Raw genomic sequence first — 72,089 nt, 5'->3', positions numbered from 1 at the left:
CGTTTATCGTGTCTCTAGGCTCTGAGAGTTTATTATTAAATCCCTTGTTATGTCGTGTGCATAAAAAATAATGTGGCCCTGCAATACTGCCTTGGACATGTCCCAAAACAAGGTGGTGTAATCCACATATTTTAGGTTATCGTCCCTTATCCAAGAATCTCGTAACATTCCCTTCTCAGTTGTGTCCCAATGGGTCTCTTGGAGGAACACAATGTGCCAGTGCAACTGTTTAAGATCAGCTAAGACTTTTTTCGATTTGACCAGGTGGTTTAATCCTTGTGCATTCCATGAGACAATGTTCAGTGAGGATAGTAGAGAATTCCCAACTGATGCTGGAGGTGAGGAGTTTATGAAGGTTGAATTAGCCAATTCCCTGCTGAGAAGTGATCAGGGGCAAGAAGTGCTTTATATAAGAGGGCCTTCCTCTGTCCCAGCAAGTGGAGAAAGGGGATCCAAAGAAGGTATAAGTATGTGACTTCGGTGAGTTACACCAAAAGAGCAATTTAACATAACAAAAATTTGGTGAAGAGAACTATAGGCATGCATTCATGCACTAGCTGGAAGTTTAGGTGTTATCCTACTCTAGTGACAACAGGGTGACATGGAAGGTAGTATTGATAACCAGAAGTGCTTGAACAGAGTCAAGTGTCCAGTTGCGCAACATGCTTCTTAGCCGCTTCAGGGTCGTCAAAGAAAGTAGCCCTGCCATCCATGATTATTTTCAATTTAGCAAGGTACGGGGAATTTGATTTTGTTGTCAAATAAATGTTTACAGATAGGGTTGAATTCTTGACGTTTGCTGGCAACGTTAGCAGAAATATCTTGATAAATGATCAGGCGATTACCGTTGTAGCTGAGATTATTAGATTTTCTATAATCCACGAATTTGGCTTTGTCGGCATAGTTTGTAATTCTTTGGTGTAGGGGTTGCGGATGGTTGGAATCTTTCTGTCGGTCAGGGCCTAGTCTATGTGCCCTTTCGATGATCAGTGGTTTATCTGCCATGTCCATGGCCAGTTGCTGTGGAAGCCAGGTGTTATGCTCAGGGGAGTCCTTCAGTCAGTATTAGCACCAGCTCAGCAGGGAGCAGCTTCTAAAAGCCTGTCAGTTCTTCACAAAGAACTGCCGCAAGGATGGGCTTGTCTGCTGAGAAACTGCAGGTCGCAGCCCCTACTAAGTTTACAGACGTGAGGGATAGGTAGACAAGCAGAAAAATAATACTGGAAAGGTACCTGACAGAAGTCCGAAGTTCCACCGAAGTTGGAGAGGTACAGCCGGGTCTGATACACAGTAGCAGATGTCTGTCACACCAAGGGAGATCCAATAGTAATGAGAGCCAAGCCGGGTCTGGTACACAGTAGCAGATGTCTGTCACGCCAAAGGAGGATCCAATAGAGTAATGAGGACCAAGCCGGGTCTGGTATACAATAGCAGATACCTGTCATGCCAAAGGAGGATCCAATAGAGTAGTCTGTTCAAGCTGGGTCTGGTACACTAGGAAGCCTCAGTAGATGCAGGGAAGAACACAAGAAGAAACACAGGGAGCCAAAACAGAAAGCCAGGAGTCAGGAGTGTAACCTGTTGCTTGCTGGTTAGAGCAAATGCTGTCAACAGTTCATTGACATCCCTGTTACCTTAGCTTCTTAAGCCCATTGTTAGCTTGTTTTGTGGGGGCCCAAACAAACCAAGCACTTCAGACACAAAAGTGGCACTCTTTGGCCGAAAGTGTATGAAAATAATATTGTGACCTGTGAGGTGGTCAAAATTGCCTGGAAATTAGTGTTATTGAGGATAATAATAATAATAATAATGTAGGAACAAAAAAAAAACCAAAATTATGTGATTTTTCACCTGTTTTAGCAATTTTTCAAAAAAATACAGATTCAAAACCAAAATAAGTGAGGGCAGTTTTGCCAAAACCAATTCCTAATCCAGAAGTTTATACAGATCCAAAACCAAAACACAGGGGTCAGTAAACATCTCTAGTATATATTGACTAATTATCTTGTGCAAGAGCCAGCACCATTGAATGTGTAGGGTGTACTTGTACACCAGGGATATCTAGAAAACGTTAGGTCAAGCAGATTATAGATAACTACAAGAGGATTTTAAGCTAACAGACCATATAGTCTGGCCCCACTCAAAAATTAATTTTAACAGAGCTCTTTATAATCTTTATTATGCTATTTCACCACAATGGACCTGGTTTATGTGGAAATGTGAATTTTAAAAAAATATCTATAAAAGTGTTTTTAAAGTAAAATGTGTTTTTGGACTGGAGTGTCTTTTCTTTTTCCAAGTTTGGTCTTTAAGTAAATATAAATTAAATAGGACAAAAGTTTTGGCTGACAGAAGAGAAAACTATACAAAAAGAGATAACTCTACTGGTCAACGACATATGAAATATAACCATCGTGGTAATAGAAAGTTAAACATGCAGCAACCACTTTATAATCACTTTGAACCTTAAAACAGTGAAATTGATCCTTTTGTGGGTTTGAGCAGTTGGATTCCCCAATACAGATAAAGACAAAAATGATTAGGGTCCCAGGCAAAAGGGAAGAGGATAAGCAAAAGAGGACAGGTAAGAATAGATTTCACAGATTAAAAAGAGTGAAAAAATGTAAGTGCTCCCGAAATGAGATAAAGCCTGTTAAGATAAAGGTTTCTAATGAGATAAAGATTTATTATTTGAGCTTAAATTTCGACCTTAGAGAAAGGATTAAAATGTGCTGCCGTTAATAATATAAATCCATTTGACATTTTTGCAGATATTCATACATTCATGAGAAAGCTATCAATTACAAATTTTTTGTCAAAGGCAGATTATATTTCATCTGCTGGAAATATAGAGAACATTGATACAAAGTCTAATGAAGTTTCTATTTTTTAAAAAGAGCTACCTTTTATCCAGCTAATAGTAAGGGTAATTTTTTTAATACTTTTGAATGTATGGGTTTGGACGATATTGAGGCTCTTTCAGTAAGATCGAATAATAAATACAATTTGACCAAGCAAGAAAAATTGCATTAAAAAAATTACAAACTAATAAATACATAGTAATTAAGCCCACTGACAAGGGTGGTAGTATGGTTGTTATGGATAAGTCCAATTATGTAGCAGAAATGTATAGACAGCTAACCGATGGCAATACTTATACATAATTAAAAGTAGCTCCAACTAGTATTATAAATAAAAAATTAGCTGACTTTATTGATATATACAACAGTAGGGGAATCATAAAAGATGAAAAATAAGAATATATTGTCATTTCTAATCCAGCAAATGTATGTGAATATTTAGACCACCGTTTACAACCCTTGGATTTATGCAAGCCAAAGTTTTACATAAAAGATACTAAGGATATTCTTTTACAAATAAAAAAATTGGGTTGGCAGGAAGATTGGTTAAGTATGACAGCGCATGTGCAGTCACTCTATACTGCTATCAATCATCATGATGGCATTGAAGCTGTTGGGTACCTTATACATATATGTGGAGGACAATGTAAGCAGGTGTATTCTGGAAGGTATAGAACTTATCCTTAAGAAAAATTATTTCTATTTTGACTAATATTATTACCTATAGCAAATTGGGACTGTGATGGGCACTATATTTGCCTCAAGATATGCCAACTTATTTATGGCATGCTGGGAGGATAACAGAGTATGGGCAAGATAATTAATTTGCGGAAACCTAGTGTCCTTGCATCGTTACATGAACAATGTGTTTTTTATATGGAGTAGCAGTAAAAAAAAAGGTATCAGTGATTTCTGCACTTATTTGAATGACAATGCACTATAAAATTGACATACAAAATACATGATAGTAATGACAATTTTTTGGATCTTAATTTATATGTTAAAGAGGGAGGTCTATGTATGAAAACATATAGGAAGCCCACAGACTCCAATTCTTATATTGGAGCTGACAGTGGTCATCATCCAAAATGGAGGAATTGTACTGAAGCATCTGTCCTAGAATTGGATGACATAAAGGTTGAATTTTTGGATAATAGGTATCCAGAAAAATTGTTGGAAGCAACTATGAAACAAATAATAACTATAGATAGAGACAGTTTTCCAGGTCCCAAAGAAAAAATTAATAACAAGAAAGATTGGAGTTCAGTGAGCGTTTTTTACAAAATGTAATTCCCAATATAAAGACATTAGGCTTGATTCATTAAGGAAAGTAAGGCAAAACAGGAGTTAATTTTATTCACAAATCATGTTACAATGCAAAGGGTGCAAATTAGTTCACCATTTTGCACATAATCTGTTTTTTTGTTGTAGCAATGCAGCACACAAATACATGATAGCTTTATTTTTACACTGAAATATAAAGTTGATCTAGGACATTCTCTAACCCAACTACAAATCTGTCCCCACATTTTAAATTGATCTCTCCAATGCAACATGATTTTGCCAAGTTGCAAAGTTACTCTTTTTTTTGCTTTACTCTTCTTAATGAATCAGGCCCATTGAGTCAATTTTTTTTTTAAAAAAACATTGTGCCATACTATATAGGATCCTGTCCTATTTAAGTCCATTCTGAAGGCAACAATATTTATCTTTAGAAAGCCTCTGATTTTGAAAGAGAAATTGGTTAAAAGTGTTTTACTGGACCAAACCACTAGAATTTTGAATCAGGATTTCCACATATGTGGTACTTTTGTTACTTGTAAGACTTGCAGAAAAGATTTTGGAAAATATGCAGAGTTCACAGTCAAAGGAAAGAAAATTACAACGGAACACTTTAAAACGTGTCACAGCTGCAATGTTATATATCTTTTGTAATATGAATGAGGTCTTTTTTATGGTGACCACACCATCCGCCTCTAGAAAACTGTTTAAGACAACATCTTAATAACATAAAAAAGGGGCTGGAGCTACACTCAGTGTCATCCCACACTGATAAGATACACCACTGTTCTACAGGCACTCTAATTATATGGGGACAGATAAAATTGACAATAATTGGAGACACGAGGATAATTTGGTTAGGATTACTCAATGTGAAATGAAATTGATACGAATACTAAAGACATTATGTCCTGAAGGTCTAAATCAAGACTTTGAAATTAAATGGTTTCATTAGTATTCTTGGCATATATTCTTATTGTCACGAGCCGCGGCGGCTCCGGGCACCGCCGCGACTCACTCTCCTCTCTGGCCCAGCGTCCCGGCCGTCGTCATGATGACCGGGACGTCACTTCCGGGTGCTCTCTCTGCAGCGCCGCGTCCTGGCATCCAGGGCAGCCGGGCACGTGCGCAAATTAGGTAGCTGTGCCTCAGGTGGCTTAATACTCCCTGTTGTGCCCAAACATTATTCATTAGTCCATACTAGTATTCAGGCAGGAAGGGGCAAGCCTCCCTGCCGGTTATAGTCCCTGCTTCCTAGCATACTTTCCCTGCTGTATTGCTGTTCCTGATATCTATATTTCTGTTGCTGGCCTTTGCCTGTATACTGACGCTGTTGATCTGCCTGTGACCCTGACCCCTTTGCTTGGAACTAGACGCTGCTGTTTTGCCTGTGACCTTTTGACCTCTTGCCTGGACTCTCGCTGCTGTGTTGCCTGTGACCCTGAAACCTTTGCCGGGACATTTACTCCACCTCTGTGTCAAACACCTACGCTACGTTCTCAGGTTATCAGCTCCTACTACTAGAGAACAAGACCTGGGGGCATCCGAGTACCTGTGAGCGTGTCTAGCTCTACAGGAAAGGGGGCTGCTATAGGTGAAGACCTCTGAAGCAGTTCTAGGAGTTAATTGCCTGAGGCGTGAGCCCTAACACTTATAAGATCATTACTGGTTACAAAATTCATCTGCTGTCAGGCTTTTTAACAACAAAATTTTGAATCCATCTTCATTTATTCAATGTCTTTATTCCATGTTATATGTATCCATATGGTTATGTCCAGGATGCAATCATGTTATGAACTGCTGTACACACGGTTTGGGTACTAAATGCAGACTCTGGAAATGTCAGGAATTAACCTGTTGACATAAAAAATGTCAGCAAGCTAAATGCCAACACTTTCATTCTGGTGACAGCTTAGAAATGTTGACAGTGTGATTGTCTACATGTCGACAATCACAATGCCGACAGTAAAAGACCAGTGCCGATGGGTCTGGCAAATAACTGTCGACATTTCCAATGTCGGAAATGTGACTGCATTCTGTACATTTGTGATAAATATCTAATATGGATGTGCTTTGTACTAAATAGTGTTCTCTGAATCTGAATTCTTTATAAATGTTATCAATTTGCTATGGCCATTTATAAGGTCTGTTACTTTGGTGCAGTTTAATATAGTCTGTCATAGTTACTACTTGCATCATTTTACAATTCTGTTTAAACAATATCATCTGTAATTTATGACTTGTCAGCAACGGAGAGATGAAAGTATCATGTTTTACCTTTCATACCTTTACCTATTTGGTTGTCCAATCCTTGATTTTAGGTTGTGTTATGTGCGTATTGTCGCTAACCAATAACGATTGTCGAACCTCGATTTGTGTTTCCAACGCACAAAGATTTATTCGCAATAAGTAGAATAATATGCTCAAGCGAAGTAATAGTAAATACAGCCGTTACTTATCGCAGGCGCTCTGGATCCAGTGCAGTCATTCAATCCTGAAGTCTGGGGACAAGATGTCTGCACACTGGATCACAAGCTGCTGCTTATATACACAATCAAATACAGTAATACAATGAAGATGGTATAGCTTGCATCTATTGGTCCAGGTCTCAGGAATGTCCAAGGGGTTGTCAATCATTGGCTGGTTCATCCTAAGGAATCCAAAGGAGGGGGTCATCTCTGCAGGGGGTATGCTCTGCTCTTCCCGCCAAGATTCCTTAGTCTTAAGTAGTTCATAATTCCCTATCATTCATAACTTGTGTATGCACTCTGCGATTCCCTCGCAGAGTGAACCAAACAGTAGGATATGTAACGAGGTTCATTGTGATACCACTCATGATGTGATTCCTTCAACCTGTTCCGTGTATTTCACTAATATGCATGTAACTCTGATATAACATATAAATACTGCTATATTTCGACATAACTGACTATGTGTTGCAACTACCATTAATGTATACTATTTTATAAGTATGCGTGTTTGTGCAAATGTATGGTAAAAGACCAATTACTGTTGCTGCCACGTGAAGTGGATGCGTACGCCCTTTCACACCGTAGCGTGCCCTTGTACGTCGATGCGTACCATACGCATCTTTTCAGACAAAGACAAACAAGTTTGCTAGACTTTAATTGAAATGACTTTATCCGATAAGCTGACTTCGACAGCTCCACCCTTTGATAGTGTACTAAACTATCACCCAATCACCGTTTCAAGTTCAGGTTTATACAATACTTCTTCACAGACCAGGATCTCGGTATCTAGTACCACCCTTTGAGTCTCTTTCTCAGTGTTACTCCTATGAGACCGCTTTAAACACTTCAAAACAGTAGGAACACATTTGACAACTAAACCAATTGCTAAGATGACACCCAGTATAAGGAGAAGGAGCTTACCTACACACTAGCAACCATTTCCTGTACCCACTCCTCCCGACCGGAGAACCATTTCACAGAGTTCAACACGAGAACCAACCCGCCACCTTTTCCCCAACCTCATATAACGAAGAATTGTGGCTCTTTCGGAATTCCCATTTCAGCTGCAAAATTTCATCCATCTTCCGGTCTATAACCTCTTTAGGGTCATCCGTATTATTAGTAATGTACGTGCAACATTTGACACCGAACTGGGTGGCCAGTGTCACACAGTACACACCAGTAATAGAGGTGAGATAATTTAGTACCAGTCTATGTTGCACCAACTCCTTCTTGTACGCTTGTAGCTCCCTTCCAGTATACCTGAAAGTGTCATCATGCATCTCGGTGATATTATCTATTAATTTAGCTAGGTCTTGGATATATTTAAAGTTTAATGTTCCTGGTGAGTTCTAGAGCAACCATAACTTGGAAACCAGCAGTTTCACTAATCAATTTTGTAGCTATAGGTTCCTCACCAGGAATCATATTTCTCTTGCCACTGTGTTCATACTGTGTGTGTATGTATGGTGGTGATGTAGTCTTGTGAATACCAACCATTTCTTCATGAGTAATAGTCATGATTTCAGGAACCAGTTTAGCTAAGAAACACAAGCCCTTGGAACTCGGAGTCACCCAGGAATAAGCTTTCCTCCCACAAACAAAATACACATCATCAGGGAGAACATAAGGAGCAGTATGCCCATGAATTATATCACACAGAGTTTTGATAAAACTACCCATGCCTAGTGTCTCCATTTGTTCTAGACACGTGTCGGCATTAATGACATTTTTACATTTATCTGTAGAGACTTTTCCAATGGATACCTTCTTATGTTTGGTTATACGCCCTAATTTGTGACTTCCATCAACATTCCTGCCTAGTAGTGACCTTGTGAGTCTCCCTCTAAAATGAGTGTGGCGAGCCATTGTCTGATCTGATAGGTCAGCCTCCCAAATCTCCAGGCGCTTTGCATGAGATATATTTAGGCACAGCAAAGATCTGCCCATGGAGTATTGTCGAAGCGTCAGACTAGGGGACCTAGTGTTATTGTACCTCCATTCTATGGGCCTCCCACCCCTCAATTCGAGTACTTCAGATATGTTTGGAGGGAATGGCACTAGTCCTATATTATGCTGCCCTTGAGGCACGTGAGAGCACACCCAACACTCGGTTTGGTTTAGCACCTTACCCACCAGGGAGTTATAATCCTCCAAAGGATGCCCGCCTATATTCAGAGTACTGGGGGACTGGCATCGTTGGATGCATCTCTCTTCAACTAGGGAGTCGCAGAACTTGCAGATACAATACTCATCAGACAATAGCCCCTCACACTGCCTCCGAGTTCCTGAGCTAGCAGACCTTTTCATAACCCCTGGACCAAGTTTGATAATGGGCTGCTCTGAGTATCCTATTAACTTTTCTTCGGCCTCCATTTCATCCGTATCACTCCCAGAACTCTCCTCCGTCCTCCATCCTCCTTCACAAAAATAGAATGTCCTAGAAAGAGTAAAAACAAGGAAAATCCTGGAACAAAAGAAAAACAAAAACCGCCACTCCATCGCTGGAAAGATAGTTCTGAGGCAACGTCTCTGGTTCAGGTGTCTCGACTGCAGGCTTTAGGTCTCCCGGAACAGGCTCACAAGTGACAGCTCTGTGTCGTCGGTCTTAGTTTTATCTTGCACTTTCTCCGGATTATGGACTCTCCTGCAGTGGGTGGAATGGACCCAAGTGTCTTTCTCTGCAACCTTCAGTGATGTAGTACTGGTCAGCAGCACTTGGTATGGGCCTTCCCAACGGTCTGTTAAACAACCTGAATGTAAGAAATTGCGGATCATAACATAGTCTCCAGGTTCAACATCATGACAGTTCGTTTCTGGCATACCAGTTGACAGCATTTTTAGTTTTTGTTGTTGTTGTTTTAGCTCTCTACTCATTCTTATAAGATATTGTACAGTCACTTCATTATTACACTTCAAGTCGTCTTGTGGACTCACGATAAAATGAGGTTGTCGTCCGAGCAGTATCTCAAAGATTAAGAGGAGGTCTAGGAGTGGTTCGAATGATATTTTGGAAGATATCACCAGTAAAATGGGTACCCCTATCACTTTCAATGATTCTAGGGATACCGAACCTACACACAAAGTCTTGTACAATTTTTTCTGCAGTGAACACAGCAGTATTAGTGGCTGCCGGATATGCTTCTACCCAACCGAAAAACACATCAATACACACTAACACATACTTTAAATTTCTGCACGGTGGTAATTGGATATAGTCAATTTGTATTACCTGGAAAGGTCCGTCTGTAGGAGGGATGTGGGATGGCTCAGTTGGAATAGTTTTCCCAACATTTTACCTCAAACAAGTAAGACATGACATTGCTTTCTTACCAGCCTGAGAGGAAAATCCGGGAGCACACCAGTATGCTCTCACCAGTGTGCACATACCTTCTTTACCCAGGGGAGTCAGACCGTGTGCTGCTTCAGCCAGGCTTGGATAGTATGTTCGGGGAGCTACAGGCTTACCTTGTCCATCCCTCCAGAGTCCTGAGGACTCTTGACCACATCCCTTCGCCTTCCAGACCGCCTTTTCCTGCAGGGAACACAAATCTTGCATTTCAATTAATTTCTGCATGTCTAATGTCTGAAAAACCATCATAGTCTCGGTTGATACAGTCATAGGTTGCCCTGCTGCCCATTTAGCAGCTTTGTCTGCCCTGTTGTTGCCCAATGACACTGGGTCTTCTTCAAAGGTATGGGCTTTGCACTTTATGACGGCTACTGTTCTGGGTAACTGTATCGCTGTCAGAAGTCCTTTTATGTGTTGTGAGTGTGCCACTGGTGTACCTGCTGCTGTCGTAAAGTTTCTAAGACGCCAAAGGGCCCCAAAATCGTGCACTACCCCGAAGGCGTACCTAGAGTCAGTATATATATTGGCTGATTTACCCTCTGCCAATTCACACGCTCTCCTTAGTGCTACTAGTTCCGCCACCTGGGCTGAGTGAAGTGGACCAAGGGGTTCAGCTTCTACCACATCCTGATCGTCTACAACAGCGTAACCAGTACATAGCTCTCCTGTCTCTGTCTGTCTATGGCAACTTCCGTCTGTATAAAACGTAAAATCTACATTTTCTAAGGGGGTGTCACGTATGTCGGGCCTTGCAGTAAAGGTCTGATTCAGGTGTTCCATACAGTCATGCGTGTCAGTATTCTTGCCTAACTCATCATTAACCAGGGTCTCCTCACCTCCCACCCTTTGTGTCTCTAGAGACACATACGGAAGGTATGTAGCTGGATTTAAGGTGCTACATCGTTTGATGGTGATGTTTAAGGGTGCCATCAGGGCTAGTTCCCACTTTGTGAATCTAGCTGAAGAAACATGTCTGGTTTGGGCTGAATTTAACAGAGCTGATACAGCATGGGGTGTATAGATAGTTGAATTATGTCCTAATACTACGTCCTCGCTCTTACTCACCAGAAGAGCCGTTGCTGCTACACTTCTGAGACATGTTGGGAGTGATCTTGCCACATTGTCTAATTGTGCACTGTAGTATGCTACTGGTCTGCTAGCGTCACCATGTTTCTGTGCGAGGACACCTGCTGCACAACCATCAGCTTCTGTACAAAATAGCTCAAAAGGCTTTTCATAATCAGGTATTCCCAATGCAGGTGCTCTCGTCAGACTATCTTTAAGATTAAAGAACGCTTGCTCTGACTCTTCTGTGTGTACAACACGTTCTGGTTTTGAGGAAGAGACTAGCTCCTGCAATGGTAATGCCAGAATAGAAAAACCTGGGATCCAGGATCTTCAGTATCCACACATCCCTAAGAAAGTACGAATCTGCTTCTGGCTCTGCGGCAGAGTCATGTGTTGTATGGCCTCAATTCTGTTGGTTGTCAGGTGTCTTAGCCCCTTAGTGAGGCAGTGTCCTAAGTATTTGACCTTAGTCTGACATGGCTGTAATTTATCCTTTGCCACCTTGTGTCCTGTTTGTGAAAGATGAAGCAACAACAATTTAGTATCATGTAAACATGACATAAAAGAATCAGAGCGCAACAACAAATCGTCCACATATTGAATTAGAACAGACCCATTGTAGGGTTGAAAGAATTGCAAACAGTCATGTAAGGCTTGGGAGAAAATACTGGGGCTGTCAATGAACCCCTGGGGTAGTCTGGTCCATGTGTATTGCACTCCCCTGTAGGAGAATGCAAAAAGGTATTGGCAGTCAGGGTGAAGAGGGACTGAGAATAAAGCAGAACATAGATTAATGACAGTAAAATGACTGGCAGACGGTGGAATCTGCATGAGGATGACAGCTGGATTCGGCACTACGGGGAATTGGCTCTCAACAACTTTATTAATTCCCCTTAAGTCCTGGACTAATCTATAGGCCCTCCCCCCATTCTTCTTCACAGGGAAAATGGGACTATTTGCTGTACTGGCTGTACGAATTAAAATCCCTTGTTGTAACAGCCTCTCAATAACAGGATATACCCCTAGTTCCACCTCCGGTTTTAATGGATACTGTGGGATTTTTGGAGCTATCCTACCACTTTTTAGATTGACCATGACAGGGGCTACGTTTGCCATCAGCCCAGTGTCCTGTCCATCTCTGGTCCATAGTGAACCTGGTATTTCCAGCAACATCTCCTTTACTTGAGATGGACTTTGTTCTACAACAGGAGAGTGTAACATTAACCTTTGAGGGGTGTCCAATATATCCTGTACCCCATGTGCGACCTTCTCCGGTATATCTAAGAACACACCATCAGAAGTACAGTATATGACACATCCCATTTTACATAAAAAGTCTCTCCCTAGCAAGTTAGTAGGAGCCGCTGCAGCCAAGAGAAACGAATGCTTAGTATGCAGAGGCTCAATAGTAACTTCAGCGGGTTTAGTTAGAGCATAATGTAACACTTTTCCCGTTAACCACATAGCTGTAATGGTTTTACTGGTCACCTGTAGATTGAAAGGAGAGGTTATCACAGATCGGGCCGCCCCTGTATCTACAAGAAAAGTTTGTTTCCTACCAGCTATGTCAACTATCATTTTTGGTTCTTCACTCTGACTCTCAGTTAACCTCATTGGCTGTAGACTACAGGTATGACCTGACCCCTAGCGCTGACTATTGATTTCCAGCGCAGCATTTGCTGCTGTAATATGCGCGGGTAGATGTGAGTCTTCTAGTCTATGTGAATCCCTCCTTGGAGGATATCTATGTGACCCTCCCTTCTGTGTATTGAGTCTTTCCTTTTTACAATCTTTCATGTAATGTCCTTCCTCGTTACAGTTGAAACACCTGATCACTTTAGGTTTCTTGTTATATGGGTTGTATGCTGGTGGTCGTGTATGCACCCCTTCTAGAGCCTGTATACTTACCGTCATTAACCTATCACTTTTCTCTTCCCTTTTTCTAAAAAGGTTTTTGTCATGCTCCACAGCAGACTCCCTAAGAGAATCTACCGTGACACCTCTCCAATTAGGTAATGTGGTTTGTACTCTTGTCTTTAAATTTTCTCTAAGGCCATCCATCAGTACTCCTACAGCTACCTCTCTGTGATGTGGGTCCTCACTTATGTTGGATATCCCAGTAAACCGTGTTATCGCTGCTATAGCTCTAGTGAAGTAATCTGCTGCTGTTTCACTATCCTTTTGTTTAATGGTGAAAATCTTACTCCAATTTACTACTACTGAAAATTAGATGGCTAAGTGTTTGACAATTTGTTCTATATTCTTTTGGTTAATCTCATCAGTCAAGGTGTCATCTTCCTCCAACAAACAATCTTCAATGAATTTTTGTATGTTAGTATTGGGAGGAAGACACGCCCTCAACACTACACGCCAATCCTTATTGGTTGGTTCGCGGGCATTTCCTAAGTTTTTAACAAATTTCTGACACTTAGCCAACTCTTTTCTAGGATCTAGGAATTCAGTCATAATGGAACGTAATTCTGATCTAGTCCAGGGACAATGCATTGTAACATTTCTTAAAGGAACTACACCATCCTTATCCGGTTTCCCATTGGGAACTGGTACACTGACTTCAGGGGACACTACAGGATTTGCTGGTTCTAGATTTAGAACGCTTTCACTCCTAGTGATCACGCTACTCTCACCTAACTCAGCCATTTTTTCATACTTGTGCTGAGCCTCTAGTACACTAACAGCATGGGCAATGGCCGAAATCACAGTGGGTTCATCTTCATTTTCAGATACACTTGATTTAAACTGGCTTAAAACAGGATACAACTTAGCAATTTTTCTATTTTCAGTTTTAACAACGGCTGTACTTACCCCTCCCGCCACATAAGGTGGCGGGGGCGCGCTTGCGCTGAGTTCGCCACGTTTCTCAACGGTTACATCTGCCTTGCGCGCTTTTCGCCACGCCTACTTCCGGTTTGCATTCGCTGCTCTGCCACGTGTTACCTTCCATTTGCCCAAATTTTAAACAATCATTATGTCTATTTCTCTTTTTCGTTGACTTGATCAACCATACTTTATCTTTTACAGTATTTAGTACCTCTGCATTAAAACTTCCTATTGTTGGGAAAGGCCTATCACAATCTTTGGTCATCTTGACCCACGTGTCACAATACACAGTTGCGTATGCACCATATTTCTTACACATGAGAAACCTCGCTGAACCAATAGGGCCTTCCTTAGGCAGTACACTGACCATCTCTAGCGTATGCTTAGCACCCATGTTGAACAATATACCTTCTACCCGGAACACAGACACACCGCAATGCTCTGTTCCTTCCGGCTAACAATTCCAACTCTGTTGCTACAATCACTACTAGAGATCTTTAATGCTCGGTGAACGTATTTCCTTTAGCCGCGTTCACACGCTTTTCTCGCACCAGGTGAGGATCCCTAATACAGAAATATCACTGTGGGCCCCAAGGGCTATCAGCTCCTCGATACCCTGGCTCAACCACAAAAATCTGTTGAGTTTATTATAACTGGGAGAACAAAGTCAATACAATCAACCAGCCTTTCCAATATAATTCCTCCTAGCTGCTTCACCAATTCGCACTAAAGATGCGGTTAGATCACACTGCCTACCAATACTAATTATTAGCAAACCTTGCGATCTATTGGTAGCGCTTTGCGAAAACCCAGTTTTCGCATTCGGTATACCTGCCCTGTATACCGTCCTTCAGTTGGGCAATCCGCCTCGTCAGACAGCAACTGAGCACAATGAATAATGAACAGTGTATCTACGTTACAACATCACACACTATACACCTTTTCTGCGCAGAAAATCAAAAGTTCCCAACAACAGTAATAATATCTCAGAGGCTTTCACAAGTAATTATACTATGCATGTATAATAACTATCAAAACGATTGCTTAACCACGTGGCAAATCTACCGGAAGTTCGCGTACGCACAGCAGAAAAAAGAAACAGTTTTCTCTTTTGTCCCTAGGTTCTAGTTAGCGTGCCCTAGATAATACAAAACGGACATTCGGTTTCGCAACACAGAGTAAAATTCAGGTTTTGAACACAATGCGTTCTTATCCGTTTATGACGCGTCTCCACCCTTTGTTGAGGAACCGAAATCCGTTGGTCTTGCGTATCGTCGGCAACGAAACCTCCAAAGCTCACGAGCCCCCAAATTGTTATGTGCGTATTGTCGCTAACCAATAACGATTGTCGAACCTCGATTTGTGTTTCCAACGCACAAAGATTTATTCGCAATAAGTAGAATAATATGCTCAAGCGAAGTAATAGTAAATACAGCCGTTACTTATCGCAGGCGCTCTGGATCCAGTGCAGTCATTCAATCCTGAAGTCTGGGGACAAGATGTCTGCACACTGGATCACAAGCTGCTGCTTATATACACAATCAAATACAGTAATACAATGAAGATGGTATAGCTTGCATCTATTGGTCCAGGTCTCAGGAATGTCCAAGGGGTTGTCAATCATTGGCTGGTTCATCCTAAGGAATCCAAAGGAGGGGGTCATCTCTGCAGGGGGTATGCTCTGCTCTTCCCGCCAAGATTCCCTAGTCTTAAGTAGTTCATAATTCCCTATCATTCATAACTTGCGTATGCACTCTGCGATTCCCTCGCAGAGTGAACCAAACAGTAGGATATGTAACGAGGTTCATTATGATACCACTCATGATGTGATTCCTTCAACCTGTTCCGTGTATTTCACTAATATGCATGTAACTCTGATATAACATATAAATACTACTATATATATAAAATAGTGTCACAACTAACGGCGCCTAATATCGTAGTATATAAACTGTTCACAGTAATAACAGCTAATAAGATAGTCTTAAATAATATCGGCTTTAAAAGCCGTTAAATCCGGGGGCGTGGCTAAGACACCATCTCAGACAGACACGTTTTTGGGCTCTCCCTGTCAACGAGCTCTTAAACTAGACAATATTTGGGCTCAAATACTGCCAGAATTGCCCAGACGGCTTGTGACACTTGCTGAGACCTCCGGAGGTGTTTACCTACTTCCTGGGGCACTGGAAGATCGCTTGCAGCCGGCTGAACATCTCGCGCCGAGTGCCCTCTCATAAGCAGGGCTTGCCGGCATCCCACTGGCTGCTTGGCTCCTGCCTGAGTAGCCCCTCCGACCCCACTGGCTCCTTTTCGGGTTTCCAGCCGTCCGGAGCGCATTCGGCGGGATAAGGGGCCTATTTCCGGCTGAGTCCCTGGGCTGAAGTTGAGAGCCGCCCGGCGGACCCTCCACTTCCGGTTTCGCCGCGGGACTTCCGGTCGGACGAAATTGAAGGGAGTCGGCATCCCTGCATATTTCACTAAAATAACAAAGCGTCCACCTTCTCAAGGCTTCCATCGCCTCGTTGTGGGGCCCTTCCGCTGTTAGAAGCAAAGTGCAGCCACTTGACACACAGCCACTTGCAAAATCCGGCTCCTCTGCTGACACCTGCTACAGACTCACTACCCAAGCATTCAGCTAGATCTGTATCAAGACAGGTTCCATGTCAACCTTCTCAATAGCAGAACAAGGAGCATCCACCTCAACCTAAACCCTCGCTTCAGAGAGGGAGCATCAGTATGTCCACTTAACCCACATGGGTTTGTTCCCCGCCCGTCTACCTCATACTCATCGTTAGCAAACGGTTTCCCAGAGATTCTGCACTTAACATGAATAAATCTACGGGTAAAGGCCGCAAAGGCGCACCAGTTGAGATAACTCAGCACTTCTCCCGTCAGGACAAAGCACATACTTCATCTTCTCCTAACTCACCCTCGGAGTCCCAGAGCGACCGAGACCCTCCTACCACTGCTTCTCCCTCAACCAAGGCGAGATTTTGCTGAATTACGAAATTTAATCGTGGAGCGCACTAACGCCTTTTCCGTTGACCTTCAGAAGGCTATAGGCGATCTCAAAACAAATGGTCGCAATCTCCAAAAGAACCTCGGCTCTGGAAAACAAGATGGAGTCGTCACTTACATTCCAAAATGTAGTCTCAAAAGATATAGACTTCCTGCTAAAGGACAACGATTTCATGAGGGACAAGCTGGAAGATGTTGAGAACAGGGAACGTCGCAATAACCTCAGATTACGCAACATCCCCGAATCAGTAGAACCTACGGATCTGGAGGATTATGTGAGTAGGTTCTTCTCTTCTCTGGACTCTGCCTTATCCAATCACCCAATGCAGATCGAACGGGTTCATAGGGCCTTGAGACCACGCCCGAAAGATTCCGAACCCCCTCGTGATGTGATACTGAGACTACTATCCTTTAAGACCAAGGAACTTATTACCAAAGCGGTTCGGAATTCTTCATATACCCTTTACGAAGGGTCCTGTATCCAAGTTTTTCAAGATCTTGCCCCTTCAACGATAGCCAAGAGACGCGACCTCAGGGAGGTTACCAGCATCCTTAGAGAAAATGGATACAAATACCGCTGGGGTTTCCCTTTTCGTTTGTTTATTGAAGTCGAGGGCCATCAAGAGTCAATCCGAACACCGAACGAAGGAAGGGACTTACTCCGCAAGCTCCATATCTTTCGTATTGACAGGATCGTGGGTGGCGATGCCCAGAGCTCCTCGCAACGGCCTCCTTGATTTGTAAATCTACGTCTCTGTTAGAGGAGACGTGAAGTAATATTGTGCCTTAACTTGCTCTGTTTGTATCTTCTTTTATTCTTCTAACAAATGTCAATATTTTCATGTTGCTCTCATATTTACCGTAGATATTGTTGTCTCTGGTTACAAGTTTAGCTTCGGTTTAACCTTATTATGTTATTTATGTACGGGCGGGGGACGTGTCCTGTCCTCCTGGCCACGCACCCACATACCTTGGGATTTTCTTAGCAGTCTATCTGATAGTTTATATTTTACACGCACTCCCGTACTCTGTGCCTTGGTTCTGATAATTGAATAGGCAAACCTTGCCTTGTTTTTTAAGTTAATATAGTTTTTTTAGGCACTGTCCTAGTAGGTCTCTCCTCTGCTATTGAGGTCTGAACCTACTCCCTTGCCTTTCTTCCTTCATAACTCCTCCTTCCTTTACTCTTCTTTCCCTTCCTTTCCCACTCCCTGCTCCCCCCCCCCTGGTACTCCAGTTCGAGGGATAACATCTTTATTCCTTGTGTTTCTCCTAAGAATACCGATCATGACTCTTACAACACTCTCCCTCAATGTTAAAGGGTTAAACACACCTCAAAAGCGCTCTATGCTATTCCATACGTTACGAAAACTTAATGGTGATATAATTTTTTTGCAGGAGACTCATTTCAAAGCGGGTGGCCATCCTTCCCTGTCCTCAAGAGGATATCCTGATGCCTACTATTCCTCTCATTCAACAAAGAGGAATGGTGTCGCCATTCTTCTCCGCAGTTCAGTTCCGTTTGTCGTGTCAGCAGTTAAGGACGATCCTGAAGGCCGGTTTCTCTTCCTGTCCGGAAAAATTGGTCATCTAGATATAACCTTTGCCAACGTTTACGCGCCAAACACAGGTCAGACAGCTTTTTTCACACACTTTTTCTCGGAACTACACCATTTCCGTAAGGGTTTGCTTTTACTCGGGGGTGACTTTAACACTGTTATGTCCCCCCTCCTAGACAGATCTGCTTCTAGGCACACCTCCCCTCCATCTTCACATACAAAACATCTGCAGAAACAAGTGACTGAGGCCGGCCTATTTGATATCTGGCGAGCGTTATATCCCTCTTCAAGGGACTACACATTCTACTCCTTTCCCCACCAAACCTACTCCCGGATTGACATGTTTATGGGCTGCACAAACATCTTCCAACATATAACTAGGGCTGATATAGTTCCCAACACGTGGTCCGACCACTCTATATTATCGTTAACGGTTGACCTTTTTCAGAACCCTCGGGGCAGAACCTCCTGGAAATTGAACGAGACTCTTCTTAAACTTCCCGGGTTTAAAGATCTCATATCTGATTCTATCACAAAATACTTTGAGATCAATTCAGACCCAGAGATTCAGATCTCCACTATATGGGAAGCCCACAAGGCAGTTATTCGGGGGGACATCATCCAGTTTGCTTTCCGCAGGAAAAAAGAACGTAACACAACGCTTGATAAACTTACTCTTCAACTTAAAAATTTAGAAACAATACATAAGGAGTCTAACTCCCATTCACTTTTGAAAGAAATCCAAAAGACTAGAGGCGAAATTCAGTCAATTCTCGCAGAAAGAACAGAACGCCAGCTTAGATGGCTTAATCAAACATTTTTTGAAAAAGGCAACAAGGCCGATTCTCTTTTGGCCAGGAGACTGAGAGCCAAACGGGGTTCCCAAATAATCAATTCTATCAGAAACAAAAAAGGGGACCTATCTTACGATCCCAGAACCATAAATGAAACATTCCACAAATATTATGAAAATCTGTATAACCTTCATAAGGACCAAACCTCATTTAGAGCCCCCCCTCAAGCCATCAATACCTACCTAAATAATTGTTCTCTTCCTTCCCTATCCTCCCGCCAGGCTTCTACTCTTAACGAGGCTATCTCCAACGAAGAAGTAATCCTTGCACTAAAGTCACAGAAGAATTCCAAAGCCCCCGGCCCTGACGGCTTTATGATGCTTTATTATAAAACATTCTCCAAAGAACTAGTCCCTCATCTGACGCATTTGTTTAATTCCATTATGACGGGGGGTAAATTCCATACAGAATCCACGCGCTCCACTATAGTGGTGATTCCTAAACCTAACAAGGACCCGACCTGTTGTCCCAGCTACCGCCCCATTTCACTAATCAACTCTGACGTTAAACTTTTTGCCAAAAATCGTCTAAATGCCTTTTTACCAACACTGGTCTTCCCAGACCAAGTAGGTTTTGTCCCCACCAGGCAGGCTCTAGACAACACTAGGCGTACTATAGACATCATCGCCCATATTAACCAGAATAAGATCCCGTCAGTGGTTTTGGCATTAGACGCCGAAAAGGCCTTTGACAGACTCTCGTGGCCTTTCATGTTCATGCACGTTAAGTCACTTCGGTTTAAACGGGGCCTTTCTTTCGGCCATCCAAGCCTTATATCACCGCCCCACCTCATCGGTATTGACCAATGGGTTCCTATCCCAGGCTTTTTCACTAGGTAATGGCACCAGACAGGGGTGTCCCTTGTCCCCCCTCTTATACGCTTTATGCATAGAACCTTTAGCTGCCGCCATTAGAAGAAACCCGGACATATCAGGGATTCAAATTGGTCCTCGTCATTTCAAAATCTCCCTATTCGCTGATGACGTACTATTAACACTCGCAAACCCCCTCATTTCACTCCCAAATCTTCTTAAAGAACTTAAAGAATATGGATCCTTATCAAACTATAAAATAAATAATTCTAAATCGGAAGCCCTCTCACTCCAAGTCCCTATCGTCACCAAAAATATTCTCGAATCTTCGTTCGATTTTCAATGGCGCCCAAAGGCGCTACGATATTTAGGGGTTCAGATCACGAAAGAATACAAACAGCTATTCCAGGCCAACTACACCCCCTTATTTGACTCAATAAAAAGAGACCTGGCCAGATAGGACCCGCTTTTTGTCTCCTGGTTTGGTAGGATTAGTGTGATAAAAATGAACGTTCTGCCTAGAGTCTTATATCTTTTCCAGACCTTACCAATCCCAATCCCAGGTACCTTTCTAACGAATCTGCAATCTTCATGCGGTACATTTATCTGGCAAGGGAAAAAATCGAGACTCAAAAGGTCCTGCCTAGCTAAGCCCACCCAGTCAGGGGGATATGGTCTTCCGCTCTTTGAGCGCTACTATCATGCAGTTAACCTCAGTCATATAATTTCCTGGCAGTCTGCTTCGGGGATCAAGAGATGGGTCGATCTAGAGAACGCACATACACCAGATCACAATCTGAATTCGCTCCCCTGGCTCCCTAGAGCTCAAAGGCCGGCCTCAGTGTACCCCTCCATACAGTTCACACTCAACCTATGGGACAAGCTCCATAGAAAGTGGGAGCTCACCTCATTTCCTTCTCCTCTTACTCCACTGTGGCATCACCCGGACTTTCCAGCAGGAAATATGCAGTCATTCTCGCGCCCCTGGCAAAAGGCTGGTATCACTCAGTTTACTCACATTATGGGAGATTTTGCTCCCCGCACTTTCCCGGATCTAAGAGAAAAAAAGGGCCTTCCTTCGTCCTTACAGTTTGCTTACACTCAAATCCGAAGCTTTATTCAATCTCTCTGTAGATCCTCCAAGCTTCGTTGCCTCACTCCTTTTGAGAGGAGCTGTGAGTATAGACCAGGACATTCGGGTCTAATATCTCTGATATACCATAATTTCCTGGTACCAAAAACTGACACTGCGGAATCGTTTGAGGTGGCATGGCTTCGGGATACTGGTAGAGCTCTGGATCAGAAGGGATGGTCCCGGCTACGGGTGAGAATCTCCAAAATCTCCATTAATACCTCAATACGAGAAAACACATTTAAAGTATATACAAGATGGTATCTAGTGCCCTCAAAGCTCCACATAATATATCCAGGCACTTCTGACTCATGCTGGAGAGGATGTGGGGAGGTGGGCTCATTCTACCACATCTGGTGGACATGCCCTAGAGTTTCAAACTTGTGGTCCCAGGTGGCCGACCTAATGACAAGAATCCTAGAGGTTGAGGTTTCACCTGGGAAAAAGGAGAGTTGCGCAGAAGTACCTAATAGGTTTTTAATAAAAAATGTCAAACAGCTGTGTAAAATACATGTATCACATACTGACAACCACAGAGTTACGGTGGAACGTATACTATGTATACACTAGCTTTTCTAAGAAACAAATAAAATAAAAATAAAAATGTAAAGATAAAAATAAATCTCAATAAAAAACAGATCACATGACCTCATAATCATGTATATACATGCATATATTGCGATGCAACCCAATACACCTATTTATCACCAGCTGGTAAATATAATTGGGATATCCAGATTTAATTGGATCCTGCAGGATATAAGGAAGGCAGAGAAATTGTTTTTCCCTTTTAGCTCTTCAAATATATAAATACAGTTGAAATTGAACTATTACATGTACATGCAAATGATGTTTCTTAATGGAGTTTAGATCTTCAGAAAACTGTCCTTATAAGGATCAAATATAGATGTTATCCAGTCATCAAACAGTGCAAGGGAATAATGAAAATGCTGTTAATTATCCAGAAAGTGGAATCTCTTGTCACAGTCACTGTTATAAAACAAATATGATCCTATATATAGAGAGAACCACACTTTGTGTGTGAAACATCAAATAGAGGCACCGCTTATTAGTGCTTCAGCGGCTATTGGCAATCAAATACCACATGTCTCCAAGAATAAAAACAGTTCCGTTATTGTGGATCTAATATGAATAATATCCGGTAAATAGACAGATGAAGAGAATTTGAATATTATAAATCATCAGTAAAATAAGATCTGTCGCAACCGCGACTGAAATTCAATAACAATTCCGTATATCGAACCATACTATGTATGTTAAGCGTCCAACAGAGGTGCAGCTTCTTTCCGCTTCAGTGGCTCTATATAATCAAAAGACCACATACCTCTGGGGATCCAAATCGGCTGATGATGAGTGTCTGTCAGCAATGGCAAAGATTGACCACCTTACCAGAAAGCGGGTCAGGATAAAAAACATACAGCAGTTCCTTCGGTGCGCACCAAATCGGATCCAGACACACAAATGACGTGTGGATGATAGGTCCCAATAATAATAGCGTTTCAGGCTTGGTAATAGCAATCAAATTACTCAGGCACTCAGATAGTGGTAGGCAACATAAAACAAGGCGACGCGTTTCGTCTGATGAACAGACTTTTTCAAGCAGTATTATTCCATCTGGATAGTTGCCTTTTTTAAAGGGAGTATTCCTTCATTTAATTACATTCATCTGTTCAGATCTTTAAGGTCTTAAAGGTACAAATGTCCATTAATGCACTTAGAAAGTGCATAACACTATCTGATCTTTAGTACATATATATGAATCCGTACATAAGGATAATCAAAAACTAACAAAATATAAATCGTAATAATAACACCAAAAAGAATATAATAGGTAAACTAAATTAAATTAAAAAATATATATAAAAATAACGACTTTTCAGAGAGCGAGTGGTGCGGCCCACGTACTGGAGTCCACAAGGGCACTCCAGCACGTAGATGACAAAAGTTGTCTCACAGTTAATGTATTGTGAGATAGGAAAAACCAATTTATTCACTGTAGACCTAATATTAGTGACTGCTTTCTGAATAAAGTCACATGTTAAACAAACATTCTTATTACAACCATAACATCCTGGTTTTTTAGATGGTAACCAGGATTGGGCGTTCTTCTTTCCATTTTCTATTTGATCATTTTTATTATTTCTATTAGATCTCAAAACACTTAGTGCTAGTAAGTTTTTTAGGTTATTATTTTTCTTGTACACTACTATTGGAGTTTCATCCAGAACATTGCTCAAAATATTATCTTGATGCAGGATTTTATAGTTGTTAGTTATAATCTGTTTGATCAGATGAGATTTATTGTTATATTTTGAAATGTAAATGAGAGAATTATCAAAACCTTTTGATTTAGTAGAGTTATCAGATTGAGTTTTATTCTTTGAAACTAATAAATCACTTCGTTTTAATTTAGAAGCATGCTCTTTGGCTTCTTCTAACAGATCTGACGAATATCCTCTTTCAGAAAATTCCAATTGCATTTTATTGGCCTGTGTTTCATAGTCATTCTCAAGAGTACAATTCCTTTTAATCCTACATAATTGTCCCTTGGGGATATTTCTGATCCACGGAATTTTTAGGATTTATAGAATGTCTTTCTGGATTTGGTCCTTTAATTATTTTGTTTTTATATGTGGTCTTTTCATGTGCCGTTTAGACTAGTCAGAAGATTGGTACTGTTCCTTTCTCGTGTAGCGCGTGTCAGCTGAGCCGCCCTAATTCACGGGCTCTGTGAGAATTGCTTTTGTGCAGGTCATATATTACACCTGCAGATAAGATTATCAATTAGTATAAATAGCAAGGAAGAACCCACCCTCCAGAAGCCTTGAGAAAGATTCAGACCGAATCGAAACGCGTTGGTAGAGGTTCATTGTATATGTCCCTTACCTTATATAGCCGTTCCCGTGAGTTACCGGTGATTCCGAGGACATATATATTGCATTTATACCATCTTATGCTGGTAAGGGTACATTGGATGAGAGGAGTGTTTACTGTATTACACATTTTATGTATGTCCATTTTTAATTGAATAAACCCTTTTATGTAAGAGTTAATGCACTATTAGCATTTCCAGTCTCCATTTTCTATGATCTTTATTGAACCGTGAAATAGTTTACTTCCCTTTCAAATTCATATGCAGTATATTAACTTGTTTATATTTTAAGTGGTTTCTAGAACATCTGATAAATAACTTATCGGTATTATTGAAATGGAGATGTTATACTGACCCAAATTTGGCAGCCAGCAGACATGGATGGAAATGCGAGCAATGAATACTTTCAATGGGAAACCTTTTCATGTTTATTGTACTGGTAGCTTTCAGTTAGAAGAACTTTTAAGAAGTTTTTGATTTTACTGCGAAAAAAAACAAAACTTTTTGGGATAGATATTCCCCTATAATTTATAAGGACAGTCATATTATCCTAAGATGTTTGATGATTTCTAAATTCCCATCCCATGGTTTAAATGAAAAGCATTTTATGGCTAAGTGTCTGGGTGACTTTGACCAATGCTTCTTTCTTATTGATATTTTAGTTGAGCACTGATGAAAGACTCTTAGTTGCCTTGAAACTCCATGTCTCATCAAAGAAAAGTCCTAAATTACACTCTGACTTAACTTTACAGTTAGCACAGATACATGATGTCATCCAACAGAAAAAGGATAAATTGGACAGGCATATATTATAGCCGATTATAGAAATGGTAATAATAAAAAATTGATTCGCTCCTATGATACAGATTTTTTTCCATTTTTCATTACTGGAAACACCCATTTGTAGTGGGGTTCTATGAGCTTCTGGCAGAAAGGTTAAATAATTTAGGTCTAACAACGGAAAGTACAAAGAACAATTTTATATATATATATATATATATATATATATATATATATATATATATATATATATATGGCAATAGTGGGACTACTTCAAAAGTAAAGGGGATTTCATTGGTTGAGCAAATTAGTGAAACAACAATCTCTGTATAAAACTGAGAGTATTTTTACCTCCACAAACACTTAAAAATAGTGATATAGTAATCTTAGAGCCTCCTTACACTGTACATTATGATATTTGTCATGGAACTTCATCAATCTCGGTGTAGGTGATAAATAGTAACGAGTCACTCAGAGAATGGGTTAATGCAACTCCCTCTTCAATATCTGGTTCCACCTTGCTGTCTTCTGGCATAGTTGATGATTGGTTGGATTTAGTACATTAAATTCTTTCACTTTGAATCCTACTAGTAAGTGGAAGCTTTTTGAAGGAAAAAAGGTTGCAGGGGGGGAAGCACTTTATCACAAACAATAAGTAGTACAGTAACAAGGAATTAATTAGTATGGGTATTTTTAATCTATCTTCTCTGTTTTTGACCAAATCCCATGTTTTGCTTCTCCTAAAGGGCCTGAAATTTGTTCCAATTAAGAGAATTGATAAATCTGAGAACAATTTGAATTTGTTTGGAAATTGACATTGAAACGGTTCTTTTATTTGAGTATGAAAGATGGGGATTGTGATATGTCTATGAAGGATACTCTGAGAGAATGAATCTCTGACCATAATTTTGTGCTACATATTGATTTAAAACCTGCTTCTGCATTTAACCCCACCTATGCTAGAGGTCCTTATATTGACACCTTGTACAAGGCCTCAGTGCAAGATCTAAATAAATTAAAAGTTTCACATAAGACCTTGAAAGATGATCTTAGTGGTGATGATAAAAAGACACTAAGGAAACTATGTAAAGATTCCCAGATTATGATCAACAAGGCAGATAAGGGGGATGACATTGTTATTTTACCTAAGATATTATCTGAGTGTGACATGTATAAAGCTTTGAAAAAAAAAACCACAGAAATATGTTTGTACAATAATGGAGAGTTGAGACTTATCTTGAAGAATGGTCTACAGGAGAGTGTAATTATGCAAGCTGAATTTGTTTTGTTTTTATAAAATCAAAAGAGCTTTGTTTAAGGCTTTTCATCAATTACCTAAAATATATAAATGCCTAACAGACCCACTTGGGAGAGTGATTATATTTGAGAATAAATCTCCATCCATTTATTCAAATATCTGAACTCCTTGCTGTTACGAGCCGCGGCAGTGCCCAGCCGCCGCGACTCACTCACCCGCGTCCCGGCCGTCGCCATGGCGACCGGGACGTCATTTCCGGCCATAACCCGGCCGTTGCCGGGGCAACCAGCAGACGCTTCAGAGCTGCGTCCCGGCAATAGGAGGAAGCCGGGCGCAGCGATTCTACAGCCTGTGGGCTAATTAATAGGGGCAGATCATAGGAGGCAATTACAGGCATTAGCCTGCAACTGTGCAGGCCAGGGGCAAGCCCTGATTGGCTCTATTAGTGACTGCTCTATTAACCTGCAGGAGTGTGTTCAACCTGTGATTGGTTCAGCTGGGTATTTAAGGCAATGAGGTCTGCTGCCTCATTGCCGGTTATAGCTTCTGTGCTCCAGTCTGCTGACCTGCTTGTTCCAGTTCCTGTATCTACGTTTGACTTCCCGTGTATGACCCTTGGCTTCGTATTGGACTTCGCTTGTGTTTCCTGTGACCCTGATCCTTGGCTTGTTTACCCGTTCTGCTACTTTGCCTGTGACCTCTGACCTCAGCTTGTTCATCATTACTGTTACCTGCTGCCGGCCTTTGACCTCTGCGTGGACCTGACTCTTCTTGCCTGGGTTCTCCCCAGCCGGTACACACTTCACGACCCTCTGTCAGTCTGCAGCCCAGTCTGTCCCCACCATCAGGGGCTCCAGTGAACACCTGACTGGCAGAGTAGACTCCGGGTTGTGTTGTGCCGGCTGGAGGGGTTCCTAACACTTGCATCCTTTGGTGTATTTGTTATCATCCTAAAATAAGTAAATTTGAAAGCATAATTTTAGAACCCCATTTTCTTCTTGTAATCTGCGATATAAAATCATTGTACTCATTTAGTGACTATGAGCAGTGTATTGATGCAATTTTATGGTACCTTTGACAGTCTAATTTTATTGAAAAGCAGTTAATGTTTTTAATTGAATGTATTCATGTTTTGTTGAGCCACAACTATTTTAAATATAAGGAAATTTTATTTACTTCTCAGAGTTGATGGGGACTTTGGTAGATCCCAGTCTGGTGAGTTTATTTTTGGTCTTATGGGAAAACTTTACTATCTGGTCCAATAATTCTTAAAGGGGACATATTGAGATATGTAAACTGTATTTGACAATCTTTTGTTTATTTGGCCTAGTACTAGGTTCGGATTAGAGAAATGTATTGGATATTTAAATGACAACCATTTTAACCTAATATTTGCCCATACAGGATCAGGATTAATAGTCCAAACCCATTTCAAAGAGGTAGATGGGAATGTGTATATGGACACAAGGAATGGTCATATGGATTTATGACTTAAATCAATTCACAAGACCCAATTTATGAGGGTAAAGAATAATTGCATCCTTGAAAGTGATTATAAGAGGGAATACCTTTTTTTTCTAGGTAGATTCAAGAAAAAAAGGATATGACCCTTCCCTTTTGGCTAACTTGAAGAGGGAAGTGGGTTTTGTGGATTGAGGGAGGTTATTGAGGTCAGAAATGAAAATACTAATTTCTCATATTCGCTAAACATTATTTGAGGGTAGATAAGGACCACAGAAAAATGGAATTATCAGGGAGAATTGTTGTATATTATAGTTATATCCGTTATTAGAAAACCGCGATGAATGTGAACCCAAGTTTTATTTACAACAAAGCCCCAATCTTAAATCAAAGTTGCCACCATTTTTCACAGGTGAAAACCATACAATATGTAGGCCTACTTCGAGTGGTTGGACAATCTGTGGTAAATGTAAAATGTGTTGTTATGGAATGCATCAACTAAATAGATTTAACTCACACCGCACTTGACAGTCATTTTATGTAAAAAGCAATATAAGCCATCTTTCCACTTATGTGGTATATTTATTGAAATGAACATGTGCAATATATTGGCATATCATTATAACTTTAATTTAATGCACTTAGGAACATCAGAGACACATAAAAATCACAAGTACTACCAAACGAATGGATACTGGCAGTAGTTCCTGCTCAAAAAGGTGCATGCAATTATACATTTAGGGGCAGATTAAATTAGCTGCAATGTTCTGAGGAAGCTTACGAACAGGGCCCTCTTACCTGTCTGTCTGTATGTATGACCCAGTATTGTTTTATTAATGTTTGTTCCTAATTGTAAAGCGCTACGGAATTTGCTGGTGCTATATAAATTTTGATGAAATTTTGATGAGGAAGACCACGGCTGTGCACTTTTACAGTTACTACGTTAGAAGTATCCGCTCATTTTTCCTTCCACATCTATGGGGCATGGGGAAAAATTAGCAGTTATTTCTGTACAAATATCCACCACAAAGTGTCTCCGGAACGGTCGCAAGAAACTTCGGGCCTGAATCATTAAGGAGAGCAAAGCCAAAAAAAGTAGTAACTGCACCTTGGCAAAATGTTGCATTGGAGGGCGGAGGTAAACTTAAAATGTGGGGACAGATTTATAGTAGGGATAGGGCATGTACTAGATCAACTTAAACTTTCATTTTACAAATAAAGTTATCAAGTATTTCTGTGCTACATGAAAAAGTAGTCAGTATTTTCCTTCTGTGCAAAATAAACTAATGTGCACCCCTTGCACTGCAACATAGTTTGTCCAGGATCAAAATTACTCATTTTTTTGCCTTGCTCTCCTTAACAACTCAGGCCCTTCACAGCTAATTGAATTCCCCCTTAGTGACAGAAAATGTCTTTGACAGTGTCACAATGACTGCTGCTCAACCAAGAATAAAGAGACAACTGCTAATTACTTTGCTAATTAATCTGAATTAAATTTTTAAAAAGTTCAACACAAACTATCCTCCAATCTAAGGCCACATTAATGAAATGTATAAGCTGTAGTTATTCATAATCATAAAAGAAGTATAATAGCATCCGAGTCCAACATCAAGTACCAAATATGTCAGCAAAAACACCATTAAATGCCACTTAGGCTTTCTATTAATTTTTGAGGATGCATACCATATTATCTGATATATCTTCATTTCATGAGTTCTTACATGTTTGAGGAAGTTTTATAAACAAATTCCAGCTGTAAAATGTACCAGAAATATTGTGAGCTTGATTAAAATGATTAGTAATTAGCAAATGTCTATTGGTTCATTTTATTTTTGAGTAGCACTGGAATAATTGTGGCTTCTATTTTTTCTTGTTATTAGTGCTGTCTCTTATTTCTTGGTTATACTCTCACACACTATTGTTTCTTTATTTCTTCCTTGCCATATTTCTTTTATTCTCTATTGTTCGGTTTGCATTAATGAAATATTTCATAATTTAAGATGGGTATTTAATTTGCTGATTTTGGAAGTGGAGGAGTGCAAGTTCAAAAGATGGTGGAATCCCCCTATGACGACTCGGCCAAACCTTTTCTGAGGACAATTGGTTTGTCACCAGACTGCGCTAGTGGGAGGATGGGTTTCCAGATGTAGCCATATGGGATTCTAGCCCATTTTTAATAGTGATTGATTTCTTACTACTCTCTAAGTGAATTTGAGTTAAGTCAGGGCATACTGTTGTATGTAACTGGATGGACATGGTAGGAGTCTAATCCAGCAAACTGAAAGTGCTGAGTATGCCGACACGTCACTAAAGTGATTTAAAGGAGGCCTTACTGCACTATCTTTTATGTTTAATTTTGTAGATACATGCTTTATCCAGGAAGGAGCTCTGAAACTTGTGTGCGATTTATAGCGCAAAAGAATGAACACTACCCCTACTCCCCAAACACCAAATAATGTGAGAGTTTGAATATGTAGGTTTAGGTTTCGCCCATCTTGAAGAAAACAACTAACAAACCCAGTAACTTGTGTGTGTAATATATATAATAGATATAAAAGATCTAACTAAATTCTACATTTTGAATAGTGATAAAACTAATAAAGTATACCTAACATTCAAAGAAACACAATATTTCCCTAATCTGGATAATAGGTGAGAGATTTGTAATTTTACTGATCAATGTTTCAGCTCTCACAAGAGAACCTTCATCTCTGGAAAGCAGTAAACCTGATTAAACCTGAATATTCAAAGTCCAATATCTCATCTATTATTGTCTTCTTGACTGGCACCCAGGCAACTGAATGGGTTAATTTGAATGCTTCTCTATATCTGCTGCTATAGTTCAAATTAATAACTAGAGCCAACATAAACGTATTGCACAAAGGGTTTGCTTTTATCTTTTTTTCTTTTGTTCATACAACAGGCATAATATATGCAGAGAGAATATAGATACAGAGGTAAGTGTATCAGCGTCGCCATTGTGATCACAACAGTCATAACGATAACGAAATAGCAAAAAGGTACAAAGCCATAGCCGATTATTTATGTTTTTCTCTGAATATTAATTTTCATTATACGGACTGTATAAGAGAATTTCCAAACATTTGGCAATGTTTCAAAAAGGCTTGTGTGGTAAGAAATGCCCTGTGAATATTTAAAGACCCCAATGTGTAGCCAATTTTGTGTGCAATTATTATGAAAAGAATGGTTCACAAGGACTCCAAGGAGCTGTCAGCAGTCGCGGCGGTGCCCGCGGCCACCGCGACCCTTCCTCTCCTGATCGTGACATCCCGGCCGTCTCCATGACGACCGGGCGTCACTTCCGGTGCCCATGTCCCGGTTGCCTGGGCAACAACCGAGACACTTCAGGCTCCCTGCCGCCGCGCCCGGCTGTTTGACAGCTGGCCATCCTTGGCTGATTAATTATGCTGCAGGGCATTCATTAGTGCAGCTGGGCGCACTAGATCCTATTCACACATTATTATTAATCAGTCAGGTCCTGGGTATACTATCAGGGCTTTGCCCTGATTGGCTGTTAGCACTATTTAAGGCAGTGAGGACTGGGCCTCACTTCCGGTTATAGCGTCCTGTTTACAGTCCTGCTGCCTGCTACTTTACCTCTGTGCTTGGTGTTAACCTATGATAGATTTCCCGTGTATGATCCCTTGCCTGGACTTGGACCTTGCCTGTGTTTCTTGTGACCCTGACCTTTGGCGTGTTTACAGACCTTCCTGATTGCTCGTGACCCTTGACCTCGGCTTGTTTATTAAATTTGATGTCTGCTGCCGGCCCTTGACCCTTGCCTGGACCTCACTTCGCTTACCTGGGTTCTCCCCAGCCGGTACACACTTCGCGACCCTTTGTCAGTCTACAGCCAAGTCTGTCCCCACCTGAGGGGCTCCAGTGAGGTTTTCAGAGAACGCTTGAAAGTTTGTAGACCAGAAGAGAGTCTTACTGTGTGAGGGAGATAATTCCATAGAGTGGGTGCAGCCCGAAAAAAGTCCTGTAACCGGGAATGGGAGGATGTAATGAGGGTGGACGAGAGACGCAGATCTTGTGTAGAACGGAGTTGCCGAGTTGGGAGATATTTTGAGACAAGAGAGGAGACTTTAAGGAGAGTTATAGGTTATACTTTCGCCTAAGACCACGCTCCTCTGGTTCCGAACAGCAACAAGTAGGGATTGTTATCTCCCTACTCCAGGGCGATCCTCAGTCTCGGGCCTTCTCCCTTTCACCAGCAAGTCCAGCCTTACAAACCGTGGATGCCTTCTTCCAGGCCTTGGGGTTGCTATACGACGACCCAGACAGAGTGGCCTCAGCTGAGTCTCATCTCTGGGAATTAAGGCAAGGACGTCGTTCCGCTGAGGAATATTGTGCGGAATTCCGGCGTTTGTCTACTGATTGTGCCTGGAATGATCCGGCACTGCGGAGTCAATTCCGTTTGGGCCTTACCGAGCAAATTAAGGACTCTCTTGTTCAGTATCCTGTACCCGCCTCACTTGAAGATTTGATGCAGCTTGTCATTAAAATTGACTGTCGAATTAGAGAGCGGAAAGCTGAACGTGAGTCATCAATACCTCCTGGCTCATCACCCAGTTCCGGTTTTCCTTTACTGGATACCCCTGAACCCATGCGGCTGGGTGTTTATCGCCTGCCTCCGGAGGAATGCTCCAGAAGACGCTCACTAGGCCTTTGCTTGTATTGTGGCCAATCAGGCCACCTAGTACGTTCCTGTCCTAGCAAGGCGGGAGAACGCCTAGCACTTGAGTAGTGCTGGAGAAGAGGTGCGTTTAGGTCTCCAAATAATTTCTTCGGAAAACTCTCTGTTAGTCCCTGCACGCTTAGCCTTCAGACATTGTTCCACTGACTTGTCGGCTTTCCTTGATAGCGGTGCAGCAGGTAACTTTCTGGACATTCTGTTGGCTCAAACCCTTGGAATTCCCGAAGTCAAACTGGATTCGAGCATCACTGCCTGCGGCTTGGATGGTAATCCACTGGTTGGGGGCCGAATACTCGCCAAGACTCCATTGGTCCGCTTATCTGTAGGCGCTATCCATACTGAAGAACTCACATTCTTCCTGATCACTTGTCCCTCCGCTCCTTTGATTCTGGGGTTTCCATGGCTGCAAAGTCATAATCCCCTTATTGATTGGAAAAGAGGGGAGATCATACGTTGGAGTCCAGAGTGCTCTACTTCTTGTTTGACTCTGCCTCTCACAACTCTGCTGCCTAGTCCGGAATTGTTGCCTGCACCCTACCAGGACTTCAATGATGTGTTCTGTAAACAGAAGGCTGACTCTCTCCCGCCTCATCGGGACTATGACTGCGCTATCGAGCTTGTGCCAGGTTCAAAATTGCCCAAAGGGCGTCTGTATTGTTTGTCTGCCCCAAAAACGCAAGCCATGGAACTGTACGTGGAGGAGAACCTAAAGAAAGGATTCATCCGCCCCTCCAAATCTCCTGTAGGTGCTAGATGTTTCTTCATGGCCAAAAAGGACAGCAGTCTGAGACCATGCATTGACTACCGTGGGCTGAATAAAATCACAACTAAAAACTATTATCCAAAGCCCTTGATTACTGTTCTGTTTGACCAGCTCAAATCTGCCACCATCTTCTCTAAGATTGATGTGGATGAGATTATAAGCTCCCCACAGGTCAGACAGGGAGACAAATGGAAGATGGCCTTTAATACCCTCTCTGGGCATTATGAATATTTGGTGATGCCATTTGGATTGTTTAATAACCAGGCAGTCTTCCAAGATCTAATCAATGACATCTTGCGAGAATTCTTGGGTAAGACCATGGTGGTTTATTTAGATGATATTTTAATTTATTCTCAGTCCTTGTCCCAGCACCGCCAACACGTTCAGGAAGTTCTGGAGAAGTTACGTCAACACCACCTTTACGCAAAGTTGGAGAAGTACGAGTTCGAAGTCCCCAGGGTGGCCTTCTTAGGCTACATCATTTCTTCTTCTGGCTTCTGCATGGACCCCAGTAAAGTCCAAGCAATCCAAGACTGGGTTCTTCCTACTAACCTCAAGGCAATCCAAAGGTTCCTTGGCTTCGCCAACTATTACCGGAGGTTTATACGCTCTCTCTCTTCTTTGGTGGCTCCTATTACTGCCCTCACCCGGAAGGGCGCAGACCCAGCTAATTGGTCTTCGGAGGCGTTGGCAAGCTTTTCTGCCCTTAAAGTCGCCTTCACATCTGCACCCGTTCTCAGGCACCCAGATCCTGAGCTCCCGTTCATTGTAGAAGTAGATGCCTCCGATGTAGGAGGAGGCACCATTCTCTCTCAAAAAGATCCTCAAAGCAACAAATTGCACCCATGTGCATATCTGTCCAGGAAATTCTCATCTGCCGAAATGAATTACGATGTTGGGAATAGAGAGTTATTGGCCATCAAGTGGGCCCTCGAAGAATGGCGGCATTGGTTAGAAGGAGCATCTCACACTATTACCATCTTCACTGACCACAAAAACCCTTCAGTATATTCAGACCGCTAAAACTCTAAATCCTTGACAGGCCCGCTGGGCTTTGTTTTTCACCCGGTTCAACTTCCTCATCACTTACCGTCCAGCATCAAAGAATACCAAGGCTGATTCTCTGTTTCTGTTTTTTGGCATCCCATCCTCAGCCTCCTGATCTGCAACCTATAATCTCCTCGACCTCCATTCATGTTGGTGTAACTCAGGATCTTGGGGCCACACTCCGCCACTTTTCAGAAAATTGCTCCAGCTCAGACACCTGCTGATAAAATTGTTTGTCCCAGTTCATCTGAGGAGATCGGATCTCATCGAATGCCACGACAACCGCTCAGCAGGTAATCCCGGTATCCAGATTACCATAGAAATACTTTCCCGCTGGCTTTGGTGGCCCACCTTGTCTTCGGATGCAGAAAACTATGCCCAGAATGTGCCAGGAACAAGTCTTCCAGAATCCGTCCTCCGGGTCAACTTCTACCCTTACCAACTCCAAACAGGCCATGGACCCATATTTCCATGGACTTTATTGTCGACCTCCCTTTGTCCTCGGATCATAACACCATTTGGGTAGTTGTTGATCGATTCAGCAAGATGGCACACTTTATACCCTTACTCAAATTGCCGGATGCCAGAAGTTTGGCCACCTTATTTATTACCCATATCTTCCATCTCCATGGCCTTCCAGAAGACATAGTCTCGGACCGAGGGTCCCAATTCATTGCACAATTTTGGAGGTCTTTCTGCAATTCCCTCGGAATCAAGGTTAGTTTGTCCTCAGCTTACCACCCTCAGTCAAATGGTCAGACGGAAAGAACCAACCAATCCCTGGAACAATTTCTGCGCATATATGTTTCCAAGTTCCACGATAACTGGTCCTCCCTCTTATCCTGGGCAGAGTTTGCTTATAATAATGTTTGCCACTCTGCAACACGTACCTCCCTGTTCTTCTGCAATCTTGGGTTCCACCCGAAAGCGAACTCTTTCTTCTGCCGTTACCATTGGTGATTCCAGGATATCTACTGTTGTATCCCGATGGAAGTCCGTTTGGAAGAAGGTACATTCCGCTGTGTCAAGCCTCTCTTAGGTCTAAAGCCTTCGCTGATCGCCATCATGGTCCATGTGTATTAAAAGCAGTAGATCGTGTATGGTTGTCCACACGAAACATCAAATTGAGGCAACCTTGCAAGAAACTTGGTCCCCGATTCATCGGACCATTTTTGATTGAAAAGAAAGTGAATCCCATGGCATTCTGATTCAAACTACCACCATCTCTAAAAATTCCCTGTACTTTCCATTGTTCTCTTCTGAAAAAGGCTGTCGCTCCTAGTAAGTTTAATCAATCTTCCTCTAAGAGACCTCGGCCTCTGCTTATAAATGGAGACCGCAAGTTCATCATTGAAAAAATTCTGGACTCAAGGAAAGTTCAGGGGCAGGTCCAGTTCTTGGTCCATTGGAAGGGTTACGGCCCAGAAGAGCGAACTTGGATACCTCAGAAGCGTCTCCATGCTAAACTCCTTAGGGATTTTTTTAAGAGGTTTCCTTCCAAGCCTGGATGTCGGGGTCCCTTGACCCCTTCTCAAGGGGGTACTGTCAGCAGTCGCGGCGGGGCCCGCGGCCGCCGCGACCCTTCCTCTCCTGCTCGTGACGACCGGGCGTCACTTCCGGTTCCCACGTCCCGGTTGCCTGGGCAACAACCGGGACGCTTCAGGCTCCTTGCCACCATGCCCGGCCAGCTGTCAAACAGCCGGGCGCGCAGGGCTGTATTGACCCAGCCATCCTTGACTGATTAATTATGCTGCAGGGCATTCATTAGTGCAGCTGGGCACACTAGATCCTATTGGCACACTATTATTAATCAGTCAGGTCCTGGGTATACTATCAGGGCTTTGCCCTGATTGGCTGTTAGCACTATTTAAGGCAGTGAGGACTGCCGGTTATAGCGTCCTGTTTACAGTCCTGCTGCCTGCTACTTTACCTCTGTGCTTGGTGTTAACCTATGATAGATTTTCTGTGTATGACCCCTTGCCTGGATTTGGACCCTGCCTGTGTTTCTTGTGACCCTGACCTCTGGCGTGTTTACAGACCTTCCTGTTTGCTCATGACCCTTGACCTCGGCTTGTTTATTGGATTTGCTGTCTGCTGCCGGCCCTGGACCTCACTTCGCTTACCTGGGTTCTCCCCAGCCGGTACACACTTCACGACCCTCTGTCAGTCTGCAGCCAAGTCTGTCCCCACCACTATGGGCTCCAGTGAACACCTGACTGGCGGAGTAGACTCCGGGTTGTGCTGTATCGGCTGGAGGGGTTCCTAACAGGAGCCTTGCAAAGTGTGTAATGCTAGATAAAAGTTATTATCTGGTGCTAATATTTATGGGCCCAACGACATGTTTTATAATAGAAACCTATCTTGGAGACAGTGCACATTGATTAGCAGACAGTTACTGGAGACAAGGCCACCCATATTCATGTGCATCTCCACCAATATCAGACCAGGCATCCAATGTTTTCCAGAGATCTGGCAGTGTGTCACAAAAGTGGACAAGGTTGTGTAATTGTGATCACGTGTGGCAACACCTACTGCCCAGCTGCATGTATTATGATGATAGTGTAGTCAGAAAAGATACAAAAAGGTACTACCTTGGGGGTAGGACTTTCCAATCATGCCCACAAAAACCATGTTTCAAACAGTAGAATGACTAGAATGTATGTCACTCCCTCACTGACATGTACAATTAAAGAGCAATAATTAACATTTAAGTCAATCACTGTGTGTATAATATATTGTATATATACACACACACAGTTGTGGCGATGAATGAGTGTATGTATCATGGTGAGCATGCACAGGTTCATATGTGTCTGTGTACAAATGCATCTATGGAATATTCTATCTATATTTGCACTGATGTGTGCCAGTAGCAAAGTGGTTATGCATAGGTATTTATGTGTAATTGCAAATGGATGGCCATGAACACAAGAAGCCTTCTGTACATGTAGAGACAACTAGAGCAAAATATCATCATGGAATTTTAAACATTTTCCTTGTTATCAACCTATAGTCGGCAGTATCATTCCGTTTGAAAGCACTCATGATAGGACATGCCAGTCAAAGACCAATCATACTGATGAAACTTTATATATATTGCCCACTTGTCAATTTTAATTAATTAACTCAGGCGCTAAAGTAATAAACCTAAAAATCATTCATTTAGTAACAAGACAAAGACAGATCAACAAAGGACACAAAAGCCTGTCGCTCAATATAGAGGGAACATGGTGCACCCCTTTTTATCAATTAAACAAAACAATAAAACAGTTGATCAATCGTTTGAGGTTTGAAATCTCGCAGGCTTTTCCCAAACACCGGGTGATTCATTTACTGTTCCTGCATAGCCACAGTGTCTATTAGAGTATTTACTCTCAACATCTGTTTCTTAACACATAAATTTTATAGATTTATGTTTTTATAGGAGACCTGTATCAATTTTATAAGAGGATTCTACTATATAAGTGTCATATGCTTTTGACTTTATGTTTGTCTTTTTTAGACTAGTATTTGTATTGTTAAATAAATATATAATTATTTATAGTTTTATGTGTTTTATTATTAACACTTATAAAGAAAGACAATTTGCGACTCTTAAAACTGCCCTGGTTTTAATGTTTAGGTTAAAATATGCTCTGGCTTCTCAACTGAAAAAAATAAATAAATAAATTCCCTTAATGACACATTTACATAGCGATACAAAATATGTGACTTACAATAAAACAAAACTGAAAAAGCTAAAATATTTTGCATCCGTTTCACAAATTTCCTGGTTTACTTCATTCAAAACAGGGAAGTCTTAGAATCAGTGCCCTGTTTACCAATATTTATCATAGTTCAGTGCATCGATGTAGAAAGAGGGAAATTCCCTTTTCTGATCAATATGGAAGATCCTGAGACAAACTGATGACCACAACATTTCCAACTCATGTCCATAAAAGCAGCAGCATGGTCATTGCGATGACGCTGTACTAAAAATACTTCACAGCAAAACCACTGAGATACAGTCCATGCAAGATGTCACACATCATAGAAGAGGCGAACCAATTGGTACCGGATCAGGAAGGCACAGCAGCTTCCTAGGACCTGCAAGAACAGCAAAACTGTAATTGTAACTTTCATATGACATATACGATGTTAAAGTAGACCTTTGCAACACACTTCTGTTTTATAACGTTAGTGTTATGTGTGGGTGTGCAGTGTTTAGGGTAACTAACAGGTGGTGTACCTCTCCTGCAGCACTTTAATCTTGTGTTTGCTCCCATACCCACCTAATCCGCTTTCACTGACTTGTGTGTAGCCGAGTATACCATTTATCTTTTGTCCTTTTTTTCCTTTCCATCCTTTATACATATAGCTAATTAATCTAGATATAGTATGTTGCATCAGTGGCAGCGAAGGACAATGGTATCCTGAATCAGCTAAAAGACAATTTTAAGTAAATGTGTCAAATGGAAAGTGAGAAAAATGAAAAGCATAAAAGTTTTTTTTTGTATGATATGATCAACACACATCGGTATATTTTTTTTCATCCAATAAACACTTAAAACGGGCCTTGGGATATTGGAACAAGGCTTACCAAGTGTATATCTGCACTCCCTCCGTCCTCTGTGTGCACTAGCTGTAAAAGTGGTGGAGGTCTGAAGGGCACGTTGGGGATTTTGAGTATAGATGGGAACTGAAGGCTTGTGGGGGTCTGAGTGCATATGGGCATTTTTTGTGGCAAGTGGGAGGTCTGAGTGGCACGTGGTGGAATTCTGGAGCATGTGAGAAGGAAGTGGGGACATTTTGGTATATGTGAGGTTTTCTTGCAGAGATCATTTTTGGGCAGTTTCTTTCATTCCTAACATTAAGGCACGCATATCAGGTTGCCCATTACTGCCTACGATAAATGCAATCAGGAAAATAAAACAGGACTACATAAAAACACAGACAAAGCCAGAGACTGAACACTCATCAGTATATAGAACCCATATGCACCAGTGGGTAGTAATAATAATAATAATAATAATAATAATAATAATAATAATAAATGGGTCACTGTAGATTGCAGTTATTTGAGGAAACCTGTCCCATGAGCATTATAAACACAATACATAATTGCCTGTGTTTCAATGCACTACTGAAAACAAATCAAAACACAAATCACAAGTGGGTTTAGCAAGTATTAGCATCATTTAAAAAGTTAACAGGTATTGAATAAAAATAAGAGGTGTTACATTTTGTTGACAATATATTGCAATTATTCATTTGCCAATCTGCCATAAACAAAGTAATTTTATACATAGTTTTCTACTAATGCCGTAGAACAGTATAATTATAGAATTTCAGGGCCTGAACGAAAGGGAGTGCCAGATGACCGTGTAGTATTCAAAAAACAAAACATAAACACATATACTCAAATAAAGCTGTTCCTCCATTTATACAGATTGCACCCTCTGTACTTTGGATAACTCTAAAGGTGCGGACCCTGTGAATTAGACATATGTATTGTATTCACAATTGACACTAGGCAAGTGTAAATGATGCACTCTCTTTATATTATGCACCTCATATTAGCATACGATCATGTTCTAGCTCTTCACATGTATTTATTCTGTTTATTTCACGTATAATAGAGGGACTTCAAAGCATGAGGTGTAGATCCAGAAAGTTTCTCCTACACTCACTACCTCTATAAAAAACAAAATGCAAAAAAAAAAGTATTGCAATAGGGAAATTTGTTGCTATACTTCAGCACAGATCTGCATCATTAGCAAAGTTAAATAAATTACCTCCATATGCTAAAAGCCATTTAACATAATTAATATCCAGAGATGCAAATGAGTTGTACCAACAACAGTATTTATTTTATTTATTATTTTTTCTTTGTATAGTGCGGAGTATAGCAGCTCATGAAAGAAGATTGTTTTTATGGTAAAGAAAGGGGTTTCCCCAATTAGACACTTTGGGCCTGATGCAGAGTTAGTTGCAAATTTACAGATAGAAAAAAATAAAAAAAGCACGGAAAGCTATTATACAAAAAACAGATCATGAAATACCAAGATACATCACCTAATATTGTGTGCACTGCAATCACTAAAACTAAACATAACCATCCCATTCTAACTTCATCTGCTTCATAAACAGACATTTACATTTCCTGCACTTGGAAATCAGATAGATTTACTTAACTGACCAAGCTCAATAAAGTTAAGTCTATTGGAGTGTTTATTCAGAGCTAGCATCCAGTTTTCTCTAAAACGTTAATGTTCTGATGTTAAATTAAGAGGATATTTGTTTGTAGCCATCCAACATTGAGTTTAAAAGTTTTCTAAAATGTGGCTAGCTCATGTTACCTTCATGTAATGATCAAAATATTGATTTAAATTTCTGTTAGGACATACAACTGGGCTCCTCTTTGGCATTTAAATGCTGTTACAACCATTTCTTTTACAGCATAAACTAAAAATGTGCAGGTATCTGTGATGCTGTCTTTACCTACTACATATAAACTCTCCAATATTTGTGGGAGGAGATGGAATCCTAGAGCACTAGTGAGATTAGTTAAAAGGAATATATTTAGCTCAGCTCTTTTTATGGCTTTTGAAACACCCACAAATGTGAGGTTATTCATCCTACTCATGTTATCCAATTCATCTAATATAGATGAAATAATCAGTTTTCTGAGCCTTCAGTAACACAATGTAGCAACTTCTCTTCTTACGCACTATCTCTATGATGTACAGAGGTAAGCTATTTTGCATTAGTTTAAATTAGGTGTGAAAGATGTAAAATGTCAAATTTAGGTATGAAATGACTTAATATTGCCTTAGTTGTAGCTTCTCAACTCTAGAAGGACTTCTGGTAGCCAGTGACTTCATTTAAATTGTACAAATTATTTTCAACTTCGGGTTTCAGGAGAGTCTGGAGTATTGGATTGTGTTGCACTCCCTGCAGCCTTGTTTATATCCTAGTATCACCATTTGTGTGTATAAGGAAAAAGAAGGATCTGTTATCTGAAACGTTCTTCAGCACTGGAATGTATTCACATGTATTTATTGTGTTTATTCCATGTATAAGAGAGGGAATTCTAATGACCCATTCACATAGTAATAGTGGGGTGAATCTGAAAAGGTCCTTAAGGGTAATTAAGTCTATTCAATCCACTTGTATTGTAAAACACTACAAGGACACAGTAGTATTAAGAAAAGGTTGATAAAAGACTCCTTAGCAATGATCTATACAGCAGCATAGTAGAATTTTACATTCTGTGATCGAAGAGTAATAATCACTTTACAACGACAATTAATGATCCACATGAAATATATAGAATCAGGCTAGCAATCTTAAAAATATGCCAGCAAGTAATTAAACATTTCTGAAGATCAAAACACACCAAAGATCCAACAATAGTATGTGTTACATCATAGTCTTACCATGATTCGGTCACTAAGAACCGTACTAGGGTAATTCTTGGGGAGTCATGCATGCTCTCACGTGTATAGCGTTATAGCGCCAAAACATGTTATAACTAAAAAATTAAGGACATCCCAAGAACAAGTATATGAGACAATTTTCAAATTTAATACAAAATTCTATAATAAAACTGAGTCCTCTGTTCATAATGTACGAATAGCTTTAGAAAACAGTGGTGTGCCATTTAATAGGTCTATAGGGTATTCCCACGTGCAAGGCTTTTATAGCTGTCCTTTTCGGTACATGGCTCTTCTTCTAGTTTTTCATGACGTGTCTGCCAGCGGCAACGTCAATCATTACTGATTCACTTCTGATTCCAAAGACATTACAGACAAACAACAAACTCATTACAATAAAAATGCCTGGAGTACATAAACCGGTTAATTTGAAATAGTTCACTCCTAGCTTTGTCTCCCACAGGCACTTGGTTACAATACACTGCCTTTTGTCTGTAAATTTTGCAATCAAAACAATTTTGTTCAGGTAAGAGGGAATTTAAGTATTGCAACAATGGACTCCCAAGGTTTACAAATGTGGTAATTAGCGGTGTCCTATAGGCTGAGGTACCTGGCCCCCAACACACTTTTTTTCTACACTTTGTGCGCACTGCAAAGTTAAAGGGAGCTCGACTTCCTCAAAAATTATTTCAGGTGAACAGGTTGTCAATTTAAAAGCAGAAACACCAAGGTAATATTTTCTGAAACACTACCATGTTCTACAACTGAATGGGGTTTCTGGAGAACTGGACTGATATCTGTCAGGCCTAGGCTGCACCTATCCTTGGAGAGAGTGCACCACTGTTAAGGGAAAAATGGTTAGAAAGCAGAAAGAGCCTTTAAAATGAGCAACTAAAAAGGAGGGTTGAAAACAAAAGCAGTGTCCAATAGAATTAGACAGAGATCAGGGTTTACTGTAGGACAGGCTTGGCTAACCTGTGGCACTCCAGGTGTTGTGAAACGACAAGTCCCAGCATACCCTTCCATCAATAAGCTGCTATATATTGGCAAAGCAAGCATGCTGGGGCTTGTAGTTTCACAACACCTGGAGTGCCACAGGTTAGCCAAGCCTGCTATAGGGAAACAGGGGGGAGGTGTATGAAGAAGCAATAAGGAAGTGTGTCAAATTAAAAATGTTAGGAGTCTTCCAAACAGAAAAGGTCAACTATAATTAATGATAATGAAAAGAGTGCTAATGTAGTGAGTATAACTGAGATTTGGCTTGATAAAAGAGACAGTTAACAGTGAAATCTACAGGGGGGAGGGGGGATTAGGTTTACCAACTTGCTGCAAAAAAGTTCACAATATCCAAAACCCAGTCTTGTGGGACGTGAATTAAAGTCCAGCTGCAGCACCAAACAGGTGAAAGTAGTTCATTAGAGAAAGTGGAGTGCACTTGTAATCTAGTATTCAGAAGACTCCTCTTCTTCGGCAGGTGATCTGGAATTTCTGATTACCGGTTGAAGTAGAGGAGTCTGCTTAAATGCATGGAAAAAGAGCATCTGGAAGGGTTAATCACTTCCATAATGGAACAGTCATATAAATGTCCAAGGCCTGCAAAGCAATTTGTATTTTTCACTTGTTCTATTGAAAGCCTTCTGTCTTTCCTATCTAGCATACATCCATATTTATCTACTGGATAAAACCCAAGACTGGGTAGAAAATTTTGAATATAGAATGACCAATAAAAGTACTGATTGGGTTTTTATTATAAGCCACCCCACATAAAATTATAGTACCAAAAGTCAATGAGCATTACAAACAGAAAGGACAGCAAACAACAATGGGGGTTTTCAACTAAACAGATATAAATCAGGACAATGAAACAAGTAGTTCTGGTAAAGGAGATGCTTTTTATCCATTTAAAAAGATAATTACATTTCACATGGTGTAGAAGAATGAATGCGAGGGGGACTGGTATTATCAAACAGAACATACACTATATGAACAAAAGTATTCGGATGCTTGACCATTACACCAACAGGGAATATAATGATTTTTTATTCAAATACATATATTTTAATACGGAGTTATTCCCCCTTTTGAAGAGATAACAGCTTCCACTCTTCTTGGAAGGCTTTCTGCAAGATTGGAGTGTTTCTGTGAGAATTTGTGCACACTCAGTCTGTAGAGCCTTTATGAGGTCAGGCACTGCTGTTGGACGAGAAGGCCTGGCTCGTACTCTCCATTCCACTTCATCCCAAAGGTGCTCGATGGGGTTGAGGTTAGGGGTCTGTGTGGGCCAGTCAAGTTCTTCCACACCAAACTCATCAAACTATGTCTTTGTAGTCCTTACTTTGCGCACTGGGGCACAGTCATGTTGGAATAGAAAAGGGCCTTCCCCAAACTGTTGCCACAAAGCATAGCATTGTCAAAAATGACTTGGTATGATGAAGCATTAAGATTGACCTTCACTTGAGATAAGGGGCATAGCCTAAACCCTGAAAAACAGCCCCAAACCATTGTCTCTCCTTCACCAAACTTCACAATTGGTATAATGCAGTCAGGTAGGCAACGTTCTCCCAGCACCCGCCAAACCCATACTTACCCATCTGACTAATAAACAGAGAAGTGTGATTCGTCACTCCACAGAAGTTTCCACTGCTCCATAGTCCAGTGTCTTTATACCACTTCATCAGACACTTGGCATTAGTCTTGGTGATATGAGGCTTGCATGCAGATGCTCGGAATATAGAAACCCATTCCATTAAGCTCCCACCGCACAGTCTTTGTGCTTACATTAATGCCAGTGGAAGTTTGGAACTTTTCAGCTATGGAATCAGCAGAGCGTTGGTGACTTTTACGCACCATGCGCCTTAACAGTCGTTGACCCCGCTCTGTGATTTTACGTAGTCTTCAGCTTTGTGGCTGAGCTGCTGTTGTTCCTAAACGATTCCATTTTCTGATAATATCACCTACAGTTGACCATGGAAGACCCAGCAGGGATGAAATTTCACAAATCGTCTTATTGCAAAGGTGGCATCCTATCACAGTACCACGCTTGAAGTCACTGAGCTCTTCAGAACGACCCATTTTGTTTCACAAATGTTTGCAAATGGAGACTGCATGACTAGGTGCTCGATTTTATACACCTCTGGCAACGGGTCTGATTGAAACACCTCAATTCAATAATTAACAGGTGTGCCCAAATACTTTTGTCTATATAGTGCATATTATATCCAATATACAGGTAAGGGAATAGACATAGGTAACATTTGACTTCGGTTCCGTAAAACGCTTTGTAAGGGAGCTACAAAACCTATGAATTTTAGAAATAAGGGGCAATCAGCTCAGAGGAGCAATAAAGTAGACTGGGAAAGTGTATTCTTAAATAAAGCACAGAGACCAAATGGGAGATTTTTTTTTGTTAAGATTTGTAAAAAAAGGCACCATTGTGGTTATTTACACTACATTCCCATATGGACACCTGCACATCACATCCATTTGTGTTTGTTAAACATCGCATTCCAAAACCATGATAATATATGGAGTAGATATCCCCCCTTTGCTGCTAGAACAGCCTCCACTCTTCTGGGAATGATTTCCACTAGATTTGTAACATGGCTGCAGGGATTTGTATGAATTCAAACTTAACTTCCTACCTTATCTTCTGCCTCCATCCCCTACTCTCCCTCTCTCCCCTGCGTCTCTCTGTCTGTCCACCCCTCCCCTTAGATTGTACGCTCCTCTGAGCAGGGCCATCTCTCCTCCTGTTTCCACCACTTCTAACTCTGCTCTCCAGCTACTTAGCCCTCCTCCTCGAGGGTCCTCCACCCCACGTCTACTCTCGCTCCCTCCTCCCCCCTGGGGGTCTCCCTGTCTTCCGCGCCCTCCTTCTTGGGCCCCGTCATTTGCGGATCCTCTCTCCCCCTTCCCCGCCCTCTCTAGCTGTGCATTGAGCTTATTGAGTTACTGTGCTTACTGTTTACTGTACTGTGCTGTCTCCCATTGTATTGTAATTTGTTTGTCCCTGTACGGGCGCTACGGACACCTTGTGACGCCTTATAAATAAAAATTAATAATAATAATAATAATAATTCAGACACAAGAGCATTAATGAGGTCAGAAACTGTTGGAACAATAAGGGCTGGCTCACTCTCTGTTTCAATGCATTGAAAAGGTTTTTGACGGGGTTGGTACACACCAGTCAGGATCTTCCACAACAAACACTGGAAACCATTTTTTGATGTACCTCACACTTGCATGGGGTACTGTTATGCTGAAACAGGAAATGGCCTTCCACAAACTGTTGCGACAAAGTTGTAAGCACACAATTCTCAAAAATGCCATTGTATGCTGTAGAGTAATCTCTTAACCAGAACTAAGGCGCCCCAGACCGTCGTTTTTCCTCCACCAAACTTTAGGTGACAGAATGCATTCAGGTAGGAAGCATTCTGCTGGCATCTACCAAACCCAAAGTTGTCAGACTGCCAGATGTTAAAGCGTGGTTCATAACCCCAAAGAGTGTGATTGTACTGCTCTAGTCCAATGGCAGTTGGCATTGAACATGGTGGTCTGAGGCTCATATGCTGCTGCTCGACCCTGGAAACACAATCCATGGAGATCCTAACGAATAGTTCTTGTGCAGACATTACTTTGAGAGACAGTTTAGAACTCAGTAGTGAGAGTGTTGCAACCAAAGAGACTATTTTCATGTGCCAAGCTCTTCAGGACTCATCGGTCCTGTTCTGTGAACTTGTGTCGCCTGCTACTAGACATTTCCACTTTACAATAACAGCACAGTTAACCAGAGCAGCTCTAACAGGGCAGGAATTTGATAAACTTGAATTGTTGTAAAGGTAGCATTCTAAGATGGTGCCACATTGAAAGACACAGAAATCTTCAATACGACCCATTTTACATGTTAACTATGGAGTAACATGCCATAAACACAGCTGTATATTATGCACCCGTGTGGGTGTGGCTGAAATGGCCAAACACATGAATTAGAAGGTGTATCAACATACTTTTGGTCATGTAGAGGAAGTAATGTAGCAAAATATGTAATCTATATCTCTCTAATATAATTATATATATATATAAATATATATATATATAATCAAGTAGTAAAGTGAGAAAATGAACTGCAGCAGTTAAAGCTGATTTTTAAAAATATGTTTGTCTGAATGCACAAAAGAATAAAAAGCTTAAAGTAAGTTGTGTAGTAACAACTTATGCACACTGTTAAATGTTACTTGTCCAATTAGTCCTAACAAGATGAAAACAGATAAAGCACCTGGTCCATATGGCATCCAGACACATATGTTAACCACTTTCAGTCAATTTTAAAACATTATTTCTTTTGTTTATAGACTCATTCATAGCCAGGTCAGAAGATTGTTGGAAAGTAGACGCAGTACCAATCTTTAAAGAGGGAACATAATCAGAACAAAGAAATTATAGACCTTTGAGTCTGACTTTGGTCGCTGATAAATTATTTGAAGAAACTCTAAAGGTGCATTTGTGTAACATAATGTAAACAACTGTTTGAAAACACTTGTCACCGTGGTTTGCGAGACAAATCTTTATATTGATCTTAACTCATTTATATCTCCCATATCCTAAAGGAAAAAATAAATAAAAAAAAAGAAAAACAATAGTTTTTCTAACCTCTCTATAGAATGATTTAAACCTTCCATTCATTGTATTAATAGGGTCCTCTTGTTCTATGTCCTTCATATAGTGTGATTATCAAAACTGTGCACTTTATTAAAGATGTTGTCTATAAAGTGACTTCCAGGATAGTGATATTATATTTGTGTCATGCACATTTATCCCCTTTTCATACATCCATGAATTTAAATTTGAATATAGTGCAAGTAGGATTGTTCAATACTATTCCACATAAGTCTGATATATAAGATGAGAGTGCTAGATTGAGAGGAAAGGTATGTACATGAGTAGAGAACTGGTTGAAATACAGGAGACAAAGGGAAATTATAAATGGAACTTATTCAGACTTAATAATAGTATATCACACGGTAAAAGTATTGAGACGTGTCCTTTTTATTTATGACCTTCTGGACTACCTAGAAGTAAAGCTAAATACACACTAATGCAATCTTACTTCAGATGCGATTTCTGTAATAATTTTACCAACGATTGAAAGTACCAATGTACACATCTACACGATTTACTGTCAAAGTGTCTGAAATCTGCATCTCATAACCATCTACTAAAAAGATTGTATACTCTACAGAAAACTGCCTACGCTGTTGGTCAGGAGTGCATACACACTACCACATTTGGAAAAAAAGGGAGGGTGAACAAACCGGTCTACGTGGTACGAAATAGGATATTATCCCTATTGCGATCTAAGGAAAAATGAAAATGATGTCCTTAAAGGGTGCACCCTACACTTGTTAATAAGTATATAAACAGAAGAGAAGCAAAGCAAGTGTATTTAGAGGCACTCCGGGATAATGGAAAGTGAAAATATAACTTTTATTGAATTATTACTTGTAAAAGTAGAGGACAAAATTAGGAGCGAAATATAAACATAAACAAGTGAGAAAAATACAAAAAATGAATTATAAAATAATGTGCATTGTGAAAGTGTGGTTAAAATTGCAATATAAATTGCAAGGCTCCACTAATATCCCCGATAAGTAGATATAGTAATCACATAAAATAGTGTATGTAGACCTGCTTCCATATAAAGGAGAGACCGTAGGTCAGGCAAACCCTTGTTAGGAAAAAAACCCGTGTCAGGCTCAAATAATAGCTCAGCAGAAGAAATATCAAATCCGCTGCATAGAGTGACTAAATGCCTTCCATAGCCTAGAATTGCGGGATTATGTGTTATACCCTGCCTATCTGTGATCTGGGGAGCGATTCAAGAGGAAGCCATGGTATCGAGATACAGTGGCGCTAAACACAGACGCGCATTTCGCTCTTCGATTTTTCAAGGCTAAATGGCAGCGAGAAATGACAGCTCTTATATAGTCAGAGGGTGGGTGTATCCAAAAGACATATTATCCAATCGTCAATCTCTCCCCGTGATTAAATTGAGTGGCATTTTTTAAAGCCAATCAGCACGTCTCCGTGAACGGCGTGGAGATAATCATCTCATTGAGAGTGTTAACTGGTAAAGGCCCATCATTAAATAATGTAGTAGACATTCCATCAAAACAATTTGTAATACTTATAAACATTAAACAATGTCAGTAAAGTTGTTTAATAGTCGTAAGGCGGACCACTTTCACAAAAATACAGAGATTAGCGTTGTAAGAAATAAGTGGCAATGTATAGTGTGGTATTACAATGTACAATATGGTACAGTGCAAATTTATTCCAGCATTGAGTTTAAAGCCTATAGGCAAGTAGATATTATCAATGTATTTAAAAAGCAGTTTTAGGTGAAGGAGAATATAATACATCACCGCATTAGACCGGGAATATGTTTAGCCAAAAAATATATCTTTTATAAGCCTGACCAGCGGTATCTCCACCTCTTTAGATTGAGATTCTTAAAGTCATTCATAAAATTCCTAGATTGCTAGTAAAGCTTTCTCATTAATAACATAGAGACAAGCTTATGTCAGGCTGTTAGCGAGAAGATAAACTAACCTCAGGATGAGATCCTGTCACATAACACATGCCAATATCATTAACCAGGAGGAACAGTAAATCGCCTCCGTACGGCAACTAAGGAGTAGTGCTAACAGCTTGACATAAGCTTGTCTCTATGTTATTAATGAGACAGCTTACAGACCTATGCACCCACGGAATATGCACTACAGCATTGACCTCCACTGTCATCACACATGCAGTAGCCATCGAGAAGTGGTTCACAGCGTCAATACCTCCCATGCACAGCGTTTTGTAAAGTTCTGCTATTGCCGCATCAAAAAGCCACACTAACACAGAAGTCCTGGTTATCAAATATCTGGGGCTTTTGGCTCATAAAGAAGTAGAACTCTGGTAGCTGTATTAGAACAAGGTTCGTGGGTGGTATTAATCATGAGAATTATTTTTAAATAGTTTCAAGCTAATGTACTGGAGATCAGGCTGTCATGAAGAGCCAACTTCAGGTGCAGGTGGATGGTTCATTATTGTGGATGAAATGTAGGGTGCTTAAGGGTGGACACGCTCTGGATACCTAGGGGCATATTCAATTAAGCCAGCACATCGTGACTACGCATTTTAAGTGTCAATACGGTTCCGCAACATTGCGAACTTCCCTTCGCAACCCTATGGTGTGAGATCAGAAATCTGCGGTGTTGCTATAACATGTTGACACTAGCCACGATGTGCCAGCTTAATTTAATATGCCCCTAGGGTTCATTATGCCACAAATGACTATCACTTTTGCTAGTATTAAATATAGTCAAATGCTATAGAAGAGACACACTTGTAAAATTAGAAACAAGCTACATGTGCTGTCCTTTCAAAGCTGGAAACGAGTAGCAACTATATAAATCATTAGTTTATGCTGTTTATATCCAATATATTGTATTGCAATGGTGCCTATACTATAGTCTAGTATAGGACTTGCATGTACGATAAAGATGCACCAGTAGGATTCTGTTTGGATACATTTTTAGACATGATCACAAATGTAATGTAACAAAACACTAAATGGATTCCTGTCTATGGTACCTGTATGACAAGTAAAAGTATTGTAAGGAGTCTCTCATTAGTTGGTCCAATTAGCTTCAGCACAAAGTTTATAAGGGTCATGTTACTTATTTCCATGAATTCTCCTTCTTCACCCTGCTGTCGTCTAACATCAACCGCATGAAGTGCTTCAGTAACCTAAATAGTCACAACACAGAGACAAACATCAATAGGTCAGAATGTTATATTGTATTGGTATTTAATTTGTTCCAGTTCAACTGGTTTCAAATTTGTGATTTCTGTTTAAAAAATTGTATTGGAAGATGTAGGCACCTTTATAACAAAAGCTCCAATTTCCGACAGATCTTTTGTTTTGAACTTCGAGTAACTCATATTCAGGTTTCCAGTATGAGGATCCAATCTACAGAGATGTACAAACACACGTTGCTGTACTGCTTGCATAGTTAATTGAATATAAGTACGGCTTGCTTTATATATAGTATGACAAAGTGCAAAGATTGTTTTATATCACCGACATAGATCTGTGTTTAACAGTGGGTAAGCAGAGTGGTAAACGGTTTGTACTTACCTTGGCAGCCGATGGCGTGGACATGGGATTATGTGCAGTAACTGTGGCAGAGAATATAAGAAGTTCAAAACTTGAGGGATGAAGAACAGCAGCATAGTTTTGCTGAAGTGCCCAATGATGCCAACCACAGCAAAAGTCATACCAGCAAAGTAACAAAATGTATCACCAACAAAGACACTGGAAGGGTACCTGTTAAAAAAAAGCCAAGACAAACATACAACTGAATATATATCCGGTATCTGAATATATTTTATAAGTGTCCGGTAAATAGTTGACAAAGTGGTCAAGAGAATGTATTGTAATACAATAAAAAGATTTTTGTACTTACCGTTAAATCTATTTCTCTAAACACAGTTGGGCGACATTGCTAACCATGGGGTATAGAGGGCGGTGTGGCATAAAGGCACTACAAACTTGTCTAGCCTGCTCCCTCCCCTCTATGCACCCCCCCCCCCCCTACTCTGGCAGGAAAGTATTAACTAACCAAGCCACAAGAGAGGTCAAAACGCAAACCAACAGAATTGTCAGAACAAATCAAGGGTGGGAGCGCAGTGTCCCCCAACTGTCTTTAGAGAAATAGAATTTACAGTCAGTACAAAAATCTTCTTTTCTCTTGCATAAACAGTTGGGGGACACTGCTAACTATGCAGATGTTCCAAAGCTTCCCCGATGGGTGGGAATACCCAGACTGAGCGACACGTAAAACTTTATGGCCAAAACTTGCATCTTTGGAAGCAAACACATGGAAATCAATAGAATCTGGTGAATGTGTGGACAGAAGACCATGTAGCTGCCCAGCACAACTGCTGGCTAAGGAAATGGCCAGTAAAAAGACCACCTTCCAGGAGAGAAATTTAAGAGGAACAAATTCCAGCGGTTCAAAAGGTGATTTCTGAGAACCAAAAGGTGACTGCACATATAGAACCCCATGCACAAAAGGTTTGCACATTAGGCAATAGAGCCAAACGCCTCTGGAAATAGACTGAAAACACCGAAATTTGGACTTTAAGGGACGCCAGATGCAATCCCTTATCATGACCATCCTGTAGGAAAGCTAGCAACCTAGCTATCCGAAAAGAAAAAGTAGGAGCCTTTCTCGTCTCCAACCAATAAGGGTTTCAGATTCTGTGATAATTACTAGAAGATGAGGATTTCCTGGAGTTGATCGTTATCTGCCAAACCTTTATTTCTTAGAATTAAGGTTTCAACTTCCAGGCTGTCAAAGCCAACCGTGCCAGGTCTTGGTTAAGGAACGAAAGTTGGCTGAGCAGGTGTTCTCTTAGAGGAAGATGCCAGGGCAGTTCCACTACCATGCTGAGAAGGTCCATGTACCAGGACCTTCGAGGCCAATCAGGAGTCAGTAGCCTTACCTTTTTTAGAACCCTCGGCAACAATGGAATTGGAGGGGAGACATATACCAACTGGAACCTCCAAGAACTGTCAAGGCAACATGCTGAATTTCATGATATTGATAATCCAGCTACGCGCAGAACCAACTTTTATCAGATTATCCAGGTAGGGAATGATCACTACACCTCGCAACCTTAACAACGCAGCCATTACCTTTGTGAATACCCGAGGAGCTGTAGCCAGACCAATGGGAAGAGCTCGGAATGGATTGTGCTCCTGATCCACCGCAAGCCTCAGAAGGCTGTGGTGTCCCTTCCAAATGGGTACGAGTAAGTATGCATCCTTGATGTCCAAAGACGCTAGAGATTTGTATTTTTCCATGGAGTTTATAATAGAACGTATGGACTCCATCTGAAACCCTGGAATTCCTAAATTGGTTTTTAAATTTAGAATAGGGCAGAATGTCCGCTCTCATCTTGGTGCTCGTCAGGAATGTAAAAAACCTGTCTCACTGCCAAGAACAAGTCTTCAATTCCCTGTCTGATGCAAGGATCATCTTCCCAACCAGACACATCCTGATACTCTGATTCATCTAGAACTTCGCCCTCCTACTGTAAGGAGGGATCCATATCAGAGTCTCTCAAATCCTGGGGGAGAGGGGGCGCTAAGCGTTTACGCTGTTTGCCCACAATTGCGGTGATTAATAAGAAGACCAGCCACTGGACTGACCTTTCCAAATTTTGCATCCACTGGGGCTCACTGGAGACCCTTGATGCCTCAGACAGTGACAGACACCTGTCCTGAGGGAAGGTTAATCGACAACTGTGTACCCAACAAAGAGGAAGTACAGGTATTTGTACCTACCATCCACAAACGTGGATTGTCTCTCCAAAGTTCTGCAATGGACCTCGACAGTTCCTTGGCCCATGCCGGTTCCGCCATGTCCGCCTTTCCCACAGACGATCACTGGCACAAGTCCTCAGACTCACAGACATTGCAAAGAACCTCCAGTTCTGACTGGCCACCAACCATTTTACAGTGACCCCTGAAGCAGGTGAAATATAGCACAGAAACAGCTTTGGACTTGGAACCTGTCCCTCTTTCTGACATAATGAGAAAATGAAAGAGGTGACAATTATGAGAGACACACTGTAGAACAATCTATATGTATTAGATATTTATCAGTAAATACACCCCCACTATACTGTGAAAAAAATGGGTGTAGAGCAGTGGTTCCCAAACTTTTGCAGTTCGCGGCACCCTTAGAGTCTCCAAATTTTAATTCATGCTTCAGCTTCTTCAGAAAAGCTTATTTTTAAAGGATTAAATCAAACTGGATCACTAATTTCACATCAGATTAACACTATAGGGCAGTGGTTCCCAAACTTTTGCAGTTCGCGGCACCCTTAGTCTTCAATTTTTTCAAGGCACCCCTCCAAAATAATTATTGAGCAGTCCTGTTTTAGAAGTAGTTGGGGCAAAAAAATGTAATAAGTATTTAGGTCAGGACAGAAATACTTATTTAGTTGTATGCAAAAATGCCCCCTCTGCATCCAGACACACTGCCCACTCTCACACTGCCCCCTCTGCCCTCTGTCACGCTGTCCCTCCTCCTCTGCTCTGTCACGCTGTCCCCCCTCCTCTGCCCTCTCTCACAATGTCCCCCTCCTCTGCTCTCTCACACGCTGTCCCCTCCTCTGCCCTCTCACGCTGTGTCCCCCTCCACTGCCCCTCTCACGCTGTGTCCCCCTCCACTGCCCCTCTGTCCCCCTCCTCTGCCCCTCTGTCCCCCTCCTCTGCCCCTCTGTCACCATCCTTTGCCCCGCTGTCACCATCCTCTGCTCTCATCCTCTGTCCCGCTGTCACCCTCCTCTGTCACCATCCTGTCCCCCGCCTCTGTCCCACTGTCACCATCCTCTGCTCTCCTCCTCTGTCCCGCTGTCACCATCCTCTGTCCCACTGTCACCATCCTCTGCTCTCCTCCTCTGTCCCGCTGTCACCAACCTCTGTCCCACTGTCACCATCCTCTGCTCTCCTCCTCTGTCCCGCTGTCACCATCCTCTGTCACCAACCTCTGTCCCACTGTCACCATCCTCTGCTCTCCTCCTCTGTCCTGCTGTCACCAACCTCTGTCCCACTGTCACCATCCTCTGCTCTTCTCCTCTGTCCCGCTGTCACCAACCTCTGTCCCACTGTCACCATCCTCTGTCATCAACCTCTGTCACCAACCTCTGTCCCACTGTCACCATCCTCTGCTCTCCTCCTCTGTCCTGCTGTCACCAACCTCTGTCCCACTGTCACCATCCTCTGCTCTCCTCCTCTGTCCCGCTGTCACCATCCTCTGTCCCCCTCCTCTGTCACCATCCTGTCCCCCTCCTCTGTCCCACTGTCACCACCCTCTGCTATCCTCCTCTGTCCTGCTGTCACCATCCTCTGTCCCCCTCCTCTGTCCCGCTGTCACCATCCTCTGTCCCCCTCCTCTGCCCCGCTGTCACCATCCTCTGTCCCCCTCCTCTGCCCCGCTGTCACCATCCTCTGTCCCCCTCCTCTGCCACGATCCCTCTCACTCTGCCCTGCGCCAGCCATAAAAAACAACAAAACACAGAAACTTACCAATCCGTCGGGCGCCGGGACCCAGCAGCCTCCTCTCTCCTGCAGCTTGTTACTGACGTCGATATTCAGTGACAGCTGCAGGAGAGAGGAGGCTGCTGGGTCCCGGATTGGTAAGTCTCTGTGTTTTGTTGTTTTTTATGTCTGGCCTGCGGCACCCCAGTGACAGCGCCGCGGCACCCCTGGGAGCCGCGGCGCACAGTTTGGGAACCGCCGGTGTAGAGTATGCTCTACATACTAAAAGTGTATATCAGAGTGGCAAATACATATACGGTTTGCCAATTACATGCAGAAAGCAAAGAGTGACAAAACAACACAATCACAGTTAGAAAACCTAAAGCCTGGGAAAACAGGGTGTAACGCTTCGATTCCGAAACCGGGGGGGGGGGCGGATTAAGGTAATGGAGGCCCCAGGGCTAAGGGGGCCTCCATTCCCCCGTGAGGGCCCCCCCGTGATCAGAGCTGTGTCCCGTCCCCCTGTCCCCCCCCCGTTGACCCGAGCCACCCCCAAGGCACTTGCCTCCTTCTCCGGCGAGCTGTATGCTCTTTACTGAGGAGATCTCGTGAGAGTGAGACTCACGAGATCTCCTCAGTAAGGAGACTACAGCGCGCCGGGGAAGGACCGCAGTGAAAGTGCTCAGCATGCTGAGCACTTAAAAGGGCCCCCTGGATGCCCGAAGTCCCTAGGCTGTAGCCCAGTTAGCTCTATGGTTAATCCGGCCCTGCCCGCAAGTAGTACCTGTCTCGTTGCCTGTATTTAATTTATCTGGAAACTGCCATGTTCCAGCATCAGACTAACTTCATGCATTCATTCAGCTATACTCAGTTCGGCACAGGTGCAAGCCTATTGCACTTCTGGACCTCCCTCCTCTTGTCATTGACTGAGCATTTCTGGAGCACTATTTAAACCTCCTGGATTCACCTGACTGATGCCTGTTCTTCAAGCTCACTTTCTGTAGCCCGTGGTTCTGGTTCCTGTCCTCCTTGTGGATCTCTGCTATTCCAGTCTGCTCTCAGTTTGTGGCCTCTGTTGAACCATCGCTGCTCCAGTACTACTATTACCATCTCCAGTGTACTTCATCATGACAGCTCTGGTTCTCTCCTCGCTACCGCTCAGAGCTGCTACTACTATTGTGACTCATCAGCTGTTTCCACGAGTTATCTCTGCTACTCCAGTCTGCTCTCAGTCTCCGGCTGTGTTGAACTTTTGCTGTTCCAGTACTGCTAATACCATCTCACCTGTACCACATCGTGACAGCTCCAGTTCTCTGACCGCTGCCGCTGTGAGCCGCAACTGCATTGGTAACTCATTGCCTGTTCTCCCCAGTTACCTCTGCTTCCCGTGTGCTCAGCATAACTCTAGTGCTATACTCCAGCTGTTCCAGTATCTCCACCTATCACCATTGCGACAGTCTCCCCTTTTCCTTGTTGTACCACAGGACATCTATTCTCTTTGTGCCTTATTAATCTCTACCCGTGTTACTTGGCTCCTCAACACCGTTCTGCTGTTCACCCTCTCACAGGACCGCGACCTGCAGGTTTGGTGCTGCCAAGTCCATACCTCCTTGCGGGGGTTCCTGGTGAAAACCACCTGCCTGTTAAGACTCCGCGCCTGTGGGTGGGCTAAGCCATGTCCAGCAGAGCCTAGGGATCAATTTCAACCGTGACACAGGGGGAGTAACCCTCTAGCTCCTCCTCCTCCGTTCTGCAGCCCACATTACTGCGCTCTGGCGACAGCACCTGTCTAGTAATAATGCCCTCTGTACCTGCTTTGTCCTCCACTTTCTGTCAGTGCCGATTTGGTGCTGGCAGCAGGGTTGGGCAAGAATTGCTGGCATGTCTGTCTCCCCTCTGCGTAGGAGACTGGCACATGCAGCCATGGCCCCCAGAGCGGTCTGCTACACTGCTCTGGTCAGTGGCTGGGTCCCTGAGCACTATCCCAGTGCCAGGTGACCCTTTTTCTGGGGGCCTGCAGTATGACAGGGGGAGCGGCACTAAAGTGCCTGATGGTGCTCTCACTGTCTGCCTATGTGAACACTGCTACAAAAGTGAAAAAAGAATAAAATCAAAACTCCTTAAGCAAGACAGGCCTAATAAAAAAAACTGAGCATTTCCTGTCAGAGGGGGGGGGGGTTGGGGGACTAGAGGGGAGGGAGATTTACTCCACAGTGCCTTCTATACCCCAAGGTTAGCAGTGTACCCAACGGTTTATGTGATCAGAGTCAAAAAAAATTAACATAAATAAATGAATTAACCACTGCTGTTAGTACATTTTATTTCTTTGTACAAAGCAGACTTTGCAATGCCGACCACCCGCAGCGTGATCACAGATCTCTTTCAGCTTCAGTGGGCATTAGTACATTGAGAGATAACTGTATACAAAGGCCAATAGTTATCTTCTAAACGTATTTAATAACATCGACAACTTTTGCTCCTGATGAAGTCTTGAGTTGTGCAAGACGAAACGCGTTGAGCTGTATCCAGTGTGTTTTCCAGTACCTCATGTGAGTGCTTTTATTACATTTTATTAAATTTTTTATATGCATACCAAAATATCTTCCCTTTTTTTCAATCTTATGCATTTTCGCCATCTAGATGAGGTTGTGACTGTGAAGTCATTGGTCTTGCACATGTTTTAATATTCTCCAGAAGTGGGATACTTCATGATATCTGGTACGCAGATTTATACGTTTTCTCTGTTGCACTTATATGGCTGTCATTTAATTGGTAACCTTGGGATACCAATCCCACACACCCCATAGGATTGTGGGGTTATTGGTGATATTGCACTCACTAAAAATACTACAGAGTTATACTATGTTTGCTTTTTCTGCATTTTTGTACTGATCGGTGGAGATCTGGAGGACTACAAGTACAGCAAAGACTACTCCACTATCTCCTAAAAGACCCATCGTTGTTTACCTCACGGTACGCATGTTATTGCTCTATCCCACGTTGTATATTTGATATACCACTGAAAGGCGCCCTGCTTGTTTTTCTGTTGCAGTAATCCATTCCGTCCGGATTACCCATCTGGCGTCAGGCTATCGAGGCTGCCACTCTTACAAGAGTCAAGTGATATTTATGTACTGTGGATACGGGACTTAATTGCTATACATTGTATAATATATATATATATATATATATATATATATATATATATATACACACACATATACATACATACACACATACACATATTCCATCTTACTATTTTGAAGTGGTCACGCTGTGGTGATCAGCGCCAGATATATCTTTTATTTGCTTATAGTATTTAATAACATACCTGATTGTTTTAGATGAGATTGATATTGAGCATTGGCTCATTTGGCCAATATTGTTGCAGATATTGCAGTGTGTGTGTTGCCAATTTCCAGAACAAGCATTCGATTGCAAATAATTTAAAGAAATTATAATATCAGCAACAAGTCTAATCTGTATAATACATAGAGAAGTAGGATGATAGCATAAAATTACTTTGCTGTAACTAACCAGTCCTAAAGACAGATATATCATTAGCCAATGCTCCTTGCTGTTCCCCTCACTCCTCCTCCATTGTTATGGTCAAGTGGGAAGATATCTCCTTAAAAGGCTGTGTAAACCCATTCTTGCAATCATAATAAGAGTGGAGAACAGAGGCTACAGCTACACTACTGGGATCCTTTAGGGAGAAAAATAAATATATATATACACATACATACATATACATATACACACATCAGTAAGAAGGTAGGAGGTAGAAGAAGCCTAGTTGGACTTATTTGTAGAGAAGTAGAACTGAAAGAATATGAAAGAGTGAAAGATATTGTCAGTCTGTGACTACCCCTCTGTCTATGTTTAAGTGTGTTATAATAAATATAAATTAAATATATTATTACAACTAGGATAATTTGCATCAGAGTTCCATCAGGGACAAAATATCCTTCGAATTTACAGTAGGTCATACAATATCCCATCTGTAATTTACACAAGCAAATATAAAAAGGTTGCATGCACATAGAATATTTGATTTCAGCAGAATGTAATGCTCTATGTTGTATATCACTTAGCTGAGTGGTGTGAGCGGTTTCCAAACCAATGCAAAAAGGTTCCTATGGTACTGAACACCCAGGTTGTGTACTTACCAGTTGTGGTACAGTAAACCCAGTGTGGTGAAGAAAAATGGAATAATAAAGTAGAGGGAAAACAGATGATCATCATGACAGTCACCTAGAAAACAGGATATACTGAAATAACAATTAATATATTAACATTAACATTTCAGCATTTTATAAACAAAATAAAAATAAACTAAACATTGAGACTGAGGGCAGGGTAGGATTTATTAAATTAAGCAACTATAACAGAGAGGAACAAAGATATGAAAATATTTTTCTAACTTCTAGTGGTAATGTATGCATATGTTAAATAAACCAAAATACAAATATCTAGTTAAGCATACTTATAAACACAGGAAGTACTACTCACCATTTAATTCTGCAATATTAAAGATTATTATGGAACCAGCTATGATCAAAGACTGACCAGCCTCTAGCCCATTGATTCCTGCTAGAATGTTAATGGCATTGGTACAGAAGACAGCCAGCATACCCATGTAAACATAGTATAGGATACCTATGGAAAATAATATCAAAAATAAAAGTGTGCAAGGATGCAGAAAGTGCATATAACGATTGAAGAATAACACAGGTCTGCATAAAAAATATTTTGGACAGCTTTTGGTGCGCTGAATCCAAAAATGACAGCCGTTTTGTCCTGGGACGTCAGGTTTTCGAACAAACGGGTAGTCATAGTTTAAAAAAATCTCGCAACGCAAATATTTTATTAACATGAAAAATATTAACTCAGGTGACGACAAAATTAACACCACACTCAAGTAGATTGCTTGTGAAATCGTCTTTTTTTAAACTCTAAACTTCTTTTTGAGCTTTTCCTCTTGTAGGTGGCTTCCGGAAGATCCCTGTACAACATCCAGCAGTAGTCAGCCATCATCGTAACACTCCATTTCCCTGGATACCTTCTTTCCATTTCTTTTATATCTTGATGGAAACGTTCTTCCTGCTCTTCACTCACTGCTCCCAAATTTTCAGGAAAATAGTCAAGGTGTGAGTTGAGAAAACGGACTTTTAAGCTCATGGAGCAACCAAGCTTGTGGAACACTTTCAACATTGTTTCCACCATTTCCTTGTAGTTTGGGTCCTTTTGGTTTCCCAAAAAGTTTCTTTATGACCACAGTAAAGGCAACCCACGCTTCTTTTGAGTTGGAGTCATTGAACTGATGAAGTCTGTCGGATATGAGTTTTCTAATATCCGGGCCAACAAAAACCCCCTCTTTCAGTTTTGCCTCCGTTAAACCTGGAAACTTGGATCCCAAGTACTTGAAGCATTCGCTATCTTTGGTGCCTTAACAAATTGCTACATTAATCCTAATTTTAGATGGAGTGGTGGTAATAAAACCTTCTCAGGGGGTACCAATGTATCTCTAAGAACATTCTTTTCATCAACAACAAGACTTCTTGGTGGCCAATTTTTTTTGCTTCCAGTGATTTTGCCGGTCTCTACTGTCCCATAAACATAGAAAACAAGGGTATTTGGTGTACCCAGCCTGTTGTCCCAGCAGCATACACAATACTTTTAAATCCCCACATACCAACCAGTTTTGGTTTTGATAACCCACTTTCTTGAGTACAAACTCCAAGTTCTCATAAGTCTACTTCAAGTACACTGAATGAGCAACAGGAATGGACGCATGACAGCCACCATTGTGTAGTAAAACTGCTTTTAAGCTTCTTTTGGAAGAGTCAATGAAAAGCCTCCATTCAGAAGAATCACACTGAATGTGGAACTGAGCCATCAACCCCTCTAAATCAGAGCAAAACACCAAATTGCCCTCATGATAAAAGTAAGATAGGAAGTCTTTTTCTCGATGTCTGTACCATGCAAAAGATATACCTTCCATCAACAAATTTTTGCTTTTAAGTCTAGAACCAAGTAATTCAGCAGATTGCTTAGGTAGATCTAGGTCTCTCCCTAGCAAGCACACTCAACAATGCAGTGATCACCATCAGGACCAATAAACATGTATTTTCATGTTTTTGGGAGCACTGGCAGTGAAAATAAATTTGTTTTTCCATGTTCAGTTTTTTTCCCCCCAAGTATGATGAATTTAAAATTTAGCGATTTCCAGCTACCTGTTTGACAAAGGCACATTTCGATTGTGAAAAAACCTGACGTCCTAGGAAAAAACAGTGGTCATTTTCGAATTCAGCGCACCAAAAAACATAAGAATTAGATAAAATTATGAAAACAGCTTTTTGGTTGCAGACCTGTGTAATTAAACACAAACATTTTTACATAAAGCAAAACGTACACTGCTCAGAATTAACATTGTTTGTTACTATATCCTAAACTATTGCGTCTCCCTTCAATACAAGTAACTAGTGACAAAATAGTTGCCCGTGCAGCTCAGAACGCTAAACATGGATCTTTCAGATTTTCAAAATGTAACATTAACACAAGACTAAAGCAAATTACAAATCACAAAAGTGTAAACTTAGAGTACATGCTCAATTGCCACCTCACGCGCACACTTTTGTGAAATTGCACCCATTTTTTATGAGGAAGGACATGAATGTGTGGACCAAGATGGCAGTGTTTTTGGGGCCGCAAAAGATTAGGCACATGAGCAATCCAAATTTTGCGCTAAAGTACAGAAATAAAATTTCATCTTGCAGGATAGAATTACTTAAATGAGAAAAAAGGATGGAGAGAATTTACTTAGAGGAGTTTCTGGCTCTCCCCACAAAAGTACATGAATTATCTGCTACCTTGCCCTATACTTAGAACGAGAGCGCATTTAGCTGTACTTTGACCAATAGAATAAAAAATGGCATTTAATAAAGGCAGTCTAATGCCTCCTAACTCTTATTATTAACTTAAGAAACAAGTGTTGCTAAACCAAGCAGTATTTTAAGACAATGAAGGAAAAGCTTAGATTAACAGAGGGGGTGGCTCTAAAGTGGTAGCAGGTTAGTTCATTGTTCCAGCCCCGCACATCTTCTAGGATAGAGAAATCCAAACTCAGTCCTCAAGAGCTACCAGTCCTCTGGTTTTGGATCTGGATTAACTTCATGTTTTGGTTTTGGCCAAAACGCCCTTGTGTGTTTTGGTTCCCGATTTTTTTCCTCTAAAATCTCTATTTTATTTTTTAAATAAAATCACATATTTTTTCTTTCCCCCCCCCCGCAACATTATTATTAACCTCAATAACACTAATTTCAAGTCCTTTGTTTGAAAGTGTATGACAATAATAGGTGGTCAAAATTTACTGCAGCGACCTGGCTGGATGCTAAGCAACAGCAATGACTCAAACACACGGCAGTTCCTAGCACAACTAAGAAACATTGCCACACAGGAGTGTCAGTAAAGAAAAGTGGTGCAATTAGCAACGGAGCTCTCCTCTTTGTGTTTTACCTATATAACACAGTACAATGTGATTTCAGATTTAGAAGACCAAGCCTGCCAGTCCTATTATTTCTATTTCAGCAATGACAATTAGCAATGGAGCTCTCCTTAATGTCACTGGAGACTTTGAAGAACACTGCTACCCCTCCCCTTTCTTTTCTACCTATGACACTGCCCAACTGCACTAGAGACTGCCAAGAACTGTGCTATCCCTTCTGTGTCCCTCTGTGAAATGGCGCTGGATCTCCATGGAGGGAGGTACTTATAGAACCCAAAGTTTGCGAGATCCGACAACATAACGATGATGTTTTGCCTCGTTTTCAATTCCGAGGGCGTGCGAAAGTACAGAGCCGTCTCGGCTCAGTAGTCTAATCTGCTAAGTTCGGGTGTGTTCGGTTCTCGAGGAATGGAGTCTGAGCATCTCTAGTTTTTAGGTTTTCTTTAATCATGCACAGGTGAGTTAATCTATTTGGCTAGGTCAGTAATTATTTCACCTGTTTCTACAGACAAGAAATCCTGAAAACATGACCTGTTGGTAGCTCTTGAAGATTGGGTTTGAGCACCTCTGTTCCAGAACATCCCCCAAGCCACAAAACTTGGTGCAAATTGATTAAACTGTCAAGTGGGTGTGCACATGACAGAAAATTAGGTGCATTTGCTCATATGAAAAAGCATTGCAGGTCAGAAGAGGTTTGCAGATCGTAAATTACATTTAGTATCTTCAAAAAGAGCAACAAGTTGCCCAAGCAGTGTTGTACAGAACAGGCTTACAGCTACTCTTTGTAGGTGTTACCATAGCAACAACATGTCCTGCTATCAGTATTGGACACTAAATATTACTGCATAAAAAGGTAATTGTACTCACCCAGATCCACATGAAGCCCCAGAAGGGGCCTGAACGGCTTAGGCACTAAAATGGTAGTGTTGCCAAACGTGGTGAAGTAGACCATGAGAAGTGGAAGAGAAGCTGCAGTGGGCAACAGTAACTTATGCCGCCAGCGTAGGTTCAGAACATCATCGGCAAAACCCAGAAAGATCATACAGCAGATAGCAAGTAATGAGCCAATGAGAGATACAAACTGAAAAAGAGAAATTGACACAGGGAAACCAGAACACAACATGAACAGTGTGGCAACATTTTTAATAACTATATGTGTTTACGTTGACATGTGGAATATTAAAGCAAAATGGAGTGAAAGTGTGTGATGAGCACACTTACAGATGCAGGATATATTAGGGTTTAAAAGTTAATGAGGTTTAAATGATAGAAAGAATTATCAGTGCCAGGGCAATTTTATCACCTCATGATGTGGGAAATCTTGACACTTCTCCTCCATGAAACAACTCAGAAACGGGACAGGAATGAAGCAAAAAAGGATGAGAAGGAACACCGCTCCACTAATCACTCCCTGAGATTCTGGACTGTAAAGACATGGACATCAACAATCAGAACAGTTGTTCTACTTACGAACACACACAAGGAGCATCTATATATTCTAACATGTTCATTTGAAACTTAATACTAATTTATGAAATATTATATTATCATATCCTGAAAAATGATAGTCAGTATATAGTGACATATCCATTCTATATTTTCAGCTTCTTCCTGCTGCTGTGAGAAACCGTGTTCACTAACAATGTGTTATCCTGAGAACCAAGCAAATGTAATACAATACAGTTGCTTCTGTACTGCAATTTTTCACAAGTAGGTCTTTAAATCCCATGTTGATGTGTCTGTACAATGCATTGCACAGCTTAGCTATAACAATTATGCACCAGAAGCTGTTTGTATCAGTGTGTTACATTTGAAACGAATAAAGACTGCTAAACCCTTCTATGACATATCCCCACACACTGTTACAGTCATCACAATATACATATTGTGATGACTGTAACAGTGTGTGATGTATGTGTTCTAGACTGACATAACGCATATATATTATAGCAATGTACAATTCATGCGTCTCATGAGCTAGTAACAATAATAGGAGTTGTACTGTATGATGTACAGTGTAGTCTGTCAATACATAAGATGTCCAGCCCCTGAAACACTTACATTGGCTCCTTGCTAGACTTGTTTAGGTCAATTCCATAAAGTCTAGCTGCAATGAAATGTTCCTTAAAGGCCGGGATGAGCAAGGCGGTGGCCAAGCCACCCAGCACCGAGCCAGCCAGGTTTACAAGCAATGGTATAGCCGGCATGTTTCATCAACACAGACTCTTCCTATTTCCGTCAGTAAAAGTAGCCTTCCATAGCATTGTGTACACGTGTCCCAGGTCGCGATTGGCTGGTGAGAGGAAGAGGCACGGTCTAGATTCTAGACTCTAGAATGAAGTTAATGAACGGGTGCAGCCAGTTATTGACAGTATGTCAGCATGTAGCTTTATACGCATCGGTATCCCATCACAAGATTGTTTCTTTTTTGCGTCCATGTCAGTTATTATAAGCTTTAAAGCAAATTTCACAAAACAAATTAAGAAATCTAGCTGGAATGCATTATATATGTATCTAGAGTTAAAGTCAGTTTACGTCAAAATAGCAAACCCAAAATGAATACCAATAAAATGACAGTTATGTGTGTATGCCCCCCGCAAATGATGGGCTAATCGCACTATAGCAGGGAATGCCCTCTCATAATGTGTCCAAGCTTGTTCTGCAAAAAAATGCAGGTCTCCCCTTACAAAAAAAAAACAGCCTTGTGCTGAAAGCACTAAGGTTTTCCCAGCTCTTGTGCCATGTGGTTGTTGGGGGTAATAATAGTTAAAAACAGGAAATGAGCATTTACTCCGTGGCACTACTGGTCCCAGCAAGCCTTTGCAGACTGCTTGGGTATGCTGGTACATTTTTTATACCTTTCTCCTAATTGTTACTTTTCAAAAATGAGATCATGTAAACATTTTGAAAGCTTCTTGTGGACCATGGCTATCCCCGTATGATGCAACCAAGAAAACTTCAAGGAAATCCTACAGGAACAGCTGATCTTTATTTGTGGTTAATCACAATCACTTATTTGCTTGCAGGTATATGCTAGTTATCTTTGAACATGCTTTTGAATGTCATTGGTGAACTCTGAACACAGCTACAACCACATTATAAAAGGGTGTGCACATTTATGCAACCAGGATATTTTACATTTTTATTTCCCCTTTTCCCCTAAAAAGTGTCTATTTGTTTTAGAATTTACATCACAAACACCTGCAATTTCAAAAAGGGTGTGTAGACTTTTCATATCCACTGTACTTACACGCCATTTTTATTTAAGTTATTTTGCTATTACTGCATACCTCCCAAAATTTAGAGTCCCGAAAGTGGGACAAAACAAGCCACACCCCTGTCCAGCCCAATCTACTCCCACAAATGAGCAATTTAAAAATGCCACCCATTTTACTTTTAAGCCCTGCCCCTTTTGTGACACGCTGGAATCGGGATAGTTGGGAGGTATGCAATTGTATAACTGAGTTTAGCTGGCGCTATATAAATGTTAATAATGATATGTATTATAAGATAAGATCTTATAACTGAGTTTGATTGGTGTTAAAATGAGGCTGGGGTGTTTTAACTAGGGAATTTTGATACATTTCTTTTACAAGTGGACTGACCTGCTAGTAATTTAAGGGGATTACATTACTTTGGAAAATGAAAAGGTTAAAAATTACCATTAGCTTTTTACCTCCCCTATAGTTCAAGGCTTTTCAATATCTACCCCTCAATAGTGCCTAAAATCCAGATAATGCATTGGGCCTGCTGCTGATCTGACAGCTCCAGAGCTCTACACTGTGTGTATTATATAGGTTATTGTATGTGGAGAGACTTAGGAGCTCTGTTTATGAAGCTATTTAATGGCCTAAAACGACACCTTGAATCCACCACAATTTGAAGGATACTTGAAATTTATGAACGTTGCATTCCAGCAGATATCGTGGATATCTGCTGCTTTGCATTTCATTTCGTTTTCTGTGCAGTCCCAATAAAAGAGTATGGGCACTTCTCCTTAATGCAATTCAACAAGTTTCGAAAAAGAGAAATTTTCGAAATCTTGTTATGGGACAGTTGGGAGGTATAACACTGCAAAGTTCCATGCTGATGATCAACAGCAGCAGCACAGATTTTGTGCCTGGTGTTGAGCTCATGCAACAGATTTGCCTCCTGCAAAGGCGTATCTGTGGTTGCTGCCACCTCTAATAGTGTAACAAATTCCCAGGTTTTCCCTCTCTCTAAATATAAGGAGTAGTAAGTGTAAATTGCATATGGACGCAAGTGTACATATTTTTTGTGTGCATGTGCAGTACAGAGATGCAGATTTTTTAAATTGTATCCATCAGGAGCAATGATAGGCAAAACAGAGTTTAGAAAAATAAGGATTGAAATGGCAACTTTGTAAATTACAGAACAGATTAAATATATACCCAGTCAGTGGCACTTGACGAAATAGCTCATCTAGGTAAAGCTTAACTGCTCACTTGGATTACAGGGAGTGCAAGGGTTCCTTTAACTGTCGATACAGTGTAGTGGAAAGGGTGAGTTCGCATTTCCTGCATGATAGATTATGACACCTTTAGGGTGTAAGCTCTCACGAGAAGGACCCTCTTTCCTCTTGTTCACCCTCAGTACCTAGTGGCCTGCTTCCCTAGCCCTGTTTTCTTGAGGTCCGACCTTCTCGTTGGACATTACTGTCGTGAACATAGGGAACTTACAGTTATTTATAAGGGAGGAATCATAACTGCAGTGTAAATATGTTATATCAAATGAATCCATTGATAAGTTCAACTATGAAAGTGTAAAATGTGAAGACAGAAAGTCTGATGTAAATGTATTTCATGTCTTTGCACATTTCAGTGTGAGACCATAGGAGTGTCACCTGTGGCAGCTTCAAAGAGCTCTTGCTGCGAGATATATCCTGACACAAGTTACTTTTAGGACTCCTAAATATACTTTGTGGGGCCGGTCACAGCTTGACATCCTTGCAGTCCAAGGCAGCATTTTGAAGGCCTATACAGGTATATAGAAATATGAGCTTTCAAGGAAAATGCCTTCATAGTTCATATTCTGGGAATCCGGGTGTGACTCCATACTGAGGAGCAGAAATCACACCAGGGTTGTGAATGACAGGGACGGGTGGTATCCGGGAAAAGCTAAAATCACATATCTTTGGAAAAGGTATGTCACAGTGTCAAAATTTCATCATGTTTGGTCTCAAAAGATGGACAGTCATAGGGGATTTATTAATGATAAAATTGTTTCTGTGTGACGCTCCACATAAAAGTTAGGTCACATAGTAGAATTGGTTAGTAAATCAGGCAATGTCACTCACCGGACCGTGAGTGCCTCTTCACTGGTGCGTGGCTCTCCAGTATTCCTGCCAGCACCTATCCTGAACCGTGGCTGCCCGCCATCCTGATGGTCTGCGCGTGCGCAGTTCCTAAGAACTCTTCTGACCTTTGCTTTTAGTTAATTGGTTGATCAGGCAACGCTCCCTATTTAAAGCACCTGTGTTCATTACCTCGTTGCCTGATCTTGGAGTCTCATTCCCTGTGAGTCTCTGAAGGTGTTCCTGTGTACTTCTCTGTGTCTTCAGCTTCCTGCTGATTCCTGCTCAACTCATTGCCAGTTTCCAGACCGCTTCAAGTCTCCTGTGTTCTACTATGTCTTCAGTTCCCTGCTGATTCCTGCCGGTTTCCAGACCGCTACAAGTCTCCCGTGTTCTACTATGTCTTCAGTTCCCTGCTGATTCCTGCTCTAATCATCTGCGGCTTCCAGTCCGCTATTACCTCCAGTGTTCTACTCGTGTTTGCTATCTCCAGTGATTCCTGCATTGCTCATCGTTGTTCTACCCGTGTCAAGTTCTCTGCCTGTGTGCTGACCCGGACCCTGATTACCGCTACCACTCACCTGTGGTTTCTTTACTCGTGCTGGCGTGCAGCCGCTCAGCTGTTCCTGTATCCTCTCGTGGACAGCCTGCTCAACTGAACCGCGTAATGCTTACTTTCTATTGACTGTATTCGTTTACTGCATATCCGCTTGGACTGTTCTCCACGAAATCCTCTATCTCCCTGAGACTGTGTTATTACTCCGCATATCTGCTGGGAAGTTTACCTCTTTGTTCAGTCGTGAGATACATATGCTAATTGACCTTCTGTTATTAGCCTGCATTCCAGTAGTGAATTTGTCTCTGTCAAGCAGCGCCTGCCACACCAACATAGACTTGTGCATATTGTTTGGGATCAAGTTCCTTGTGCTCTCAGTGTCTACATTCTATGTTTCCACTCATCAACACTTGTACACCTCCTCACCTATTAAGCAGTGGTAAAACTTGCTATACGCAGACCACTGACTTCCCCGCTACCTACCTGCATCTGAACAAGTCTTCTCACCATAAGCAGTGGTACAACTTGCTATACACAGACCACTGACTTCCCTGTTACCTTCCTGCACTTCTTCACGTCCATCAAGATTCTCGTGTTCATATCTACCTAATCATTAACCAGATTGCTGCTAGTCATTGACTTTTCTATTTGCATCCTCTCACCATCTGCTGAGTCATATGTTCCGCTAGTCACCCTGCTACCAGAGGACCACTGTGTAACCCACACTACTCTGGTAAGATCATCATCTGGTGATATCCTGGGCAAAGACTCCTAGTGCCCGTGACAGGCAACATGCAAATGGTGATTGAAAAAAGTGTCACAGGCCACAACCCCCTGGGGTTAGAAAGAGGCGTGGAAGTGTCTTTAAAAGGCTGAGACCAGGTATAGCAAATTGTCAGAATTTTTTGGAAAATCAATTCACATTGATAAGCTGTCCATTTTCCTAGTCAATTACCATGGCACGAATTATGCAACTCAAGTAAGTGCTATTCTGAATGTAACCCCTTTTATTTTAAACTGTTTGCTTGTTATGTCAATCTAGTAATTGTTTATTCATTATTTTTTATATATGTATGCCCTGTACTTTTGTATATTAAATCTATAATTTTAAAAGTTTTATTTTTCAAGGTCAAGATAACAACAAAAGACGATTGACAAAGTGAATACAGTTATAAAAAATAGACAAGAAGTAATCAAATCAATGATCAGCATAGAACATGCAAAACACTAAGTCAAACGCACCTTTAAATGTAGTAGTAGCGAGTGACCCAAAAGAAGGGATTGCGCACGCCAGTCTGCCGCTATTTGGCAATTAGCTGCCGAAACAATGTACCTGATCAGCTTGTTCTGATGTCGGGATGCCGAGGGAGCCCCCAGAGGGAGTAGAAAGAATTTGGGCTCCAGGGGAATGTCCACCTGAAGAATTGCACTAATCAGGCCTCTAATTTCAGCCCAGAAGCCTGATAATTTTGGGCACGACCACCATATGTGGAGAAATGTGCCTTCTTGGGAGCACCCTTGTCAACACCGATCAGATGAGTCATGGAAAATTCTGCATAGACGCGAAGGCATATAGTACCATCGGTATAACACTTTGTAGACGTTCTCCTTGATTCTAACGCAGATGGAACTAGAGGCGGCATTTTCATCCCGCTCCCAAGCCAGTTCATGAGAGGCCCTAGAAGTTGAAGAGGAAGGAGCAAGTTCGTAGTAGAGCGTTGAAATTAGCCCTTTGGTTGAAGATTGGCGTAGACAGAGGGCTTCAAATATGGAGAGAGGTCGGGCTAGAAGACGATTTTTAACAACACTATGAAAGTGGCAGAGTTGCAAGAACTGATAGAAGTGTTTTGAGGAAATGTGGATATGTGATTGAATTTCAGAAAACTGAGGAAAAGTTGCAGGGGTGGAAAAATGATTAAGGTAAGTGACTCCCCGCGAGTACCACGGCTGGAATGCGCTATGATGAAGACCTGGGAGAAATTCCGGAGAGTTGGGGAGGGATGGGGAGACAAGGCAAATTTCTGGGATGACAAATCCCAAGTGGATAGAGAATGTGCGACTACTGGATGAAGCAACAATCGTTTAGAGCAACGAGATCTTGGAATCCATAGGAGAGAAGATAAAGAGATCAATCCCAGACCCTCAGCCTCGATTTTGGACCAAACTCTGGTGTAAGGAATTACTTTGACATTTGCACCTCCGACCACTAGAGGTCTCTGTATTTGCAAACTTGCCCTTAGATTTGCCCTTATCCAAGATGGCCAGTTTGGAATCAAAGAGAAACCATCTTGGATCTTGTTTCCTGTTTGGGCCTATAAATGGCACTTCCTGGTTCAAACATATGCTTGAGTATTCTGCTTGCTCAGCTCCTGCTACCTGCTCCTCTACCTTGCATCTGTGATTACCTGCTTGTGTACCGACCCGGCAAAACGTCTGACTACTCTCTGGATATCTACTCGGCTATTGGGCTTCAGATAATACCACCAGTATCGTTACATCTGGCTTCCGTCGGACCGGACCACAAGACACATTGAGCGAGCTGGGCAGAGAGATAATATCTTCGGAAGTCAGGAATCCCCAAGCCTCCTCCCCGAGGGGATCTCTGTAGCACCTTGAGTCGGACTCGGGCCGTCTACCCGACCAGACAAATCTAGAGACGTGGAATTGCAGAAATTTAAAAACATATGGTGGGATGCGGATGGGAAGAGTCTGAAAAAATACAGCAGCCTTGGAAGGATATTCATTTTGACGGCATTAATGCGGCCAATCCAGGAGATATAGAGCTGAGGCCACGATGTAAGGTCTGTTTTTACTTGGTCAAGTAGGTGAGGAAAATTAGCTTGAAAAAGATGTTGATAGTGTTTAGTGATAAAAACACCCATGTATTTGATTTTGTGGCGACCCCATTGAAAAGGAAAGGAGCGCTCCAGCAGCAGCTTGTCTGTAGCCGGTATGTTAAAGCTCATCTAAGAGAGGGGGCACCGACGTATTGGAGTTAGTAATAGACAGTAGGACGCCGTCCGCATACAGAGCGATCTTATGTGTAGAGGGGCCCACCTGAATGCCTGATATTTCGCGACTATTTCGGAGTCTAGCGGCCAGAGGCTCAATAAGAAGAGCGAATATAAGTGGGGAGAGGGGACATCCCTGGCGAGTGCCATTCGTGATCTGAAAGGGGCGTCAAGGTCAGGCCATTAGCAGACACAGTAGCTGACGGGGACCAATAGAGGGCTAAAATACCTGTGAAAAATATATCTGTAAATCCCATTGCTCTAAGCACTCCCTCCATGAATGACCAGGAGATGCGGTCAAACGCCTTTTTGGCGTCGAGCGCCGTGATGAGAGAAGGAAGACCATCATTATTTATTGTATGAATTAAGTCGATAATCCTTCTAGTATTATCAGGGACTTGACGCCCTGGGATAAAGCCCACCTGGTCATGATGGACGAGGGCTGGGAGCAGTGGGTTCAATCTAGAGGCCAGAATCTTTGCGAATATTTTCAGATCTACATTCAGTAACGAGATGGGCCTGTAACTAGCACAGAGGGAGGGATCTTTCCTCGGTTTGGGAATAACGATTATGTTTGCTCTAGTAGTGGCGGTATCAAAGGAAGCTCCCCAAGTACCTCGTTGAAAAATTTGGTCAAGTGAGGGCCGAGGACCTCAGCGAACTTTTTATAGTACTGGGGGGTGAGGCCATCCGGGCCAGGAGCTGAAGAAGACTTCAGAGACTTGATCGCTGCCATAACCTCCGGCAGAGTAATATCTGCATTCAGATGAGATTGCTGTGTGGTGGTAATTCTAGGGAGGGGCGTAGATGAAAGGTAATCAAATAAAGTAGGGGTAGGGGATCCAGACGAGGGGGGGAGCATCAAAATTGTAAAGAGAAGAATAGAAATCCCTAAATTCTCTAACTATCCCCACTGGGTCATGCATTACATTTCCGGAGGGAATCTGACGTATTTTATCAATGTGTTGCAGGGCAAGTTTTTTCCGGAGCTTTCTGGCAAGTACAGAATCAGCTTT

General features: G+C 41.6%; 1 protein-coding gene across 1 annotated transcript; it reads right to left on the bottom strand.

The window, feature by feature from the left end:
• Window positions 1–37,378: 37,378 nt before the first annotated feature.
• On the bottom strand, window positions 37,379–64,508 carry DPAGT1 (dolichyl-phosphate N-acetylglucosaminephosphotransferase 1). Its single transcript, XM_075191332.1, has 9 exons — window positions 64,254–64,508; window positions 63,496–63,616; window positions 63,060–63,273; window positions 59,198–59,344; window positions 58,855–58,939; window positions 50,771–50,959; window positions 50,515–50,602; window positions 50,224–50,379; window positions 37,379–38,254 (listed from the first exon to the last, which is right to left on the bottom strand). Exons 1-9 carry the CDS (start codon window positions 64,397–64,399, stop codon window positions 38,189–38,191), a joined length of 1,212 nt encoding a protein of 403 aa, XP_075047433.1. The 5' UTR covers window positions 64,400–64,508; the 3' UTR covers window positions 37,379–38,188.
• Between the last annotated feature and the right edge of the window lie 7,581 nt (window positions 64,509–72,089).

The sequence above is a fragment of the Mixophyes fleayi genome, chromosome 11 (genome assembly GCF_038048845.1).
Source record: "Mixophyes fleayi isolate aMixFle1 chromosome 11, aMixFle1.hap1, whole genome shotgun sequence".
NCBI classification, from domain to species: Eukaryota; Metazoa; Chordata; class Amphibia; order Anura; family Limnodynastidae; genus Mixophyes; species Mixophyes fleayi.
The sequence above is the reverse complement of the archived record's forward strand: the minus strand, read 5'-3'. Positions and strand labels throughout refer to the sequence as shown.

Excerpts from the sequence above, each read along its gene's own strand:
- DPAGT1 (XM_075191332.1), bottom strand. The coding sequence starts at position 64,399 with ATGCCGGCTATACCATTGCTTGTAAACCTGGCTGGCTCGGTGCTGGGT. Across the intron at positions 59,345-63,059 it reads GGGGCTTCATGTGGATCTGG|GTATCCTATACTATGTTTAC; the intron begins GTGAGTACAATT and ends TATTTTCCATAG. Across the intron at positions 38,255-50,223 it reads TACTTTTACTTGTCATACAG|GTCCTAGGAAGCTGCTGTGC; the intron begins GTACCATAGACA and ends CTGTTCTTGCAG.